We start from the raw sequence: 72089 nt of genomic DNA on the forward strand, positions 1-72089 counted from the left end.
CGGATGAAGCACTGGTGACATGGCCCGCTTTCTATTTATGTTTTTAAGATCTCCTTGGTGACATCATTTCCTGTGGTGACAGCAGTTCCTGTGGTGATGTAATTTCCTGTTCTTTTTCTCAGAGGATGGTAAATGGGATCCAAGTCAATGTGTTTGTTGATTGAGTTCTGGTTGGAATGCTGTGCTTCTGGCAATTCTTGTGTACATCTCTGCTTGACTTGTCCTAGGATGGATATCCTAGGATTTCCTGATGAAGGGCTCTTGCCCGAAACATCGATTTTCTTGCTCCTCAGATGCTGCCTGACCTGCTGTGCTTTTCCAGCACTACTCTAAGCTTGACTCTGATCTTCAGCATCTGCAGCCCTCACTTTCACCGAGGATGAATGTGTTGTCCCAGTTGAAGTGGTGCCCTTCCTCATTTGTATGTAGGAATACTGTTGAGGGTGGGTCTTGCCTTTTTTGGCTAGTTGATGTTCATGTATCCTGGTGGCTAGTTTTTGGATCCAGCAGCCCTTGGCTCATCATACCTCCTCTAACCTCCTGCCTACCTCTTGGATCTGGTAGCCCACTTCCTCCTTGCCAAGGCCTGCCAACTGGGCCCTGGTCAGACTAGAGCCCCTGGGATTATCTGGGATCTTTGGTCTGGTGGGCCTGACTGTGGTCTGAAGAGTTGCCACTTTTCCTCTTGGCTACACCACTCCAAGGCAGGACTTCTCTCAGTTAGAGGTTTGCTGAGTTCAGGTTACAATATTCAGTCCAGACACTCCCAGTGCAGCACCTAGGGAGTGCTGCATTGTCAGAGGAGCACAATATGTGATGTTAAACTGACATCAGGCCTGCCTTTCCAGGTGGGTGCAAGAGAGCCCATAAATGAGGAATATGGGCAGCAGAAAGGTAGTCCCCAAGTTTCAAGAGATTATTCTATCTCAGGTGTCAAAACGATAAGCTCATTATCAGCCGTGATGGTTTACTGGTCACGTTACTGGATTGGTAATTCTGCAAATGAGTACAAATGGCATGCAGTTTATGAATTAAAGTTTGCTCTTTTTTTTCAAAAAGTGCCGGGTACCAGTAAATGGCAATGTTGTTAGAATGTCCTAAAAATTAAAGAGGAAACCTACTGCCCTTCCCTAGCCTGCCAGTCAGCTGACTCCACTGAAAAGCGGTCTCATGGCCCAAATAGTTACAACCGCAACAGTTTAAAGTTCTAGCACCACCTTCTCTCAGCAAACAGGGACAAGCAACAAACAGCTAATGACGCCCATAGCCTCAGAATGTGTTAAAAAAAAACAAGAGCTTCGCTGGGTTCTGTGACTCACTCTGTCTCTGTAGGGGGATGTGGCAATCTGTAAAACATCTTTGCAATTTCTAAACTGCCAGGACAGCTAAATTCAAGAAAATAAGCTCAGAAGGATACGAAAGAACATTCTTAACAACAGCATTTTCACAACACTCTGAGAATTAAATCACATGAAATTGTTAAGATAGAATTACAAGGAGCAGAGAATAGAGATAAAAGCTATTTGGTTCCAATAGTTTGTTCTGGTGTCTGCACTCTGCATGGGTCTCTGCGAATTCCATGCACCTCATCTCAGCATTTCGTACGTCTTTCTATTCCACTTTATTTCATGTAAACTGACATATTGCATCAAACAGTTGCACATAATAAGAGCTATTTATTTTAATTGCACTCTGCAAATTGAATTTGGACCATAATACCTCATCTATCATTGCTGACTGCTCAGGTTAGTAAGTGACCTTGCAAACCCATATCTTTGTAACCTCTTCCAGATCCACATCATCCACGATATCTGAACTCCTCTAGTCCTGGCCTTCTGTCCAAACTCAACTGTTCTACCTTTGGTAGCTGTGCCTACAGTTGCCTGTTAGATTTTGTTGTTGGCTCCTGGATAATGTTTGTAAGGTCTACTGGTGAGGTAAAGATATAGCTAGACCAGCACCAATCAACTCCACCGCCCTGTGGCCCAACATTTCAGTTCCCTCTCCCCACTCTGCCGAGGACATGCAGGTCCTGGGTCTCCTCCACCGCCGCTCCCTCACCACCCGACGCCTGGAGGAAGAACGCCTCATCTTCCGCCTCAGAACACTTCAACCCCAGGGCATCAATGTGGACTTCACCAGTTTCCTTATTTCCCCTCCCCCACCTTACCCCAGTTCCAACCTTCCAGCTCAGCACCGTCCCCATGACCCGTCCTACCTGCCTATCTTCCTTTCCACCTATCTACTCCACCCTCCTCTCTGACCTATCACTTTCATCCCCATCCCCATTCACCCATTGTACTCTTTGCTACCCTCCCCCACACTCCCCTCTGACCTATCACCTCCATCCCTACCTCCATTAACCTATTGTACTCTTTGCTACTTTCTCCCCACCCCACCTCTCATTTATCTCTCCACCCAGCAGGCTCCCTGTCTATATTCCTGATGAAGGGCTTTTGCCCGAAACATCGATTTTCCTGCTCCTTGGATGCTGCCTGACCTGCTGTGCTTTTCCTTCACCACTCTAAACCAGACTCGAGTTTCCAGTATCTGCAGTCCTCATTTTCACCAGGTTTAATTGGAAGCTCTAGCTTTCAGAGCACCACTCCTTCATCAGGTGGTTGTGGAGTATGCAATTGTAAGACACAGAATTTATAGCAAAACTTTACAGTGTGATATAACTGAAATTATACATTGAAAGTATCTTGATTGTTTGTTGAGTCTCTAATCTGTTAGAATGACCATGATAGCTTCACTTCTTTCATAAGTAAACCAATGTATAATTTCAGTTACATCACACTGCAATCTTTTGTTATAAATTCTGTGTCATAGAATTGTAAACTCCACAATCACCTGATGAAGGAGCGTCGCTCCGAAAGCTAGTGTGCTTCCAATTAAACCTGTTGGACTATAACCTGGTGTTGTGTGATTTTTAACTTTGTATACCCCAGTTCAAAACTGGTATCTCCAAATCATGACTACTATTTTTCTTCTTCTTGATGGGTTTAGATTACTTACAATATAGAAACAGGTCCTTTGGCTCAACAAGGCCACACCGACTCTCCGAACCCACCCAGACCCATTCCTCTACATTTACCCCTTCACCTAACACTACTGGCAATTTAGCATGGCCAATTTACCTAACCTGCACATTTTTGGACTGTGGGAGGAAACTGGAGCACCCAGAGGAAGGTGGTATTTAGATTAGATTACTTACAGTGTGGAAACTGGCCCTTCTGCCCAACAAGCCCACACCGACCCACCAAAGCGCAACCCACCCAGACCATTCCCTACACTTACCCCTTCACCTAACACTACGGGCAATTTAGCATGGCCAATTCACCTAACCTGCCCATTTTTATGGACTGTGGGAGGAAACCGGAGCACAGAGGAAACCCATGCTAACACGGGGAGAATGTGCAAACTCCACACAGACAGTTGCCTGAGGCGGGAATTGAACCTGGGTCTTTGGCACTGTGAGGCTGCTGTGCTAACCACTGTGTCACCGTGCCATTCTTCTTCTTCCTCTTCCCTTTTCCGCCCCTCAGTATGGAAAACTTATGCTCATGTAATATTGTATGAGAATATTTTGTGATTTGACAATAATAAGTTTCAACTTTATGATGAATTGTGGATATGATATCATCTATCTGATGAATTATATATTCTATTTGTTCCAAGATATTAGACATTGTCCTCTAGAAGATCTTCAGTGTAGGCATGATCCTGATGAATAGTTAAATCAGGAACAACCAAATGGAATAGCATAGGTAATTAAAAGCTTTAATACCTTGCTTTGTGATAAGTACCAGCTTCTGCCACTTACGTCCAATGTTGTGAAGATTCTGATCTTCATTGGTCTTTCCAACCTTTATTTGCTGATGTTATTAGATATACTTCATATTCGACAGCATTGACAAAGTGAATAATGTTGACAGAAGTCTGATCATTTGGTTTTGGGATAAATTCCATATCTGAAAATCCCTGGGGAGGTGCTTAGAATCATACCGGTCACAAAAGAATATGGTTTTGGTTTGTTGGAGATCATGCATCTCTGCTCTAGGACATCTCTGCATGAGCTTCTCAGGTTAGTGTGCTAGGTCCAACCATTTTTAGTTGCTTCATCAATGACCTTCTCTCCATCATAAGGTCAGAAGTGGGGATGATCATTGAGCATTGTACAATGTGCAGCACTATTTGTAGCTCCTCAGATACAGAAATAGTCCATGCACAAATGCAGAAAGATCGGCATACTATCCAACATCTGTCCCACACATGTGCCTAGTGACGGCCATCTTAAACAAAAAGAATATAACCATCACATTTTGACATTCAGTGGCATTAGTATTATTGAATCATCCGCTTTCAATTTGCAGAAGATTATCATTGACCAGAGACTAAACTGGACTAGCCATATAAGAACTGTGGTTTAGAAGATTATCAGAGCAAGTCAGGGACTAAGATCTTGCAACACTTAAGTAACCTCCTGATTCCCCAGAGCCAGTTCATCATCTGCAAGGCACATTTCAGGTGTCTGATGGAATACTCTCCACTTGTCTGGATGGGTGCAGCTCTGACAACACTAAAGAAGTTTGAATCATCCAAGATAAAGTGGCCTGTTTGATTGGCACCATATCCAAGAATTTGATTCCCTCCACCACTGAACAGCTGAGTGTACCATTTACAAGAGGCACTGCAGAAATTCTCTAAGATAGCACCTTTCAAAGTTATGACCATTACCATTTAGAAGGATAAGGGCAGTGGGTACATTGATACATCACCACCTGCAAGTTCCCCTACAAAACTTGGAAATACATTGCCGTTTCTTCAGTGTTACTGCGTCAAAATCCTGGAACTCTCTTCCTGATGGTATGTGGGTCCACCTCGAACAAATAGACTGCAGCAACTCATGAAGGCAGCTCACCACCACCTTCACAAGTGCAATTAGGGATGAGCAATAACTGCTGATTCAGCGATTGACACCCACATACTCTGAATGAATTGAAAAAAAATTGATTGATGAAATAACACTTTCCTGGAATATTGTCTTTATTTCATTTCTGCCTCTTTACAGAAGTTGATGTGGGACTTTCCTGGGTATAAGCAGAAAAATGCTGGTTGTATTGCTCTGCGCATACTGTGGTACACATTTCTAATTTGTTCAATCCTTTTGAAAAATTTTGGAATGTTGAATTCGTTTTCACTGTTTTGGTTTCTTCCTTCAATGTTATCCAATTTGTAAATTAACTTCAGATCCATACACGCAATATCATTTCATCATCAGCATTCTCCATTCTGGACTGTATCTAGTTTCCATTATTTCCCTGTCATTGTATTTAACTTTCCTGCTAACTGACCTGTGATTTGCAGTTTGATCCCTTTTGGACCCCTTAGTCTAATTAAAGAAGGTTGCTGTATTGCTTTCTTGAATCTGGATTAGTGGTGTTCAGGCAGCATCCGAAGAGCAGTAAAATTGACGTTTTGGGCAAAAGTCCATCATCAAAAGCCCTGAAGGCTCTCTGCCTGTATTCCTGATGAAGGGCTTTTGCCCAAAATGTTGATTTTACTGCTCCTCGGATGCTGCTGAACTGTTATGCTCTTTCAGCACCACTAATCCAGAATCTGGTTTCCAGTATCTGCAGTCATTGTTTTTACCCTGTTTTCTTGAATCATTCAATCTTATCTGAGTGTGCTGGCCATGAGTCCAGTTTGAAAGTGCACACAGCAGGGCCATGCCAAGATGGTGACTGGGTTTCTTATTTTCAGAGTCACATGGCTCCTGCGATGATGAACTTTCACTTCTGCATCAAATAAACTGAACAAAAAACCCCTCAAAGCTCCAGATTTTTCACCTTGCCTTAATAACGACACAAATATTTTTACGGGCCTTGACAGATCAAGGCAATTGCATTACTTTATTCAATATTAGATTACTCCTATATGTGGGACTCTGATGGAGTTTTGTCTAAAACTCTGGCAACTACTCTATCTCTGATTTGGACACCTTTTAACATGCTATATTCACATTTATGCACTAAACTGTGGAGGTCATTAATGAAGGAGTCAAATGCCTTTTCCAAGTCTTTGATTACTCCTGATATATGTTTCTCCTACAATTATAAAGGTAAGTCAAACACTAATCTAGAGCAAGAATCTAGAGCACTCATACGTCCTCTTGGGACATTATCTATTTGCTTATCCATTGCCTTGTTATCATGTCATCCACAATGCTGGCATTACAAAAAAACACAAAATACTGACCTGATTTCTGTTGTTAATCTTGAGGCATTTTGATGGTGTGAATTCTTTCTTGTCGCTTTTCACAGTGTGGGGGTGGGTGGAGTAGAGAGTTGGAAGACTAGCCTCCCCATTGCCAGAGTCATCATTGAAGCTGAAGATTTTAAACTGGTGGCTCAGTGGTTAGCACTGCTGCCTCACAGCACCAGGGTCCCGGGTTCGATTCCAGCCTTGTGTGACTGTGTGGAGTTTGCACATTCTCCCTGTGTCTGCTTGGGTTTTCTCTGGGTGCTCCAGTTTCCTACCACATTCCAAAGATGTGCAGTTCAGGTGAATTGGCCATGCTAAATTGCCCATAATGTTAGGTGCATTAGTCAGAGGGAAATGGGTCTGAGTGGGTTACTCTTCGGAGGGTCGGTGTGGACTGGTTGGGCCGAAGGGCCTGTTTCCACACTGTAGGTAATCTAATCTAATCAAGTACACAAAATTCCCCAAATTACCTGATTTTTCAGAGCCAAGTTGATGGAAATCATGGACCAGATTTCTGTACTTAATAATAATGACTGTTTAATACAGGTAATTAAACTGTAGCTATATGTAAATAGTTATAAACTGCCGGCATACATATGTTTCAAGTCTGTTCACCGGTGTCACCATCTGTTGTTGTCAAGTTCTGTTCAAAATGACATTTGTGAAATGCTATTTTATGGTACAAGTATGACTAGACTTTTTTTTAACAATGATTTATTTGTGGCAAACTAACTATATGCAGGAAGGGCCATCAGACCTGAAACATTAACTTTGATTTCTCTTCACAAGATGCCACCAGGCCTGCTGAGCTTTTCCAGCAACTTTTGTTTTTGTTGTTGTTGTTGAAGCATATGCATGTCACTCTATACAGGGTGTAGGCTGGAGCTTCTTCAGTCGAGCATTTTAACTACCATGCCTACCTACATATGGTCATTTTATTATTTTCCCAGATTGGATATTTGTTACCAGTATCAGTCTGTGGTACTCAATTTGGTTGTTTGTTGTAATTAGCTACCACCAATTCTCCTTTGCCTCTGATTTATCTTGGCCCTACCTGGAGATTAGTTATAGGGTACCACCACATGCAAATTTCTTTCCAAGCCACTTGCCATCCTGAATTAGAAGCATCTTACCATTCCTTTAGTGTTGCTGGATCAAACTCCTGGAACTCCCTTCCGAATAGCATGAAGTTTCCACCAACAGCAAATAGACTGCAACAGTTCAAGAAGGCAGGGAAGGGCAATAAGTCAGTGGCCGCTCTATCCCATGAATGAACCAATAAAAAAAACCATATCCCACCCCCTCCTTTTTGCAGACACACCTTCAATGGTGGAAAATGGTAGATGTCTACTTGAGGACTGTTGATCTTCTGATCTGTGGGCTATTTTCCTCCTGGAGGTTTTTTTGTTAACACCCTGAATATCAGTTGTAGAGGGCTTTATTCTTTGTAGCCTTATGGTGGCTCAGTGGTTAGCACTGCTGTCTCACAACACCAAGGTCCTGGGTTTGATTCTAGCCTCGGGCGATTGTGTGGAGTTTGCACGTTCTCCCTGTGTCTGTGTGGGGGTGCTGTGGTTTCCTCCACATCAGTCCAAAGATGTGCAGATCAGGTGAATTGGCCATGGTAAATTGCCCAGAGATTCAGGTGCATTAGTCAGTGGGAAATGGGTCTGGGTGGGTTATTCTTTGGAGGGTCGGTGTGGACTGGTTGGGCCAAAGAGCCTGTTTTCACACTGTAAGTAATCTAATCTAGATCCATTACATTATCTGGAGGACACTTAATCTCCTGAATTTCCTTTGCAGAGGATTTCTTTTCTGTTAACTCTTATCTCATAGGATTATCTGATTGAGTTTTAATCCATCCTGGAAGATTATTGCCCTGCTGAAAAAATAATTTTCTTCAAAGTTTGGGAGAAGATTTGTAGCTCGGGTGCTCGTTGTTGTGGTTTTGTTTGCCGAGCTGGGTATTTGTGTTGCAGGCGTTTAGTCCCTGTCTAGGTGACATCCCAAGCACTGAGGATGTCACCTAGACAAGGGACGAAACGTCTGCAACACAAATTCCCAGCTCGGCAAACAGAACCACAACAAAGAACTTTCTTCTTTGTGGCATCCTACACTTCTGGGTCAGACAACATTTTTCTCATTGAAAGAGGTACACACATTTTGCAGTTTGATTGGTGAAGTAGACTTTCAGACTCTGAGTTGTCTTACTGAAATATTGCTGTTCACTCAACAGTGCCTGCCACTAATAATGACTTCTATTTTATCAATTGTTCACCAGACTTTTCTGCTGTCAGAATAACTTCAGTTAAAGATTCACGGACGGGCTCAAATGGGCTGTCTTGCTCATTCCTGCTTTTAGTATTAAGGTCTTTTTGCACATTTTGTTGATGATAGGAATGTTACCCAGACATGTCAATTCTACATAATTGAGGATTTCACAAAGAGATGTTGGGGATTCAATCTCTTGAGATTTCTGGCCGTAACATCATTGACTGTCTCTGGTATATACCTGGGCAATGCCTAATCAAGCTTGGTGAATCCTTTCAAATGCACCCTTCCAAAGCAAAGCTGAAATAACCAGTCTCTTTCCATTCACTCATTCCATGTCCTTGATTATGAAATATATTCAGTCTTCAAAATATTTGTATTGACTTGCTGGATTTTTTTGTTTGGCCATATTTCAAAATGCAAAATTTGCACCCACACCTCCTCCCTTACTTCTCTCCAAGGCCCCAAGGGATCCTTCCATATCTGCCACAAATTCACCTGCACCTCCACACACATCATCTATTGCATCCGCTGCACCCGATGTGGCCTCCTCTATATTGGAGAGACGGGCTGCCTACTTGCGGAACGCTTCAGGGAACACCTCTGGGACGCCCGGACCCACCAACCCAACCACCCCATGGCTCAACACTTTAACTCTCCCTCCCACCCCACCGAGGACATGCAAGTCCTTGGACTCCTCCATTGCCAGAACATAACAACACGACGATTGTTGGAAGAGCACCTCATCTTCCACCTGGGAACCCTCCAACCACAAGGGATGAACTCAGATTTCTCCAGTTTCCTCATTTCCCCTCCCCTCACCTTGTCTCAGTCGATTCCCTTGAACTCAGCACCGCCCTCCTAACCTGCAGTCTTCTTCCTGACCTCTCCGCCCCCCCCACCCCACTCCGGCCTATCACCCTCACCTTGACCTCCTTCCACCTATCACATCTCCATCGCCCCTCCCCAAAGTCCCTCCTCCCTACCTTTTATCTTAGCCTGCCTGGCACCCTCTCCTTATTCCTGATGAAGGACTCTGGCCCGAAACGTCGAATTTCCTGGACCTTGGATGCTGCCTGACCTGCTGTGCTTTAACCAGCAACACATTGTTCAGCTCTGATCTCCAGCATCTGCAGACCTCACTTTTTACGCCTATTTCAACACAATACTGGTGAATGGTAGCACAGTCTTGGTCATTCTTTTGTTGAATTTGCTTGAGCCTGTTTTGATTTGCTACTTTTGAAAAAAAACATGAAATACCTATTTTATACCATTTTATGTTATCGTAATAGATTCCTTATTTTTTAGTTCTGCAATTGGTTGTGTAGGCTAAGGTAAATGGTCTGACCTTGGCACTTGCATCAACTTTAAACTTAAAAACATGTCATACGTAAATACGTCTAGATAAATACATTCAGATATTTCCTTTTATGAAGGCCTCGGTTTTCTTTTCTAAATGAGTTTGTGCTATGTTAAGGTATGCAACCTCTTTCTTTTCTGCAACTCTATAACTATGTGTTACTTCTGCAGTTAATATTTTGTTTTGAAAAAAAACTATATTGTTGGCTGTATGAAGTATTTGAAGTTGGCTGTATCAAAGCAGTAATGTTTTCCTTTGATTCTGCTCGGAGGTGTATCTTATTTGCATTTGGTCTCAATGTGCTAATTAATCCAATTACTGCAAAGGTATTTCAAATATGCATCACTTCAATATTGCTTTAAATCAGCTTTCGTAGGCTTATTCTTGTTTTCACCAATTGATTGATTGCTGTAGTAAAGAATCTAACAAGTTTCACAATTTTGGAATATGCTGTTTGTTTGCCAGTTTTCTTCACACTTTGTTTCTGTAGTAATTCATTGAATTCTTCAATAAAACATTAAACTGCATCATTGACTGTTTGGCAGTAATTTACTGCTTTCAGGCTTTTTAACACTTATTTCTTCGTAGTGTTGCATCTGTGTATTGCTTACTTAAGTTTTCCCACTTTTTTTTAAACAATTAAAATGACGTATAATGACTTCTTCTAAAGTTTATCCATTTTCCGCAAGGAAGATGGAGTTTTCCCACTTCTTCCACAGTAAAACAGGTATCCCCAATCTATGACACCAAGCATATTCTTCCACACAATCTTCTAAATCCCTAGCAGTAGCCTCTATAAACTGTCAGATTGAAATTGTGGCTTAAATGGGCCAATCTCCCATCGATAGAATCCATCTACCAAGCCCGCTGTTAAGAAAAGGCTGCCAGCATACTCAAAGATCCATCCCACCCTGGCAATGCTTTTCTACAATCTCCACCTTTGGGGAGAAGGTACAGAAGCCTGAACATGCACCAGCCTGTTTCAAAACAGTTTCTATCCTACTGTTGTTAGAATACCGAATGGACTCACAAACATTTCGCATTCGCCTGTAACTGTGTTTGGTTTTTGCCGCTATTTACCTATTATTTACTTATCTATGCTATTTAACTATGTGGTCTGCCTGTATTGCTCGCAAGACAAAGTTTTTCGCTGTGCCTTGGTACACATGACAATAAATTCATTTCAATTCAATCCCGGTCCCTTTTCAATCCTGACTTCCTTTCTCCTATTAGTCTCTTTCGTTAGATATCATAAAAATGTTCATTTTCAACTTAAATAAATTGGGACTACAAAATTAGAAAGGCACCAATCTCAATTTATTTTATGGCTCTTTAAATGTTCCTTCCAACTGTGCCTTGCGGAGCCGAATGATGATGTGGTCCTTGGTGTGAGAGGTGAGAACTCATTTTTTAACATTCTCTTGCCTTTCCTTTATGGTCTTTGCACTGATTTTTTTTCATATACTTAATTCTTTTCTCCTAATGGATCATTAACTTCACTCTAGAACTTACAATAGCTCCTTATAATTACCTCTTTGGCTAAGGCTTTTATTTACGATGTATGGTTTACCTCTCTTTTCTGAGCCCACATTCTTTCTCTGATACTTCTTACCAACTCTTGAATAAACATTTGGCTTTGGGGTGCTGTGTCTGCTTTCCCCTGACCCTTCATGAATGTTGCTATCTCTGCCTGAATATTTACCATCTACCACCACTCTCTGACTTCGACCGGTTAGCCAGTTTTCTATCCAATTGGCCAAATTTCCCTCTATCCCATGCCTCCTGACTTTCTGCATAAGCCTACCATGGGGAACCTTATCAAATGCCTTACTAAAATCCATGTACACTACATCCACTGCTCTACCCTCATCCACATGCTTGGTCACCTCCTCAAAGAATTCAATAAGACTTGTAAGGCAAGACCTACCCTTCACAAATCCGTGCTGGCTGTCCCTAATCAAGCAGTGTCTTTCCAGATACTCATAAATCCTATCCCTCAGTACCCTTTCCATTACTTTGCCTACCACAGAAGTAAGACTAACTGGCCTGTAATTCCCGGGGTTATCCCTATTCCCTTTTTTGAACAGGGGCACAACACTCGCTACTCTCCAGTCCCCTGGTACCACCCCCGTTGACAGTGAAGACGAAAAGATCATTGCCAACGGTACTGCAATTTCCTCTCTTGAATATAAAAATATGAAATGTTTCATGTATCTGTGACTCATTCTTTCACAGGAGTCTTGCTAATCTTCTCTGTAGCAGTCCACTATTGGTATGTGCAAATGGCTGTTTGTGGGTTTAGCACATGATAAATTAAAACACTTTTCTGCTAAGCACCGAATGTACCGTATTAGTGAGCCTAAGGCAAGAGTATCCTCTCAGATAAAACATCTATTGGAATGTATGGAACTCATTCATCTGTATTTCTGACGGTCTGATAACTTGTATATATAGTAATAAACTGATCTGAAATGTTTAATCACAATAGAACAATGGAGCTTAAACGAACTATATAACTGCGATAATAGACTGATTTGATGAGATAGAAAGGAGTACTTTGCATATTGCTGACTCTTATTGTTCTATTTGCATTTGTAGACTTTGTAATGGCAATTAGTGGTCATTTGTATGGAATGTAGAGGTCAAAGGCAAAAAATAGTGTAAGAGCTACAAGTGAAGTATTGTAGAGTATTTATAAAGTTCTTTTTCATTCATTCATGGTGTGTAGGCATCAATGGTAAAACCAACAATTATTAGCCATGTCTAATTGCTCTTGAGAAATTAGTGGTGAGCCTTCTTTTTGAGCTGTTTCAGTTCTCACAGTATACATAGTGTTATTCAGGATTTTGACTCAGCAACAGGAAAGGAATGGCGATACATTTCCAAGTTTGGGTTGGTGTGTGATGTGGAGGGTAACTTGCAGTTGTGGTGTTTACAAGCATTGGTGACCTTTGTTCTTTGAGATTCCAGAAATTCTGGATTTTTGCTGCTTTAAATTTTAAAAGTTCGGATTACCATCTGATAGAAGCAAGTCATGACAAGGTTGCAGACCGATACAGACAGACTGAGTGAGCAGACAAAAATCTGGCAGATGGAGTATAATGTGAGAAAACGCGAAGGAGGTATAGAGGGATCCAGATGTTCTAATGCATGAGTCACAAAATATTAGTAAGCAAGTACAGCAAGAAATTGTATCCTATCCTGTATTACAAAAGGAACTGGACATAAAAATAAGGATAAAAAATCAAAAGAACTGCAGATGCTGGAAATCGGAAATAAAAACAGAAATTGCTGGAAAATCTCAGCAGGTCTGGCAGCATCTGTGGAGAGAAAGCAGAGTTAATGTTTTAGTCCAGTAGCTCCTCTTCTGAAACAGAGATTGCTGTTTCTTCAGAAAAAGAAATTGCTGGAGGATCTAAGATTCTGAAGAAGAGCTATGGGATCAAAACATTACCTCTGCTTTCTCTCCACAGATGCTACCAGACCTGCTGAGTTATTCCAGAAATTTCAGTTTTGTGATTAAAATAATTTATATAGAGCATTTTGAGACCACATCTCCAATACTGTGTGCAGTTTTGTTTCTTTGTTTAAGGAAGGATAGAAATGAATTAGAGGCAGTTTAGCGGAGATTTGCTAGATTGATATCTGGAGTAAGCAGTGTACGTTATGCGGAAATGGATGCAAAAAAGTTGGACAGAATAGTCTTATTTTCACTGGAGTTTAGAATTGTGAGGAGTGATTTGATTGAAATGTACTATATCCTGAAAGACCTTGACAAGGTGAATGTGGAAAGGATGTTTCCTCTTGTGAGTGATTCCAGAACTAAGGGACACTGGCTTAAAATTAAAGTTTGCCCCTTAGGATAGAGATGAGGTTTTTTTTTCTCTGAGGTTTGTAAGATTTTGGAACTCTGCCTGAAAAGTAGTGGGTATGGGGTCAGTAAATATTTTTAAGGCAGATTGATTTTTGTTCTTTGTGGAAATCAAAGGTTATTGGGGATAAATTGAAACAGAAACAGATCCAAATCATCATTTTGAATGACAGAGAAGGCTCAAAGAGCCAAATGTTTTCAATTTTGATCTATGTATGAAACCGATTGAAAATGGCAATATAGAGGAAAAGTTTAATGCCAAACAGAACTAGTAACATTAACATTACAAAAACTTTATGAATTATGCATTCACCTGTTGTACTCCTAATGAACTGTAGTGTACAGGTAGTCATACCGAACCTTTGAAGTGTTGGACCTCAGCCACAGGTATTTGATTGTGTGGTATAATGAGTCATTAAAAACCTATTTCTGTATTGAGATAAGTTGTGAGTTCAATGGTGTTTGAAGTAATAAGATGAATTAGAAATAATGCAGACCAATTTTATTTGGTAACATGGTGCATGTAACTGTACAGAATGAGATCTCCCTTATTGAAGGATTCAGATCATTTTTAACCAAAAGAAATGAATTGTTATTATGCCTTTCACACATCCTCAGTATGCAACTGAGGCTATGGCCCAAGCATCTATTTATAACTGTTTATTTTAGTAAGGTTTTCCTGTCAAATAATTCCTATTTTCAAAGACTGTTAATGTATAACACTTCAATGTGCCACGTAAGCAGATGGCTGTTTGGTTCATTAATAATTGTCATGTCTGTGTGTTTCAGTTAGTGTGGAGCACCGTGGTGTCATTTAGCCAGCTGTGATTTGTTCATTATTAGATACTATTCAACAATATTGGGCAAATGTTCCTTTCTCCTACACTTTAACAAACTAACCACACTTTTTCAAATTATCAGCGCCTCTCAGCAATGTTAATTCTCATCTTCTGTATTGAGTCATTGGACTGAAGTTTTTTTTTGGAAAGCTCCCAAAGCTTTGATGGCTCCCTGATGGTTTGAAGAAACATTTTTACTGAAAACTCAGCAGTATATTGTCAGAGAAAAATAGCATCCTGGACTGACACAGTGCAGATAGAGGCCAGGATGGAGGCAAGGGACAGGATGGAGAAGGTAAATGTGGGAATCATTCAGACTTACTAATCCTGATTGCTTTTCCAATGACTTCTACTTCAACATATTTACAAATCAATTGTCAATGAGGGGTTAGGGCATGAATGGGGTTAACTGCTCTGACTATTATAGTTTGAAAACTTGCTACTCTTAGCTGTTCAGGATTAAATATGAAGAATGACTGTTTCAGTGAGGCACCAAGAGGAAAAAAGTGAATTCTATTTCTTAAACAGCTTTTACAACTTCAGGACATGCCAAAGAATTCACAATCACTGTTTGCATATGTAAAATGCAGTCGCATTTGAAATATAGAAATGGAGTATCCACTTGTGTACAGCGAGCCTCCATAAACGGCATTGAGATAAACGGATGGAAGGCTAAGAGGTGATTTTGTTAAGGCATTCAAATTATGAGGGATGTGAGCAGAGTAGGTAGGGAATTGAAAGGATCAAGAGTGAGATCAAGCAAAGCAGATGCAACATGAGAAAAATCTTTTTCACACAGTGTATTGTTAGCTCTGGAATATACCACCTGACAGTGTGGTGGAGATATTCGTCCTCATGAGTACTGCACTAGGCATCTGGGTTGTGGTGCATCGTATAAAAAAAAATCCTTTTGACAGTCTGACCATGCTCAATCAGCCCAAGTTTGCAAAATACATAACCTTGTGTCCAGCACGAGATGTGGTTCTCCTATGAGACAGTATTTACTGAATAATCCAGACTGTGCTAAGAATTATGCCAGAAACCAAATTAATATATCAATCAGGTTTTCAGTGTGTTTTATTTGCATGTACTGGAAGCTACAAATATTGACACACAAGACCCTATTCTGTGTAGGCAAAAAAGTTAGTGCACACATTTCATCTTTATCATTGAGAAAGTGTTATGGAGACGACTGATCTCTGCTGCATTCCCCATGACAATGCTTTGACCAATCAGAACCTATCTGTTTAGCCTGAGGTTAATCCACGACCCAACAGTGATAATGAACAGATTCAGCTGCAACTCTATGCAAAGTATAGTTCAATCAACCAGCACCCTCTTCAAATAGACTATAAAGTGCTGTACACTGCAAAGGTTGGCTTCTTCAATCCTGATGCATGCAGGACAAGCAGCTTCAACTTTATAACTTTGTTGACAATGTTTAGGTTCATCATTGATGCAGATGGACGATCTGGCGGGGGGCACAGTAAACTGGACGCCACATCCAGAGCCCTGATGGACACGATAAAAGATGCCAAGCTGCACGAAGTCTTCAGCACCCCTGCAGACGGAGCGCAGCATAGATACACCTGGTCACGGGCAGATGGGTCTATCCGCTCAAGGATAGATTACCTGTTTGTGTCCCGAGCGCTCTCGGTCAGATCCACCAATGTCAAGCCGGTGTTCTTCTCTGACCACTGCCTCCTGCTGGCTGACTGTCACCTACAGGACGAGCAGCGGGCGGGTAAGGGAACATGGAAGCCGAACACAAAGCTGTTGACCCTGGGAAACATTGAGGAGCTCAAGAGGGACTACGCAGACTAAGCGGACTGGTGGGAAACAGTAAAAGGAAACATCAAGAGGTTCTTCATCCTCAAAGGTGTTCAGGAGACGAGAGAGAGGCGGGGAAAACTGTCCCAGCTCCAGGAAAGTATGCAGAACCTGCTCCTGCTGCAGACTATGACGGTCGATGTCATGGAGGACCTCAAGGAGGTGAAGGGCCAGCAAGCCTCGCTCTTTGCCTTGGAGGCCTCCAAGATAATCTTCCGGTCCAGGGTCCACTCGGTAAAGCAGGACGAGACGTGCTCATGTTTCTTCTTCCAGAAGGTGCACAAAGAGAGCTCTGTGCTCAGCAGCCTGAAGGAAGAAGGTGGCTCGATAATGTCATCTCAGGCTGACGTCATGAGGATCAGTAAATCCTTCCATGTCAGTCTGTATGACGCGAAGCCGACCGACAGCGCGGCCTCCCAGTCATTCCTGTCCTCTATCACGGAGGTCTTAGACGACAGAACACGCAAGAGGCTGGACCAGCCACTATCTCTGGACGAGCTGACCAAGGCCCTCGAGTCCTTTGAAAAGAATAAAACTCCCGGAAGCGACGGCTTACTGGTCGAGCTCTATTCCGCTCTGTGGGACTTGATTGGCCAGGACCTGCTGGAGGTGTATGTCAGTATGCTTCGGGCAGGTACCATGAGTGAATCCATGAGGAAAGGCATCATCACCCTCCTCTACAAGCGGAAGGGGGAGAGGGAGGAACTCAAAAATTGGAGACCAATTTCACTGTTGGATGCGGATTACGAAATTCTGTCAAAGGTAATCGCCAACCGGGTCAGGTCTGCTCTGGGGTCGGTGATTCACCCTCACCAAACCTGTGCTGTGCCGGGCAGGAAGATCGCTGAGAGTCTCGCACTCCTCAGGGATACAATCACCTACGTGCAGGACAGAGGGCAGGACACCTGCCTGATCAGCCTGGACCAGGAGAAATCCTTTGACAGGATATCACACAGGTGTATGAGAGATGTTCTCTCCAAAATGGGCTTTGGGGAGGGAATCTGCAATTGGATCAGACTGCTCTACACCAACATTGTCAGTGCAGTCTCAATCAATGGGTGGGGATCAGATAGCTTCCCAGTCAGGGCTGCCTTTTTTTTCCTGCCTTGTTTTTGTGCTGCATAGAGCCATTTGCTGAGTCCATCAGGAAGGATGCAAGCCTGAGAGGGGTGACTATTCCTGGCAGTGGGGACCTGCAGGTTAAGGCCTCCTTGTACATGGATGACATCGCCATTTTCTGCTCGGATCCACTGTCCGTGCGCAGACTCATGTGCATATGTGACCAGTTCGAATGGGCCTCGGGGGTCAAGGTAAACCGAGGCAAGAGTGAGGCCATGCTCTTCGGGAACTGGGCCGACCAATCCTCGATCCCCTTCACCGTCAGGACCGACCACCTGAAGGTGCTGGGTATTTGGTTCGGGGGGGCTGGGACGTGTGCCAATTCTTGGGAGGAGCGTATCAGCAAAGTGAGACAGAAACTGGACAGATGGAAGCTACGGTCACTCTCCATCGCGGGAAAAAACCTGGTCATCAGGTGTGAGGCAATGTCATTGCTATTATACGTGGCACAGGTCTGGCCTATTCCCAGAACTTGTGCCGCTGCAGTCACCCGGGCCATCTTCCAGTTTATATGGAGATCAAAGATGGACCGGGTCCGAAGGGACTTGCTGTACAAAGATCTGGGCAACGGGGGAAAAAATACACCCAACGCCACCCTCACCCTGATGGCCACCTTTGTGTGTGGCTGCACCAAGCTGTGCGTGGATCCCCAGTACGCAAACACCAAGTGTCACTACGTACTGAGGTTATACCTGTCCCCGGTGTTGCGAAGGATGGGCCTGGCCTCGCTGCCGCGGAACGCTCCGAGTAGTTGGACCGTTCTGTATCATTTGTCCTTCATGGAGAAGTTTATGAAGAAAAACATCTTTGACCACAAGTCTATCAGGAAGTGGTCAGCATGTAGTGTCCTTGAGACCCTTCGGGAAAAGGAGAGGGCGGATCCTATCGAGTGGTTCCCTGAGCAGACTGTCAAAGTCATTTGGCAGAATGCCTCATCGCCAGAACTTTCCAACAAGCACCAAGATATGGCTTGGCTGGTGATGGGAAGGGCTCTGCCTGTGAGGTCCTTTATGCACGCCCAGACCCTCAGCTGCACCGCACGCTGTCCTCGATGCGGCTGCAGGGGGGGACGAGACTATCACACACCTCCTTCTGGAATGTGCCTATGCAGAGGAAGTCTGGAGAGGAATGCAATGGGGTTTGTAGAGGTTCGTCCCGAGCAGCGCCGTGACGCGGGACTCCGTGCTCTACGGCCTGTTCCCTGGGACGCACACCGAGACGAACATCAACTGTGCTTGGAGGATCATCAACTCGGTGAAGGACGCTCTCTGGGCGGTCCGAAACCTGTTATCTTCCAGCTGAAGGAGTTGACCCCGACTGAGTGTTGTAGACTGGCACATTCCAAGGTCCAGGACTACATGTTGAGGGACGCGCTGAAGCTTGGGGCAGCTGCCGCCAAGGCCATTGTGTAACATCTGCCTGCCTCACGAAGAACAGGGGGCCCATGCAGTCATGTGGGATCTGCTGACACACTCAGCTAAATATATGGGCATATGATTGAAAAATGTACAGACCTGTATATAAAAATGATAAATTCTGATCTCTGTATGTAAATGCTTACATATGTATGGCATGACCAACTGTACAGACCATCAAATTTATTTTATGAATAAAGTATATTTTTGAAATTAAAAAAATGTTTAGGTTCTGTGTTACCAAGCATTTACTCAGGACTTTGCTCACTCCTGTTAAAGCTAAACACATGTTTCTGTGGTAACATGATTGGCACATGTTTGGAAACTGATAGTTTTGGAAATCAGTTTTCTCAACAAGGCATTTCAGAAGATGATAAATGTAGAAAATGCTGGTGGAAGGCAATGGCAGTTGTTAGCAGCAGTAGGTTAATTAGTAGTCAGTTGAGATTCACATGATAAGTAATATAAGAATATCCAATAGAATGTTTCAGGACACTATAGTCCAAGTAACATTGGATTCAGCCCCAGTAGACATGGTGTTCTACACTTGGCAGCAGTCAGCGTCATTCCTGTGTTGCCATGCCGTCAGAAATGGATCCAGCATCATCCACGGAATTAAGTTTTGAAGGAGAGAAATTCTCCAGCTGGGAAGAGCGATGGTCCGAGCCAAGTTGAAATTAGCAAAATTACCCATCAAGATTGTGAAGGGTCAAGATCCAGCCTTGCTTGGAAGCAACTGGCTCAAACCATAGAAGCCAAACTTGAATGAGCTTGTGCCACAGAAAACAAAACCCAAAGACAAGGTGGCACAATTGCCAAGTACCTTTGGGTATTTAGTGAAACTGGCAACCACGATTCAAAGATGTAAAGTCAACATATGGGTTCAAAGGAACACCAGTTTACTGCCATTGCCTAATGCTGTGCAAGAGAAAATGGAGGCTGAGTTGAAAAGACAAAAAACACAAAAGTTGAACAAAGAAATTGGAATATTCCCAATCTGGTAGTACCAAAGGCAGGTGGTTGTGTGAGTGAATGTGGTGATTAAAAGATAACTGTAAATTAGGGATGAAAATGTGATTCACCTGATATTTTATGAAACATAGAAGATTGGATTGTTTGGTGTTAGGAGGCCAGGAATTAATTCAGAATTACTTCTGACAATTGTCTGTCTGCAACTTGAGTGAGATGATGAGTCAACGTCATATTGACTATTAGTGACTAATAATACTTACATGGGTCTATTTCAGTATCATAGGCTGTCATTTTTGGTGTTTCTTCAGCCCACAAAATGTTTCAAGAGTGTGCTATTACAGGCACCATGAGAAAACATTTTCTCACACATTGAGTTGTTGCTATCTGGAATGCAATTCCAGAAAAGGTTGTGGAAGCAGATTCAATAGTGACAATTCAAAAAGGGAATTGCATAAATACACCGGATTAATAACTAATAGACTAAATAATATACTAAATGGCATATGTATAAACAGCATAAATAAACTGAAAACAACAATGCAATAGGGTAAAGAGATGCATAAGAATAATTAGATAGCTCCTTCAATAGAACTAGGACAGACATGATGGGATAAATAGCCTCCTGTATTGTATGACTATATATTTATAAATGTTGGTATAATGTTAATTGTTTCTTTGGAACCTGAACCTAATAGATTATAATCTGTGTTTAAAAGAAGAATTGGAGATGAGAAGACAGCTTTCTCTGTTAAGAACAGAGAAATAGGAATAGATCATTCAAGTACTCAGACTAGTTTCCCTCATACAACTATATTCATGGCTGACCTCCTTAATTTAGTAACCATTAATACCTTTACTTCAGAAAAATCTAAGTCTCAGTTTTGACATTTTTAATTAACCCGCATGCTCAATGTGTTTTAAAAGAAAGAACTCCAGTTTTCCATTAGGTTTTATTTTCTTGACCTCACCGCTAACAAATGAACTCTGGTTCTAAATCTGTGTCCCCTTGTCCTGTACACCCCCAGCAAAAGAAACCATGTTTTTCTATCTACTGTGTCAACTTCATTAATCACTTTGAACCAATCCCCGAAGTGACAGATTATAAACATGAAGGATCAAAAGGCAGTAATAACACAGAAAACATCCATTCCCAACTGTACTGCTCCCTGGTGTGGAAATAAAACAAAATTATATTTTTGTCATTCTGAAACAAAACTTGTAGTTTGCAAGCTTCATGGGACCGCTGGGAGTTGTAGTGTTTCACATAATTATTGGATAAAGAGTCAAATGCTGTTGTTGTCTCATTACATAAAATGCATCTGTACCCATATTTGCATTTGGAATGAAAATGGTACGTGATTGGTATCCTCAGTCACTTGCTTCTTTTCCCAAGCGTATCTTACCATTTAAACAATGCTGGAGTAACTTGACATATGTTATCATAAAAGACATTCTTCTGGTAGAGTAAAATGTATCATATTATCCCAAAATTATTAATCACGGTTGGCATCAAAATATTTGACTGATATTTCCCAGTCTGTCACATCAGTGGAGCTAATAACCCATTCAAAATAAACACAGCAAGAAAGTATATGATTGATATGATGTCTCAGTTCATCTGTAAAATTTGTCAATATAATTTTTAATCTTGGAAACTATAAATGTTTGGTCATCATTTAGACTGCCACAAATTGATTGACCTAACCTCATCCCACCTTCACTCCCCACATCATTTTCACTCAGCCTAATCCCACTCCCCTGCTTAATCCTCAGACTTTATTTTTTATTAACTCATGAGATGTGGGTGTTGCTGACACAGCCAGCATTATTTATCAGCCTTAATAGTCTAAAGAATTAGAATTAGAATTCCTACTGTATGGTAACAGTCCTTTCGGCCCAACAAGTCCACGCTGACCCTCTGAAGAGTATCCAATCCAAATACATTTCCCTGCATTTACCCCTGACTCATGCACCTAACCTATACATTCCTGAACACGGTGGACCAATTCATCTAACCAGCACATCTTTGGATGTGCAGACACAGGGAGAATGTGCAAACTCCACACAGATAGTCGCCCTGAGGCTGGAATCGAACCTGGGTCCCTGGTGCTGTGTAGCAGCTGTTCTAATCACTGAACCACCATGCCATCCACCTGCCCAAGAATTTGCAGATTAGGTGAATTGGCAGTGCTAAATTGCCTAGAGTGTTCAAGGATGGGTTGGTTAGGTGCATCAGTCAGGGGAAGTGTAGCGTAAGAGGGGAGGGGATTGTGTCTAGGTTGGATACTTTTCAGAGGGTGGACTTGGTGGGCCAAGTAGCCTTATTCCACACTTTAGGGATTCTATGTAGTTCTTGAGGAGGTGATGGTAAACTGCTTTGTAAACCATTGTGATGCAGAGGCAAATTCTAAGGTCTTTGATTCAAAACTAATGAAGGAACAGCAATATCATTCCAAGTCAGGGTGATAACTTATTTGGAGAGGAACTTGCCAGTGATGGTGTCTCATGCTCCTCTTGGCTTTGTTCTTTAAAGTGGTACAGTCAAGGTTTGCTGAAGGAGCTTTGGTGAGTTGCTGCAGAAGATCTTGTGAATGATATGCATTGTTGCCACTGAATATTGAAGGTGGTGGATGGGTTACCAATTAAATGAGTTGCTTTGTCTTGGATGATGTTGAGCCTCTTGAGTGTTGTTGGAGCCATATTCATCCAGGCAAGTGGAGATAATTCCATCTCAACTCTGTGCTGTGTTGTGGAAATGGTGGACAGTCTTTGGAAAGTCAGGAGGTCCATTTCTCAGCAGAGATTTTCACAGCTTTGACCTTTTCTTGCAAGTACAATATCAATATGGTTGATCCAGTTAAGTTTCCTGTCACTGATAAGCTGTAGGTTGATGATTCAGTGAGGATTCAATGATGGTAGCATTATTTAATGTCAAGGGAAAATGATTAGATTTTTTTCTTGTTGGAAACGGTCATAATTTTGTAAAAGTGTTGGCATGTGTATGATGTGAATGTTACACGATTCTATATTTCCAAACTTCCAAGGCCTACAAGCTCCACAAAGGGCAGGTTTCCTTCACCCCTGGGACTTTAGCTCAATGCAGTAAGAGGAATAGGAAAAATAAAACCTACTGAGGGAGGATAGGTGGCACTGGTGAGACGTTATGGTAAATAGAAGGTCATAGATTTGCCTCGCATGGGGGATAGTGAGAGTCCAATGCAAAGGAAATCGAGCCAGCATAGAGGACAGTGAGAGAGGAAGCCCAATGTGGAGGAGAGTGAACCAGCGTAGAGCATAGTGAGAGAGGGAGCCCAATGTGAAGGAGAGTGAACCAGCTTAGAGCATAGTGAGAGAGCGAGCTCAATGCGGAGGAGAGTGAACCAGCATAGGGGATATTGACAGAGCAAACCCAATACAGAGGAAATTGGGCCTGAGGTCTCCCAGCATCTGCATGACGGCCAGTGTGGAAGAGATCAAACCCTTGTCGAGAGTGAGAGTGAGAGTGAGAGCCAGGCGTGGCTAAACACAAGAACAGACTAGGAGAAAGTGAGGACTGCAGATGCTGGAGATCAGAGCTGAAAAATGTGTTGCTGGAAAAGTGCAGCAGGTCAGGCAGCATCCAAGGAGCAGGAGAATCGATGTTTCGGGCATAAATCTTCCTGGAGAAGGGCTTATGCCTGAAACATCAATTCTCCTGCTCCTTGGATGCTGCCTGACCTGCTGCACTTTTCACTTAAGAAGGGACTGTCATGTTGAACTTTTAACTTTATTCCTTCATTTTCTATGTTATACTAAGAAGGACTTTAATGTTGAATTTTTAAACTTTATTTCCTTATTTTTCTACTTTTGTACCTAAGATTTTGTACCTAGATACCGTTAATGGCACTGGGAATAGCTAATTGCACTTTTCGCTGTACTCCAGTATCCCTATACTTGAGTACATGTGATAATAAAATCTAATTCTAATCTCTGTAAAAATATATTCGCTTGACATCATGAGCTATGTGATTGGCTGTTATTCTAACTGCAGCTACAAGAATGAAAGCAGAGAGTAATGCTTAATGCCGCATGATATTATAACTCTGCCTGAAGGATAACTATACTATTCTAATAACTGCATTATAATTACATTTGTGAGATGTGATATGATGATGTGGTGAAGCTGCTGTTTGCCAAACTCCCTGGACAAAGGATGCAGGCTGATTCTGCCCATTTTGCCCATAGACTGTGCCATGTGATGTTCAGGAATGCTGACCTTGATGGATGGCTGAAGAAGATTCTCATGAGCTGAAACCACCAGGTATCCATTTGACAATTTATCCTGTCTAGTTTCTTTCCACTGCATGGGAAAAAAAGTAACCTGCAAATAAATGAAGCAATATTTAATAATCATGAGATGTCAACGCATTCATATTGACCGTCTCTGCTCACTAGTGAAATTCTCATCTGGCCTGTGAAACCTTGCGCAGAAATGAGAATTTTGTTTCTCAATGTTGAGAATCAGATACTACATTTTCATTCTCACTGTATTTTGCTATTGTTGAGAGTCTGGGAAAATATGGCACATAATTTTGCAAAGGTGCTGAATAAATCTAGAAATCTGTGACCTAATGGTACATTGAGATAAACCAAACTTTCAAAGCTAAGATCAATGAAATACATTTATTTCCTGGGAATTGAGTGACCTTGACAACGTATTCATTTACTGGGTATAAACCACAAATTAGCCTCTGCATTATTTAATTATTTTCTCCTCCTTTCCAAGTCTTTAAAATCTGTAATAATGTTGTGAAACCATTTTATTTTTCTGAAATGATCTCGCATCTGTGATCACGGTACAAATAAATTAAACCCATTAAGCATAACATGTTTTTCAGTGAGTCATCCATTTGTTCTCTTGTAATTTACAGGTCAAGATGAACTTTAACTGGAGGAAATGTTTTACAAAAGATTAAGTCCTACAATTTCAATTTGTACCTTATAAGGAAATGATGTTCTCATGTGAAAATCTTTACCAGGTCACCAAGGGAAAGAACATAAGTCCACCTCTCATCATTACATTTTGTTACACTGTCAGGTTGTTTAATTTTGAGGTAAATTTTCATTTGACAGCTCAGGATCTGCTTACAACATTAAAGAACTTCCATTTACTTGTCACCTTCCACGCCCTCAGGAAGTTCCAGAGTGCTCTGCACCCAATGAATCACATTTGAAACATAATCACTCTTCTAACCCCAATTTTTTTTTGTGTGGTGAGCGTCCTTTTTAAATGCATTGAGTGGCCTGCTAGGTCATTTCAAAGGGTTGTAAACAGTCATCCATTGTGGTACTCATATATAAGCCAGACTGGGTAAAGGTGGCAGATTTACTTCCTTTCAGATCATTGGTGTGCCAGATGGATTTTTATGACAATTCAGTAGTTTTATAATCAGTAATACTGACTAGGTTTTTATTCCGGATTTTATTGAATTAAATGTAAGTTCCTAATTGCTCATGGAATTTGAACTTGTTTCTCCAGTTCATTAGTCCAGGCCTGTAGATTGCTCCAGTAATGCTATCATAACCACAGCATTCTCTGTTTTTATTTTAGATTTTCACCATTCACAGAATGTGAATCTGCCTTTTTTGGCTATTAGCTCACTTCAGCTGTCCTGCTTAGGATATTTTGACAAGATGTCAAGTTAATGACAGATGGAAAGGTCTTAATAAACAAAAGTATCATTTGTACATCTCTTAGAAATCAAGAACACGTTTACATGGAAATATTAGCATGTAAGCATCTTATGTTTGGATCAGAACTGTAATAATGTCTGGAACTGAGTAGCATCATTGAGCATGTTATTGGTGAGTAAGTGATAAGACTGCTGACAGCACCTTCCAACATTTGGCAGATGACCTACAGTACACTGATGTGGTGGTATTTGGCAGAATTCAATTTTGGCCTGTCTTTTTTTTTGGATAGGCAAACAGGGAAAATTTTCCATCTTGTTGATTAGATTATAGTGTTGTAGCTGTTTTGGAACAGCTTGGTTAGAGATACAGCTAATTCTGGAGCACAGGTTTTCAGTACTGGGATTTATTTTGAAGAATATTTTTAAGGTTATATGAAGTTTGAGAGAAGATAGTGTAAAATTTGATTTTGAGGGCATTATAACATTAGAGCTAAGGTATGCCAGAGAGAGTTAGAAAACATAATTTTGCATAAAAGATTGTATAAATTTGCAACTCTCTCTCCCAGAGGTGCATTAGATTAGATTAGATTCCCTACAGTGTGGGTACAAGCTATTTGGTCCAACCAGTTCACACCAACCCTCCGAAGAGTAATCCACCCAGACCAATTTCCCTCTGACGAATTTAGCATGGCCAATTCACCTGACCTGCACATCTTTGTAGCTGTGGGAGGAAACCAGAGCACCCGGAGGAAACCCACGCAGATACGGGGAGAATGTGCAAACTCCACACAGTCACCCGAGACGGTAACCCGAGTCCCTGGCAATGTGATGCAGCAGTGTTAACCACAGAGCCACCATGCTGCCCATTTAGGTTCAATTAGAGCTTTTGCATTGGAGATAGACTGATCTACTAAAGGTAACCTGATGGAGCATCCTGGCTGGGCTCAATGGCCTCCTCTTGGTCCTTGGAAATGGCAGTAATTGAGATAGAAAGATCTAAACCTAGTTGACCATTGGAGACTCAATTCTCCCACTTCCCTTTCCTTGCAGCAGTCAATGATGGAGCTTGTGTCAGTTTGGGCTAGGGTGGGAGGGAGAAAGCCTGGTTATGACAGCAGTTTGTATTGTCTGTCAAATTTCCTTTCATTTTCTTCTTTTGGGTGGTTAAACAACAAGAATCCAGGTTAATCTGCTCCTTTAAAAATCACACACCATAACTGAGAGCTGTAACCCATTGAGAGTCAACAGGGAGTACTTGGGTACACACAAATTGGGACACATTAATTGAGACCCCAATGAGAAACTCAGCAGATTATCTTATTAATTGAACAGAAGATTTTTCCATTATGGGCATTCAGTCCTTCAAGTCCAAGATATACAGATAACCAACCAAAAGAGTTGGTGCAGTGAAGTTGTTAAGCATCAGACACCAAAGTCTTTGAACATGTTGGACATGGCTGCTCTGCCCATAGAGTATGCCCTGAGATTTTGGTGCCAGCTGTCCATGATGGAAGTCCACAAGAGCAGGTGGCAAGCAAAATAAAATGATTTGCTCAAGTGTGGCAAGACATGAAATGTGGAAAAAAATTGAAAAGCCCAAGTATAATAGAAGATGAGAACTTGTATTTCTCATGTTGTCATAAAATAGTACAATACAGTAGGAAGTTTATGCTACCCTATTTGAAGACTAATTCCTCCAGCACATTTCTTGACCTCAGGATGACATAAAGCATTACAGCTAATGAAGTATTTTGCTAATCTAATACCTGATTACTGCAGGGAAATGTAGCAGATATGTACAGCAAGTTTCCTCATACAACAGGAAGATAATGAGCAGATAATTTTTGTTTTATTAATTATGGTTGAGGAATGTATGATGACCAGGACATAGGGTAGGGTGGATAGGGTAAGGGGGAATTTGTCCTACTCTTTTTAAAAATACTGTCATGAAATCATTTACAGCCAGCAGAGAGGGCACTCACTGCTTTGGTTTGACATCATGTCCAAAAGACAACACCTTTAATAGTTCAGCACACTTCAGTGCTGCACTGAGAGGCTTGGCCTGGTTAGGTGCTCATGGACTTGAGTGGAACGTGAACTCACAACTTTCAGACTCGTCTTCATTGGCCACAAAGCATTTGGGATGTCCGGAAGTTGTGAGAGATGTCGTAAAAAGGTAATTATTTTTTCCTTTCACTGTTGACTGGAGCACATCACATAACTTAATGGTAATAATGTTAAAACGCCAGTTGTCCATGCAAATTCCTAACAGGCATTAAACATTACCATCCAAATTTTAGAAAATTATCAGCAGTTGCACCAATAGTTATGGACCGACATCAATCAAATTAAACCCACAAACAATGCTGCATAACTTCTTGCTTATTGCACTTGTGCCTTGTTAAGAGTTATTTGCTTTGGAGTATAATTACTCAGTGACATATCTGCTATAAACCTAATGTTGCTCATCAATGTGCTTTAATTTATATTGGCTTTTAATGGCAATGATTCATCCCTGGGGATTCTACGAGTTGGAGGCAATCCATGATATAAGTTTTTCCACAATCTGGCAACGCTGATGAGAAGCTATTTAACAGAATGTTTAATGAGTATTTAACAGGTGATGGTGCCACTCCATTCAACTAGTAAGGAGTTAAGTCAATACATGGGAATCACCTTCTCTATCTTGTATGGCAAAACAAAAAAGCCTTGACATAGGTTTTAAGCTTGACATTCAAGCTTTCGTAAGGTAGGAACAATGTTAATGGGAAAAATACTTGCTGCCAGTATTTCTTAAACTTGACAAATTGCCAAACTGAGGCATGTGAATAACTGTCAATGAAAGATGCAACAGAGAAAATGAAGACCAGAAAGATATACTGACACTTTGGATTACAATGATTAGTTCTTGGATAGCAAGATGAGATTTTTGATAGTGAATGGTGAGATGCCAAATTACATGAATTACTACTCTTTATCACCCTTATTACTATCTAATCACATCTCATTAATATACAGTTGAAAATCCATGGGTTTCAATGGGGTCTCCAGCTTGCCACCTGCTCTGTGGACTTCCATCATGGACAGCTGGCACCAAATCTCAGGGCATACTCCATAAGCAGAGCAGCCATGTACAACATGTCCAAAGACTTTAGTGTCTGACACTTAACAACCTCACTACATCATCATGGCGAATCTTTGATCATTTGTAGCATGCTTCTCTGCTTCAACACTGCACTTTGAAGCATTCTGACACCTTTCATTGCAACACTGCTGCCAGGGCTCTTTGTAGACAGGGTCAAGTCCCCAGCTTATAATGTGGACCCAGAAATATCTCAGGGCTGCTCTCTTAGTGCCACTCAATTTGTGCCTACTTTGATGCCTTGCCTTTTTGTATTTTGCGTCCCCTCAGCCGTACCTTAAGTCTCACAGTACTTCTGTCGTGCATTACTGTTTAATGCTCACACAAAGCCAGGCATCTTGTCATGGTCATCAATGGTCATCAGTCAAAGAGGGAGACATGTTGCCTTATAATCCAATGCCAACCTCCCACCAATAGCATGTGCCAGCAGCATATTTGGTAAACACACTGCATGTACACCAAACCAAATGGTCCTGTCCCATTGGAAATTCATTCTCAGTCAGTCCAGGGGCTTGGGTATGGTCAGTCTTCAACTGGGAGTGGTTAGAGTCAGGGGTCTGTCTCACCACAGTCTATGGAGTCATTCATGGTTAGTTCTGTAGGTCCAATATGAATAGTCAGGAGAGTCATAACTCATTGTTCAAGGATTTGGTCATTCATCAGTCAGGTCCATCCATCCAAGTCAGTCAGGGGTATAGGCCTTAATCAGTTCTGGAGTCAATGGAATGAAAGTTATGGGTGGTTGATGGAGCCCTGCTGTGATAAGTAAGTGGGAGAACTCATTCCTGCAGAATGGAGGTGGCAACCTTAGATAGTGAAGGGCAGAGGTTCCACATATAATGGGGAGAAGATGTTAGTGCATGGGTGGGCATGGAATACTGCAGGAATTGGGGGACATTATTTACAGTCATCACCACCATGCCTTTGAAAGGGATGTGTGCATCCTGACAGTGAGCAGAACTAAACCAGGACTGGGTTCATGTGGTAAGAACGATAGGCACAGTTGCAATTCAAAGTGGTTAGAGAACTATCCCTGGTGCTGCAGCAAGACCTGAAATATGAAGTAGCTGACCATCCTATCCTAGTAGCTGTCGAGCTGTTAGTTGCACTAAGTGTTAATGCAAACAGCTTCTTCCAAACAGCTACTGGGTACTTGTGTGTGATCTTTCAATTATCCGCCCACAAATGTTTCAAGCTGTTACTGATGTCCTTTGTGTCAGATTGCAATGCTTCAAAACATGTCCCCAAATCCGTGCTGTAGTCCAAGCAGGAGGCTTTTAAAATGGAACCTGTTTCCTGAGGTGCAAGAAGCACCTCCAAGGTGGGGCCCAGTTTGCTACACAGCTGAATTCATTCATGGAGAAGGGTTCCTTTGCATCAATGTGTAAGTCAGCTTTGATCACTGATACAAAATCTTGGAAAACTTCATCAGGTAACCTGGAAGCCTTTGTGATCCCTGTATCCTCAAGACCTCCTGTATTCCTGCTGCATTTGAGGAGCCAGATCTCTTACAAAGGATGTTTATTGAGATACAAAGGTTACCCACTGGTGATGTGCAACCCTTGGTTGAGGCTAAGCATTATACAGTGCAGCCCATTATTCAACCAGAGCCATAGTGGACTAGATTATGAACATGAGATTCTGCTGCTTACTGTGTTCTGGAGGAGCCCTTATAAAATACTGCAACAGAGTATAGCACATAATCCAAGTATAATTTGCTTTGTACAATAAGAACAGGCAAAGAGGGGATGATTTAGCGTTTGACAAACTGGGAGCATGGAACAGTCTTCTGATGAGGAAGAGGAGGACTATGAGAAGGAGAAACAGCATGTTCTGCATTGTAGGGCACAGCAGCAGTGAGCGCTACAAGCCAGAACCAAATTTAATTGACATCTGGTTCTAATAGCTGTGAGCCGGGTGCGGTAATCATCATGAACTGTAAAATTATTGGTGCTTATAAAGCCAGTGGTCAGTTTCTGTTCTGAGAGGCAAATACAGCATCTGTATGTTTGTTTTCTCATAGCTCTTAAATAAAAGTGACTGGTTTGAAGCCTTTGAATGCTTTCCTGTATGTGATGGTTCCACACTGAAAAATGCTAAGATGTTTTATAATGGGCATTGGGAAAGAGTGGCATTGACTTAGACAGAGTTGTGGGGTAGGATGTGGCTAAGGATAGGTGAACTATATGGCTTGGTGTTTAAAGCAATAGGTGCTGAATGTCATCAATGCCATTTTTGTGCTCTGAGAAGCAAAGGTTTGTGGATGTTGCACCATTACATACACTGCGAAAGGCAACTCTGTACATCCAGAGCTTGATCAGGTCTGTGGTTGGGGTATGAAGGCAGTGACAGCACCAGGGATCCTGAGAGATCACAGAAGTGGCACGTATTTCTTGCCTTTGATAAAACAGAGAACTGGGCTAGCATTGGATGTGAGAGGCATGACTGACACATGGTATCCAATTAAAGGTGTGAGTTTGGGACAATGGCGGGAGAAAACTTGCTTGGTATCAGAGGAATCCTCCATGAAACATGTTGAAAATGACATGTAGCTGGTATCTGCTAAGATTCAACCCTTGGAATCTGCGATCTACAGGAATGGCCTCCTTGCATGATTGTATAACTAGTTGGTAATATATTTGAGCATTCTAATGCTAGATATTTAAGGGCGGCACGGTGGCACAGTGGTTAGCACTGCTGCCTCACAGCGCCTGAGACCCGGGTTCAGTTCCCGACTCAGGCGACTGACTGTGTGGAGTTTGCACGTTCTCCCCGTGTCTGCATGGGTTCCCTCCGGGTGCTCCGGTTTCCTCCCACAGTCCAAAGATGTGCGGGTCAGGTGAATTGGCCATGCTAAATTGCCTGTAGTGTTAGGTAAGGGGTAAATGTATGGGTGGGTTGCGCTTCGGCGGGTCGGTGTGGACTTGTTGGGCCGAAGGGCCTGTTTCCACACTGTAAGTAATCTAATCTAATATTGTCGAATTTGTCACTCATTGAGATTAGAGTAACATTGAGAATTCATTTCTATTCATTTGTTGGGATTAAAGTAACAAAGCAGCTATTGTTTTTCATTGTTTACTCCTCTTTTCTAAATCTTTTAAATATGTAATCAGTTTTTGTAACCATTTTACTTTTCTGTAATCATCTCCAAAGCTTTGTGTGCCTTAAATCTATGACTCTAGGTACAAAAAGTTAGTCCCATTAAGCATAGAAGGTTTCTGCGTGAGTCAGTAATTTGATCTTTTCTAATTTGCAGGTCAAAATGAACTGTAAGTAGAACAAATGTTGTACAAAACGTAGAAAGCCTTAAAATATCTACCTGCACAATGCAAGGAAATGATAATCTCAAGTACAAACCTTTACCAGGTCACCAGGGAAATGCACAAAACTATCCCTCATCATCATATTCTAATAGCATGTGTCTAATGTTAAGGTAAATTTCCATTTGAGAGTTCACCATCTGCTTAATATTAAGAAAGAAATTGCATTTATACAACTGCTTTTACAAGTTCAGGATATTCCAAATGCTTAGGTAAAAACAATGACTGCAGATGCTGGAAACCAGAGTCTAGATTAGAGTGGTGCTGGAAAAGCACAGCAGTTGAGGCAGCATCCGAGGAGCAGGAAAATCTTTGTTTTGGGCAAAAGGGCTTTTGCCCGAAACGTCGATTTTACTGCTCCTCGGATACTGCCTGGACTGCTGTGCTTTTCCAGCACCATTCTATTCCAAATGCTTTACAACAATACATGTGTAGTTGAAGTGTAGTTACTATTGTGAGGTACAACCAATTTTGCACAGCTAGCTCCTACACATAGTATGTCGATGTTGCTGGTAAAGACACAATTTTGGTTTCCATCCCAAATTTCCCTGATGGGTCAGCTTAATAAATACAGTTGACTAGCTCAAGAAGCCCTCTCTGGGACAATTACAAATCATTTGGAGTTACATGTTGGCCTATCTGGATAAGCGTAGCACATTTATTTCCCTAAAGGTCATTAGTGACCCAAATGGGTTTTAATGACAATCCAGTAGTTTTATGATCATTATTATTGAAAACAGATTTTAATTCCAGATTTTATTCAATTACATTTTATTTCCCAGTTGCTGCTGAGATTTGAACTCCTATCTCTAAATCATTTATCCAAATCTCTAGATTGCTCCTGTAACACAATCACAATGCTATTGTATTCTCAGCATTTTCTATTTTTATTTTAGACTTCCACCATTCACAGCATGCTACATTTTGGTTGTTTAGTTCAATTATCTTTCTGGGGAAGGCATGACAAGAATTGAAATTCAGAAGCAAATTAAAAGGTCTTACCAACTCCAGTAGTCTATAATGAGTTTATGTTGAAATTCGAGTATGAAAAACCTGCAAAGGCATTCCATAGAGCAGAAATAGATGCCAGGAAGTTAATGATGTGTTGCATAGAATGTGCAGCTTTCAACTAGGCCATTTGGCTGAATTAACCCATGCTAATGTTTATATTCCACATGAATCTTCTTCCATTTATCTGACCCTATATTTAAATTCTCATCTTTAATTTTATTTTACATGCAATCTAGGTCATTTATCTCAACCCTCTTGTTAGCAAGTACCATATTCTGTAGGGAAGTTTTCTTCCTGGATTAGCTTATTAATTACGAATCGATGAATTATCAATGACTATCTTACATTTATGGCATCAAATTTTTTCATGGTCTTGAAGATTTCTATTAGGCCATTCCTCATTATATTCTTTTTTGGAGAGAAGGGTTATATTTTTGATCAGCATAACCTCTCAGTCCTGCTGTCATTCTTGAAAATCTGTTTTGTACATTCTCCAGTGCCTAAGTACGTTACAGTCCAATAGTAAACAGTACTCTATGTGTGAGTCTGTGTTGACCAGGCACATAGCATAAGTTAAATCTTTAAGAATGTGTTTGTAAACAAGAGAGAGCAATGAGATATTTAGCAAGAGCAGAAGAAATTGAAAGGATGGGAGCAGTATGGTGAGGAAAGGGGAGGAGATAAGCAAAAGGTCAAGTCAAAATTGAAGAATCTTATAGGTTTTTAGCTGAGTATAGTTTGCATTGAGTTCTTTGTAATAATTCTTGCCATAGGGCATACTGAACCTTATCGCTATATCTTGCCAAATTTTCCTCATTAGTTAAAATCCGAAAGAACTGCAGATGCCGTAAATCAGAGACAGAAATAGAAATTGTTGGAACGGCTCAGTGGGTCTGGAAGCACCTGTGGCAAGAGATTGTAGTAAGCATTTCAGGTTGAGTGACCCTTCACAGAACTCCATTCTGAGGAAGGGTTACTCAACCTGAAATGCTAACTCTGATTTCTCTCTACAGATGCTGCCAGATCTGTTGAGCCTTTCCAGAAGTTTCTATTTTTGCCTCATTAGCTACCTACCTCAGCCCAATGGCATTCCTCATGTCCAGTTTTAACCCTGCCGTACCACTCACCGCTCCTTGAACAACTTGCCACTCACTGGATATCTACTGGTATTCCTGATGCCCGTGCAATATTTAAAAGACTGTTCTGGAATGAGCACTGGCATTTTGAAGTTGCCCTGCTGGTAGATGGACAGAATCTGAACCTGTTGGAGAAGAGGAAATAAAGTGCTGCAATTCTCTGACCGTATATAGTGCACCAAAGGAGGGGAACTCTTTTTCTAGAAAACCAGCAGAATACCAGCGGTTGACCCTGGGAGACTGATCCAAGATCGCTATCTGGGCCACCTCAACAACCCAATAAGTTGGTCCCGACATCGAAGCGTTTAATCTGATTCTGCCATGAATCTCACCATAGCCCAAGTCATTTACACCCCATTCAAATTACAGCCACTGTCTTTGAAGATATTGTTAGGTAGACAGAAAGGGACAGATTTGTGGGTGGCAAAGATTTGAGGGTGAGGAAATGTGAGTTGAACCAATATAAGATGCAAGAACTAAGGTATTAATGGAGCACTTGAATACTACCTTACCATAATATCTGGTTCAGTGGTAGTATTCTGGTGTTTGACACTGGAGTCCTGAGTATAAATCCCATCTTCAATAGTCTGAAGATGGGACCTCTGACTCGAAATTTTGGGTTGATGTTCAATGAGATACCTTGGGTTTGGAACCTATGAAACCTTTACCGAACTGCCATGCCCGCTCTCTGACCCTGATAAGTCTCAGGTAAAGATGGTAGATAGTGACAAAGCACATTCACTTTATGGCCTGTGAGGTTGCTAATCAGCCTACATAGCTGTCTACTATTATAAGCTGCTCTCTGTGTGAAGATTCAAAAACAATTTGTTTGACATAACCCTCCATTTCCACTCTTAGGTGAATGGTGTAAGTGAAAGTCTCCCTTTCCACTGACAAACAAGTTTTTTTAAAAAAAGCATTTGCATTCTATTATCCTTTTAAAATGGAAATCTATAGCTTCTTATTTTAGTTAACTGGATAGATATTAAATTGACAAAAGTACAAAATTACTCATGAACCTACAAACTCGTTTAGAAATTTTTAAAATTTGCCAAAGGAAAAAATGATTCTGAGCAATGTGTTGTCAAAAAAGTATGAATTGAGGCATAAATTCATTCTTAAATTGCAAAGAATATTTTCAGATTGTACATGAAGTGCTGGCTCCATGTTTTGTCTTTGAAACACAACAGGAGGCAATCAAATGTAACAGTACTGTGAAAAGGAGTAAGACTAATCTCTATTAGAAGAGACCAGGTTCTTGATGCAGAAGTTTTTAAAAAATAGGTAATTGCAGTATAAAGAAGAGGTGACCTTACACAGGTACATTTTCAGAAAGTAGAACTTTTTTTCCTGAGGTAATTGAAACTTTTATTTTGCTTCTACTGTTTACTTCAAAGTATAAATTAAAGGCTTTGATTTAAATTTGCTGTCTAATGACTTTCCGAATGAGACTTGAAGGAAACAAATTTGCCAAAAAGTATTTAAGTGAGGAAGTATTCACTTAAGAGTGCTTCAGGGTTGGAATCTGTAATATGAAAAGGAGGTTTACAGTTGGGGAAGTCCTGTAGGGTTCAATTACAACATGCCCGTGGACTATAGTACAACATGTAACATTATTGATAATACCGAAACTCTCCAACTGGCCCCAGTGTGATGCTAGCCATATTTTATGTGAGTTACACACTGTATTCATTAGCCTGTTAAATTAATATATCTCCAGCACTGGAAGCCTAGCAGGGTAGAATTTACAATTGGTGCTTGTATACTTATGAATTCTTGACATGCTGGGGGTTAATGAAGTTATTCAGCCTGCATCAAATTAGCACAGATAGGAGGATGGGAAAATGCTAGGCATGAAGCTTTACCCCACGATTCAATGGAACATCATCACCTATGTTATGACTGAGACTGGAGGAGTGCACTATCACTCTCCTCCCACAATCCACAGATTACAACATAATTGTTTTTAAAAAAATTCTAGATACTGAACGCCAATTAAATACTTTATCAGGACATAATGAAATAGATCTATTGACCATGTTCCTTTAAAAAAATATAACTAATAGTCTAATATCAAAACAAAACTTATTCAATTAAATTGTAATAACTACTTAAGATACACAGTCAGTAATATGGAAGCATAATTATTTATCCCTCTAAATAACTCAAACCATAAACATATGCAGGTGTCTGGAAAACAGAATAAAATTGGATTTTTCTCTGCAGAGGTTCATTTAAACAAAAAAAAATCACTTTCTGATTTGAGTTATTCTTGAAAACAAAGAAGAGAGCATATAGAATGTTCTAATGTATAGAACATTCTACATAGATCACTACGGTTGTCCCTGCAGTCTAAGCAGACACAGCTTGCTCAGGAAGTACAATATTGAAAAATTCCATACAATTAACCCTCCAGAAGAGCAAATAGATCTTACCATTGGGTGGTAAGGTGACTCAGTGGTTAGCACCGCTGCCTAACAGCACCAGGGACCCCAGTTTGACTCCAGCTATTCCATTGTATTCTCCACTCTGTACCATGCAAAGTGCATCAGAGTAGCAGAGCATGCAAAACAGCACTTTTAACTGTATCTCATGATAACAATAAATTAAATCAAACCAAGAAAGTGATGCAGTCTCAGCACCAGCTGATTGCAGATTCTAGTAACTCCCTGCCACCTGCGTGTTCCGTCTCAGTTCACACACCATCTGAATGAGGGGCTATTCTCGCACCCTTCATGCATCATTGCTGGATTAAAATGTCTGACAGCACAGTACATTCTCACAAACTGCAGTAGTTCAAAATGTGGCACATCATCTTCTAAAATGCAGTTAGAGTTTCATAATAAATACTGTCAAGTTTTAAAAATTTAGCCTCTTGGGAAAAAGATTAACAGTCTAATTTCAAATGTATTCCAACTGTTACACAAACTGAAGTCATGTCTCCTGGTTTACCTCTAGAATAATCTATCAATAGCGAGGCAATCTTAATTAATTCATAGATTGCTAACATGTTTCTTCTCAGTCTATTCTCATATAAAATTCATAGACCATAGTCCTGAGCCTTGATGAATAAATAAGGATTATTTAGCTTGGAGCTGTATTTGGGGGCATCAGCCATGTGATTGTAAGATCTCCCCTGGTACACTGGAATATCTAACTAGATTCTGCAAGTTAGCGCATGAAACTTCATATCATGAAAAGTCATCTAGACTCGAAATGTGAGCTTACTCTGTCTCTGTGGATGCTGCCTGACTTGCTGTGATCTACATTATTTGGTGTTTTCTGTACAGATTCCAGTATTTTGCTCCTACATGGGATAACTTACTCAGATTCATTCAACAGCACCATCTTGGAGGACAAGGGCAACAGATGCATGAGAGCACCACCATTCGCAATTTCCTCTTCAAGTCACACATTGAAATGTACACCAGGGAAACAGACTCTTCAGTCCATGCTGATCAGATATCCTAAATTAATCTATTCCTATTTGCCAGCACTTGGCCTATAACCCTCTAAACCCTATGTATTCATATACTCATCCAGATGCCTGTTAAATATTGTAATTGAATCAGCTTCCACCACTTTCTCTGGCAGCTCATTCCATACACTCACCACCCTCTGCATGAAAATGTTGCCCCTTAGGTCCCTTTTATATCTTTCCCCTCTCACCCTAAACCTATGCCCTCTAGTTCTGAACTCCCCCACCTCAGGGAAAATACCTTGTCTGTTTATCCTATAATTTTATAAACCTCTATAAGGTCACCCCTCAGCCTCTGACACTCCAGGGAAAACAGCCCCAGCCTGTTCAGCCTCTCCTTATAGCTCAAAGCCTCCAACCTTGGCAACATGCTTGTAAATCATTTCTGAACCCTTTCACATTTCACAACATCCTTCTGATAGGAAGGACACCAGAATGGCACACAATATCATCAGGAGACAGTTTTCAATAAAACATATAATCAAAAAAGATCCAGCTCTACTTACTATTGTAGATTTACAGCAAAGTTACTATTATAAACTATGCACTTAGCTTCTCCCATGCTGTGAGTTCTCCCACACAGGTTCCGCCAAGGTCAGCTGTGAATTTCACTGTTTGTTCATCATCCTGACCTGAAACTATATCAGTGTGGTTTAGTTGTTTCTGGATCAGAATTCTGGAATTTCATCCCAGAAAGCACTGTGAGTATATAGCTACAAAAAAGATTTCAGCCAGTTCAGTTAAGGAGGGACAGAAAATTCTGGCTTTGCCAACAGTGCCCATATTTTGTGAATGAATTGTCAGAAAAAAGAAAAAACACCATGTAAATTTGGGCATAGGAAGACGACATATCCTGCTTAACTTTTGCAAAGAGCTTTGTACCTGAAATCTCAATGTGTGACACTCTGGCAATGCCACACCATCTATTGACTTTAAAGTGAAAGGCTAACTTCTCCCTCTGAAATGTTAAAACCTGGAGCAAGAGATACGACTGAAATCTTGTGTCCCTGAGTTAAGGAGTGGAAACTACGCTGATTTCCTTCAGTTAACTGTTCAGCCATATCTCCTATTTCATGGCTGATCAACTCTGCTTATACATCTCCTTCTCCAAGAAGGTATCATCTGATGAAACCCTTCTCCAACGTTGAGATTAGACCGAGACCCATTCCTTTGAATCCTCTTTGGCCACAGGTGATGTCCCAGAGGACTGGATAATAAACAATGTTGTCCCATTGTTTAAGAAAGGTAACAGGGATAATCCAGGACAGGTCTGTGAACCTCAGACTGGTGGTAGGGAAATTATTGGATTGGTTTCTCAGGGACAAGATCTATATGCATTTAGAAGCAAATGGACTTATTAGCAATAGCCAGCAAGAGTTTGTGCAGGTTGGGGTAATGCCTCTCTAACTTGATTGAGTTTTTTGAAGAGGTGACGAAGGTGATTGATAAGGGAAAGCAGCTGATGTTGTTTATATGGACTTCAGCAAAGCCTTTGACAAAGTCCCTTATTGTAGATTGGTGCAAAAGGTGGTGATGTCCCATGGTATTGAGGTGAGCTGGCCAGGTGGATACAGAACTGGCTTAGTCAAAGGAGATAGAGGGTAGCAATGGAAGGATGCTTTTCAGAATAGAGAGTTGTGACTAGTGTTGTTCCACAGGGACCAGTGCTGGGACCTCTGCTGTACATGGTCTACATAAATGATTTTAGGAAAATGTAAATGGCCTAATTAGTAAGGTTGCAGATGACACAGAGACCGGTGGAGTTGTGGTTAGTGAGGCAGATTGTCAAAGGATACAGCAGGATATGAATGAGTTGGGGGCATGGGCAGAAACATGGCAGATGGAGTTTAATCTGGACAAATATGAGGTGATGCATTTTGGAAGGTCAAGTACAGGTGCAAATTATACAGTGAATGGCAGAACCCTTAGGATGATATATAGAGGGATCTGGATGTGCAGGTCCACAGATCACTAAATATGGGTGCGCAGGTAGATAATTTAGTTAAAATGGCCAATGGCATACTTGCCCTCATTGGAAGAGGCATTGAATATCAGGATAGAAAAGTTATGCTGCAGCTTTATAAACATTTTTGTTAGGCCACACTTGGAATATTGCATACAGTTCTGACCACCACACTACCACAAGAATGTAGATGCTTTGGAAAAGCTACAGAAAAAAGTGTACCAGGATGTTGCCTGGTATGGGGGATTTTAGCTATGAAGAGAGGTTGGATGGACTAGGTTTGTCTTCACTGGAATACAGGAGGTTGAGGGACAAACTGATAAAAGTTTATAAGGTTGTGAATGGCATGGATAAAATGGAAAGTATGAGGCTTTTTCCCAGGGTGGAAGGGTCAATCACAAGGGGACACAAGTTCAAGGTGTAGGGGAGTAAAGTGTAAAAGAGATGTGTGAGACAATGTTTTCACATAAAGGGTGATAAGTGCCTAGAACACATTGCCAGAAGAGGTGGTGGAAGCATGCACAATAGCAGCATTCAAGAAGCACCTGCACAAGTACATATATAGGAAGGGAATAGAGAGATATGGATCCTGCAAGTGAAGACCATTTAAGCATGGAATGGCAAAATGTGGTGGCATAGACTAGGAGGTCCAAAGGGCCTGTTCCTGTACTGTATAGTTTTTCCTTATTTGTTTGTTCTTCTTTGGACTCTCTGAAGTCCCTGATACAGGTATACAATCCTTTATCTGAAATCCCAAAATCCAAAAAGCTCCAACATCTGAAGGTTTTTCTGTGAAGTTTTTATCTCCTTAACAAGATTTTTTAGCGTGCAAACAGTTAACCCAACTCCATACCCACTTGATGCATGTCACTCGGATGATGCAATAAGGGTGGGTGTGGTTTAGCACTGGCAGGCCTCAATTCTGTCTCATGGCCCATAGTAGTCACTGTCAGTCTGCTTTTTTGGTAAGTTTCTAAAAAAAACTTCGCTGTTGAACTGTCATTTATTCCAAAATTCAAAAAATTCTGAATTCAGAAAACCAGCTGCTCCTGAGTGTTTCAGATAAGGGATTGTGTACCTTATCTGGCCACCATTGAGATACCTTCAATTTTGAGTGTGGGATGGTGCAGAAATTATTTAAATATGCCCAGACGTTAAATAATTCTGTTCCATGCCGGCATTCATTTGGATGATTTTTGCCTGCCTTCTTTCTTTCACATCTAGTCCTTGAGCAGGTACAGGGTGTTCTGTTATAATGCACATTTCGTTAATGCGAACTCACCATAACACAATTGACAAATCGGGGACCCTGCTTCTACAGCGTGAACTTTTAAAAGTGTTTTGGCTGTGAGACAATTACAATGCCAAGACGTTAAGTGCTGTTTCCAAAGTGTGATTTTTCTGTAATGTGGAATTGCACAAGAACATGACCATTGTGTTATAGAAGAAATGACGGTATTAAAATATCACAAATCTATCATCAAGGTCTTCAACATTCTCATAGACCTAAATTTGATCCTGGTTAGGCAATGCCATGATATTAAAATTCACTTCCATTTTAAAATCCCTCCTTGGTGTTTTGCTGCTTCACATCCTCCAGTATTGCCATCCTATCAGATATCTGCACTTCCTGACCTTTGGCCTCTTGAACATACTGGATTTTCATCTCACCTTCACTGGTGGCCATGTCATCATTTGCCTGGACCCCAAACTCTGGAATTCCCTCCCTGAACTTCTAAACCTCATGTTCTTAAACCTGCCCATTTGATCAGACTTCTACTTACCTGTCCTATATGTCATGGTGTCAAATTTTGTTTGATAATTATTTCTGTAATGCATGTATTTCTCTGTGTTAAATGCAGTATAAAAATGTAAATTGTTACAAATTACAGTGTAATTGGTCCAGTATGTTAGCTCCAATTACAAAGCCCTCTAGTGTTCAAATAACAATATGCAAGTACCATAGAATCATAGAATCACTAGAGTATGGAAGCAGGCCACTTAGCCCATCGAGGCCACACTGACCCTCTGAACACCATCCTTGCCTATCCCTATAAGCCTGCATTTTCCATGACTAATCCACCTCGCCTGCATATTCCTGGGTACTATGGACAATTTAGCATGACCAATCCAACCAACCTGCACATCTTTGGACTGCAGGAGGAAACTGGTGTACTCAGAGGAAATCCACACAGTCACGGGGAGAATATCTAAATTCCATGCAGACAGTCACCAGAGGCTGTAATTGAAACCAGATCCCTGATGCTGTAAGGCAGCAATGCTAACCTTATCTGGTACTTTGACCATTAAAGCCCAAACCAGGACTTTCTTATTTATTGCATAATCCAGTTTTCTAAAGCTCAGATTTGCAAATCCCAAGACTGTAAATAATAGAGATAGAGTAAAGGAACAACATACCTTGTTCACAATCTCTTGATTATGAGAGACTTTTGGAGCAATGACTATCATGTGCGATCATCATCAACTGAGATGCAACCTCTTCCCCTGGAAAATTACCATCTTTTGTCAGACTATAGCTCAGCTCAGCTGCGGAACTGTTGTAAAAAAGGGAAATATTAGACTAAAAATGTTAACTTGGTTCCTCCCTCCACCGATGCTGCTAGTCCTGCTGAGTTTCTCTGAGCACTTTCTGTTTCGATTCTGGACACTCACCATGTTCTAGATGAAAGATTTTTCCTCATGTTCCTTCTAATCCTCTACTAATCACCTTAATCAGTGCCCATTGGTAATTGACTTGTCTGCTAGTAGATTACGGTCTTCCCTGTGCACTTTACCTAATACTCTATTTTGGACACTTGAATTAAATACCGAGCACAGTTAGCTTTGTGGCCATTTTCTGATGACAGCTGCATGCTCCACTGTTAGAGTGCACATAAATGTTGTAAACATGAAATGTGAAACCAAAGCCTTGTCTGCCGTTTCAGATCAATGTATCAGAATGGATAGAAAATAAGGCAAATTCTCTTCTGTGTTGTGGACTGATAATCACATTTCTGTTTGTGGGAACTTGCCATGCATTACTTACCTATGCTTCCTCCATTAAAATTAAAATTGCAATGTAAAAAGTGCTTTGTTGACTCTGAGGGGCTTTTGACATCTTGAAATTTAATGGAAGTCTCAAAGTAAATTGAAAATTCTTCTCTCTTGCTTCAAGGCCCCAGTGAAGTAAGAAAACTATTAGTCGAACTCCTTTGCCATTGCTGACTAATCAGGCTGTTTGATGTGAACAGGTGTGTGCGGTATCAATTTCTTAAAATAAAATTGTTCTGTGGATGTGACCTAACAATAACAGTTACTCTAACCAAAGCCTACCCCTAGTTGTCCACCTGAGAATGCGATGGTTGGCCTGATTGAACTGCTGCAGTCCATAGACTCACACACAGTGCTTAGTAGGTATGATGTTCCAGGATTTTGACCAGTGACAGGAACAGAATGCACAAAAACTTGGTTAACAGTTTCAAAATTACATATTGAGACCATGGATATATGAGAGAGGGAGTAAGATTTATTGCTTAAGTGGCTGTAATGCAAAATGTAATGATTCAAAGGTGATATGGAATCAATACTTCTCAAAATTCTCTGCTATTGGGGATTTTCCACACCTTACACCAGATCTGTTACAGACAATATGATCGAGATTGATTCAATAACTCCATAATTGTTGTAACCACGGACTACCATTCGATTACCAAAAGTACTTGAGTTCTTTATGTCGAGCTGTTCCTATGTCCTATGCATTCTGTCACTTCAAGGATACAAAGCCATAATGCTATTTGATAAATCCACAAAAGAAGCAAAGTTGCCTAGTGGGGGAGTGATGGGAAGGTAAAACCCAGGCAGACTGTAAGAATCTAGGATGGAATCTAAATCCATAGTTTTTCCACAATAACACTTTTTAACTGGCATCTGTAAAATATCACAACACCACTGAGGATAACAAAACAATGAATTGACACTGAGCCATATACAAAATGTAGTATCTTGGTCAAAGCAGAAGGTTTTGGGGAGAGTGCTCAAGAAGAAGAAAGAGACGGAGAGATGGAGAGGCAAATTATGGAACTTAGGGCCCAAGCAACTGAAGTCACATTTACCTCTCACTCTGTGCTCACTAACCTATATTCCAGTTAAATAATGAATCAATTTGAAAATTCTCATCCTTGTTTTCAAATCTCTCCATTGCTTCATGCACAGTATCTCTGTAATCTTCTCCAGCCTCTCAAACTTTGGAGTTTTCTGCACTCATCTATTCTGACCTCCTGCACCTCGTGATTTGTCATGCTACCTTGGGGACTGTCCCATCCAGAGCTGCCAGGATCCTAGGCTTTGGAATTTCCTCTTTACACCCAACTGTCTTTCTCTGTCACTTTCTTCATCTAAGACACTCCTAAAAATATATCTTTATGGGCAAGCTTTTAGCATCTGCCTTTTGTGGCTTGCTGTCAAGTTTTGTTTGACAGTGTTCCTGTGAAATGTTTTGGGACAGTTTATTGTGTTGAAGGCTTCACATAAAAACAAGTGTCTATTGCTGTCAATGATAGAGTGAATACTATTGGGAATAGTCAGATGTCCTGATGTAGATGAACAAAGATCTTAAAGTATTGCAAAGCTGAAGGAGGTAACAGAACTAGGGAGGAACAAGACCATGTGGAGGCTTGAAAAAGGATGCAAATTTTCAAATCAAAGTGCATATCACACTGACAGCCATTGTACTGTCTTTATATCTTGAATTTGGGCAGAGGAGGTTGGGGTGAGGGCAGGACTTAGTACAAGTTAGAAATAAGGCAACAGAACTTTAGTTGCTATGGTTACATTACCATCCTCCTGTGGTTACGACTGGAGGATTTGTATAATTTGAAACAATGTAGCAAACTGAAAAGACAGTATTTGATGAACCCAATTATGTAAGTCCACTGTAGTCACCTATCAGCAGATTAATAACTTTAATTAAATCTGAAGAATCCAGATAATCATGCTTTCACCCAGCTTTTATATTCTTCAAGATCAAAGTGGGAGACACAGAATAAAGTTAGAGGTCTTTCAGTCTGGGCTGTGTTCCACAAAGCTGTGTGCTACCTTTGTTGTTCTTCATAAAGGATTCCAGCCAGGTGCGGGGGGCACAATTAAAGGAAGGATAATTTACCAATCAACCAAAGTAAGACATCAGCTGTGCCCTCATACTTATCTTTATGAATATCAAACAGTTTCATTCCACTCAACCTTCAGAAAGAATTTGTTGAATCATTCTTTTTCCTGTGGGACACTCTGATTCTGAGTTGGCAACTATATCAAGTTGTTCAAAGACTGACCTTTGTTAGTCGCTCATTGCCTTATGTCTGGCTGTTTTGATTTTACCTCCACAGATTGTGCCTCATTTATTGCTTGAGCTGTTGGACAGAAATTCCAGAAAAAAAACAGTCGTCTCCCATAGTGACCTCACCCATTGTCCAACTGTATAACATCTTCCAGATCCACCATCCTCCAAGATTTCTACAGTTTTCATTTAGAAATTTCCTTGTTTTTTCTTTTGAATGATGTTTGTGGGATCTTGCTATGTTGTGTTATGTCTTACAGTCACTATGTCTTTAAGTCACATGCTTGTGTTATCATCAATGTAGCATAGCATGTGGCCTGAGGGTATAAAAGTCTCATACTCCATCTTACTTGAGGATCACTTTAAACTTGTCAATGCCAATGGAAGGGTGCCATCCTGTTGTAATCTAATAGCATATTGTTAGCTTAGACACTTATGTGTCTGAAGAATATAATGTTGACATATAATACTTAGTTTTAAGAAGTCTCTGTTGGATTCTTCATGACCACAATATCCATACCCAGTTTCTTATGTTATGGGAAATAACATAAATATTGCATCATCAGGTCTAAATAATTTGTCGGAGGCAAATTCACATTTTGGTTAGTTGTGGTGACCATCTACAAAAAGCATTAATGTCTTCATAAATAATGTTTAAAAAACTAATTAAAGACCAACAGGACAACAGTTCAGGATAACAGTGAAATCAGACAATGTGATAGATTTTCCCCAGCACTGGATTCAATTTCTGTGAGTACAGACATCCCCGCCCATACCTGTAGATAGGGCATTGACAACTAAGAAGACAGAGCTAATTTATTTTGATTACCCTACAATTATTTCAAGACAGAAGACACTTAGGTTACGATACGGGGTAAACACTCCTGCTTAATAAAACAGCAACACAGAAAAGTTTAATTCTATGCAGTAATCTGAAAATTTGAAAGGCCAAAACTATTTAAAGTAAAAAATAACAACTTTATTTCTTAAAGTATAACTGAGAATAATTAACTAACAACTACTTACAACTCCTTCCTCTAACCTATCTTTTAACTTCCCTTCTATAATACTAGCCCGATAAAACTCCTGATTATGATTTACAAAACAAAACTTCTTATCTCAAAGCCAGGAAGCTTTCAGTTTTCTCTGTATTCCTGTCTTCTTTTCTTCTTCTTGGGGATTCTGCTTCATAGGTTACTGATCGATAAAGGTACCTTTAAGAGCTACTTTTCTGAGCAGTGTGCAGATGTCATTGACTTGGCAGTTCTCTTCCCAACTGTCAAATTTTCCCAGTCTTATACCCCCAAAATATTGGATTGTGTCATTGACTTTTAAGATTGTCAATGTACTCAATCCAAACTGGGTTGGAGTATTTGCTTTTCGGTATATTTAAACTGATTGGCTTAATTCAAATCTGTTTTTGTCTCCAGGCAGCTAACTACTCTAGCTACCCGCGTAGCTGGAACACATGTTACATTGTATCTTATTGAGAACACTTGGTGTTTTTAACTTTCACTTTTAACTCTCTTAAAAGTAAGTACATCCACATCTTCATAACACTTATTTTGGGAAAATAAAAGGCTGAAGTTACAAATACAATCAAAACTAAAACATACAGACCTGTACTGATTCACAATGAGTAACTTCATCTTTTCCTGTCTCTTAAAAATCCAAGACAAAAAAACTGTAGATGCTGGAATCCAAAGTAGACAGGTTGGAGGCTGGAAGAACACAGCAAGCCAGGCAGCATCAGGAGGTGGAGAAGTTGACATTTCAGGTCTAATCCTTCTTCAAGATCCTCGATTCCTGAAGAAGGGTGGCACCTGAAACGTTGACTTCTCCTGCCTGGCTTGCTGTGTTCTTCCAGCTTAAAGATGTGAGAGACTGTTGATACAATTTAAACAGAAAGCAGTTTCAAGTGGTCCTGAAAGTACAGCTCCAAGGTACATGTAGAAGAAAATGCACCTTAAAAGTACCGGAAAAGATTTTCTCCAGTAAGAACTTCTTTTGCTATATCAGTGTGAAACTAAAAAAGAGGTATGTGTCCCTTATTGCTCCTTTTCTTACATGAATGACACTTACAGACAGAAAGCTGCTGTTACAAGCCTTAAATTTTTAAACTCAGATGTTTTAAATGGACCAAGGCCAGTGGAATAACAATTTTAATTTACACTCAGTATAATCTGACACAATACTGGCAAAAATTGATGCTCATAATTTCTGGCAAAATCATGAGCATCAATATTGATTTGAGATTATCTAGTGACAGCCTTTCTGAATTCCAACTCTTAAAACAATGAATGCAGCTATATTTAACAGATCAAGTGATGGTACCAGAATGGTGAGCCTGTAGAATTCTATGCCACAGAAAACAGTTGAGACCAAGATATTGAATGTTTTCAAGAAGGATTTAGGTATAGTTCTAGAGCTAAAGGGATCAAAGGGTATGGGGAGAGTGTGGGTACTGAGTTGGATGATCAGCCAGGATCATAATGAATAGCAGAGCAGGCTTCAGGAGTCAATCCTTCTCCTATTTTATATGTTTTTATATGTCTGATGACAATGATTGAATGGTGATGTTGAGTGACAGCAACAAGCAGCAAAACAACCAAGCTGCCAAACAAATGCAATGGAGAGCAATGTTTATCTCTCCATATGGTAAGTAATCACCAGATCAAGACACATAGTCAAATCTTCAAAGTGTTACCTTGAATTTGAAAATGTTAGCCTTGTTCGCTCACTCTTTTCTTTTATATAAGTATGAAATTGTGACACCACATGCTTATGTACATCTATGTACATGTATTTTGGACATGTATTTATCTTTAACAAGTGGGATGTTGTGATATATCTCACAGAAAGTATGTCAATATGCCTTTAAGAGACAAGCTCATGATGTCATTATTACATCATGGCACATGATCTGAGGATGTGACAGTATCATCCTCCTTTTTATCTAGTGATCACTTGAAGCTGTCATTTTATTGGAAACATGCTGCTCTGTTGTGATCTAGTAGTTGAATGCTGGCTCTGATATATATGTGTATGAAGAATGTAATTGTTAGTTATAACAAATCTCTAGTAGACTCTTCAATACCATGATATGCGCTCCCTGTTTCTTATGCTATGGAGGATAAGCATTATCGCATTGTCAACCTAATGGAAGCAAACACACATTATGCTGTTGTCTTTAAGAGATGTATTTTATCCTTTTTTTTAATGAAGAAAGGTTGAGACAGAGTTGATAAGCGCCTTTTCAAAGCCACTAAAGTAAACAGCTTGGGAGGCTTTGGTATTTTTTTAAAGTAGAATAATAGAAGCAGCTTGAATGGGTGGGGTCAAGCTCCCACAGCATTAGAACTTTTAATTTTAGCTTTCTGCAGTTGCTGGGGTCTTGAAGCTGGATGTGGATGCTCTTATTCCTCTCTCTGTTACACCTAAAAGCTGGGGTTCTCTTCCTGCTGCTAGAATTGCATTTGAGATAATCTGTTTTACTGAATTTGTCTTTTCCAAGGATGTGTTTGTGGAATGTACTACATTGGAACAGTTAATTTGTGGTAACTAATGGACTATTGTTTTAAGCATTTTGATAGTTACAATTAAGCCGATTCTTATTTTGTCCAAATTTTAACTGTAGTATAAAATAATGTGTTTTGCTTAACATTGAGTAGTTTGACCAATTGAATTGCATCTCGAATGCAATGCCTTACACTTACCTCTTAAACTAAGAAGAGGTTAATGTTTAGACTATCTTTTTAAAATAATTTGGGGGCATTTGGTCTGGTCTATAACAGTCAACACAAAATAATAGTTGCATTTGGTAGCAAGCATAACAATGATTATGTGATAGGTAATTGGTAAGGTCTAAAGGACTCTTTAAAGTACTGTGGATGTGAAATTGTGCTTATAAATGAAACCCTTTTCTATTTTGATTTCATTATCTTTATCACATGTCAATGAAGTTTTGTAACCATCAACCCTGGACAAAGACTTAGCAGGAAATAATCTTTGTTAATGTGACAGTTTCATTTTGTGTAAAATTTATACCTATTTGACCTTGATGGAGTGAAGGAATCCAATCTTTAAGATGTGCTCATGACCTTATTTCATTGTATGAGCTTTCAGGAGCTGTGGTGAAGCAGGACATTAAAATTAGATTTCCTTGAAACCAATTTTAACAAGAAGTTATCTTTATTGTAGCACTTGTCTAAACAAGATGCAATGGGACTTTTACAATTAGTGTGCTAGACTTTTCATATTAGCACGATAATAATTCACCACAGTAATTCTTATATAGAAAAAAGAAAATGAAGCCCAGAACTCTGAGACCCCATCCAGCGTTGTTGCTCTTGGAATTTGGGATGGGGTATTAGATTTTGAGGTGTCAGCAGTTTAAAGTTTCAGACTTTCAGTTCTGAAGAGCCATATTGGCTTTGAAATGTTAACTTTGTTTCTCCCTCCCCAGATACTGTCAGATCTGCTGAGTTTCAGCAGCACTTAGAGTTATAGAGATGTACAGCATGGAAGCAGACCCTTTGGTCCAACCCATCCAAGCTGACCAGATATCCCAACCCAATTAGCCCACTTGCTAGCACAGGGCCCATATCACTCCAAACCCTTTCTATTCATATACCCATCCAGATGCCTTTTAATGTTGCAATTATACTAACCTCCCCACTTCCTCTAGCAGCTCTTTCCATACACTCACCCCCCTCTGCGTAAAAAAGTTGCCCCTTAGGTCTCTTTTATATCTTTCCCCTCTCAACCTAAACTATGCCTTCTAGTTTTGGACTGTTCCACCCCAGGGAAAAGACCTTTTCTCTTTATCCTAACCATGCCCTTCATGATTTTATAAACCTCTATAAGGTCACTCCTCAGCCTCTGACACTCTGGGGAAAACAGCCCCAGCCTTTTCAACCTCTCTATAGCTCAAACCCTTCAACCCAGGCAACATTCTTGTAAATCTTCTATCTCTTAGAGGGAAAGGCACATAGGGAGGCTGTATAATTGATAAATTCTCACCCAAGCCCATCCTTATTTGGGAATAAATTACTGCTCCTTCCCTATCATTTGATCATAACCTTGGAACTCCATTACCAAAAGTACTATGAGTGAATCTTTCCCACGTGTTTGCAGTAGTTTCATAATGCGGCTCATTACCTTCACCTCAAGGGCAATTAGGAATGAGCAAGTAAGGCTTTGTCAGTGAAGTTTACATCTCAGAAATAAAACTAATGTCGGTAGATAAAATTAAAATGCAGACAAGCTGTGATCGAAGTGAATAAAACCAAGAACTGCAGATACTGGAAACCCAAAATAAAAACTGAAATTTCTTGGAGAAATTCACCAAGAATCTGAGGGATAAAAAAACAATATCAACATTTCAGGTTCAATAACCCTTCATCAGAACAATTTCTATTTTGATTTATAATCCAAATGCAAGTTGAAATGGTTTTGAGGAGCTGAACAGAGTTTACCTGGTGTTGGGGGCCTATGTAAAAGACAAAGAATGAACAGTGGTGATGCATACTTATACTTTTTAAAACTTTGCTGACATATGTAATATATGGCATTAATAAGAGCATCTATAGCAGGCTTGTTCAACAGGTTTTTGCGTGTTTGGTTCCAGCGACATATTTAGCATGATGCAGAAAAGCCTCTGTTGTTTTGTGTAATATGTAGAAACTGGGCTTGGATATCATGGTATTACAGCTTATGTATTATGTACAGGTTATTCATTCACATGCTTTTGCCTGGGCTGGCATGAGGCTCAGGTTACAACAGAGCAGTATGTGTCCAGTAACATGCCATGGCTCAAGTGATCTATTGGTTGTACATAGGCTCTTGCTGTCAATTCAGTGTTGTCAAACAGGTAAAACATGGCTTACAAGTCTGACATTTTAAACTTTGGAGGTTTAACAACTTGTCCTGATGTGTTGATAGTATACCCATCTGGAAAGGTACGTGTTATTCTCTCTTACACTTGTTTGACAGCTCTGTTGTTTTGCTGCTTGTTGCTGTCACTCAACGTCACTGCAAAGTCATCACCGTCAGTGTTCTTTGCTCTACTCATGCATGGTCTGAGCTGGCTTCGGAACCTTTTCAATGTAGCACCATATTGAAGAACAATTTTATATGAACTGGGTTTGTTGAATAAGTTAGAAACCTTTATAATATCAAAGTATTTGTGTTTCTAATTTGCTTTTTCTGTGTAGTGCACAACTTTGGTAGTTCACTACTTCCTCATTCATTGTATACCTCTTTCATTTTCCCCTCTGCCTTTGAAAAATAATATTCTGTGTTTTGTAACGGGTTAGACAGTTAGCTGCTGAATCTGAATGTTGCTGGGATTGGTAATCCCTTCTCCATTGTGCTGCACAAAAATGCAGCAACACAGTGTAAATATATTTCTCTGCTCAACGTTTGACATCGTTGATTTGATATGATGTCCCATTATGTTCTGCAAAACTATTAGAGTATGGATAGTTGGGTGACGATGAGTTATGGGACACTCCCCACTTACATACATGTCTTGAAATAGATTGCTGGTGTATTACGGTCTATTATCACACACTAACTGATCTGTGACACTGAATATATTGAAAATGATGCTCATGGAGTCAATGATGGCCAAGTTCATTAACCTTTTAATTTGTTGAACAACAGGAAATTGAAAGAAGGAACCCATCATAAGGATATCATTTTCCTGTGCTCTGATGAATAGGTCTGTTACTCTTTGGACAGAGGAATGGATGGCACACCATGTGGACAAAGAGGCTTCCTGTACTATTAAGGTTGATAGCTTTGGCATGCCTCACATTTCTTTCCTCGTCAGAACACCAGTTTAAATGCTTGTGCTCAATACTCATGTTATGTTGATGTTTTTTATTTTCTGTAGTAGGACTTGTTTGCCCTGGAAAATGACTGTGATATGCCAAGTTTGCTTTTCTATGGCTACATTGAACAAATCTTCTCAGATCAGACCATCTCAGAATAATGAAAAAACACAGAAAAGGATGGAGAAACTCAGCAGATCTCGCAGCATCTTTCTAAAGGCTTTAAAGGTGGCAAGATGATGACTAATGAGTCTCTGAGACAGTTCCTTCTCGAAATCAACACTTATTCACCTTGCTGTGGTATTTTTTAAAATCAATAGATTTTTGGGGTTCCTGTTAATATGATGTGAGTCAGATCAAATGAGAAACTGAGTGTGTGTTGCTGGAAGAGCTAACTGAAATCTGAGAACAGTTAAGTCTTTTTAATATAGAAAACAGTTTTTCTGTATTTTTAAGCTGTGTTTTCTGCTTAGGGTGATTTGCTCAGGGTGGTTTTGGGAGCTTTTAACTGCCATTCTTTTTTCAAAATTGGGTCAGCAGTTTCTTAAACAGTTTGTTTTCAAGAGAGAGGTGAAGTACTCCCTATACTCAGTGAAGGTTTGTAGGCATTAACTTTAGTTATATTTGTAACTTCAGCATTAAAAAAAAATTAATTAAGGCAACTTTAGAATAGGCTATTGTCTTGAAAAAACTAGCAGTCTAATTGAAACAAAGCCAGTTCTGTTTTCTTGCTGGTCAATGGTTATAAACAGATCTATATAGCTATATTAACTCATAGAAACAAATGCGAGTGAAGAATGAGAGGTTGTCTGTTTGTCTGAATTCACTGCTGTCTTAAATATCTATCAACAGGATTTAGATGGATAGTACTCATACCATGACTTGAATTTGGCTCCAGCAGGCCACTTTACCTGATGTTGAAATGCTTATGTTATCTCCCATAGCATAACAAAGTTGGTATGGGTATCTGGTATCGAAAGTCCACAAAACATTTATTACAATTAACAAGTGTGTACAAGTATTATGTTCACAGTCACAAACGTCGAGGCTAACATAAAGTTATTACATTACAACAGAGCAGCTTGCTTTTCATAACATGTCATGCTCCAAATGATCTGAAGTAACGTGGAATATGAGTGCCAAGTTATGAATGAGTGCCGTCTACAAGCTTGCTGATGACACCACCATGGTAGGATGGATATCAACCAATGAGTCAGTGGGCTTGGCATTGTGGTGTCATGATAACAACCTCTTTCGCAATGCTGGCAAAACTAAAGAACTGATCATTAACTTCAGAAAGAAAAGAGGAGAGCATGCCTCCATCTACATTAACGGGACAGAGGCTGAGAGGGTTCATAGTGTCAATTTCCTAGGAGTGATGATAATTGATTACCTATCTTAGGAGTCAAGGAGGCACAACAATGCTGCTTTTTCCTCAGGTGGCTTAAGAAATTTGAAATGTCCATAAGAATCCCCACCAATTTTTATAGATGCACCATAAAAAACACACTGTCTGGGTGCATAATGGCCTGGTATGGCAATGACTCAGCCCAGGAACTGCAGAGAGTGGTGTGCACAGTCCAGACCGTCATGGAAGTGAACCGCCAATCCAGGGACTCTATTTACACTTCTCATCGCCAGGGAAAGGCTGTCAACATCATCAAAGATCCCTCCCACCCTGGGAATGCTCTCCTACAACCTCTTCTGTCAGCCAGAAGACACAGAAGCATGAATGCATGCACCAACAGGTTCAAGAACAGCTTCTTCTCTGTCTTCATTAGACTGAATGGGTCCCCTAACTTAAAAAAAAATGCTGATCTTGTTAATGTTGCTCTGTCTTGTGCACATCCAGTGCAGTGTAACCTGTATGCATCATTCAGTCCAAGTTTTTTTTTCTCCTTGTGATCTAAATATCCTTGTTTATAATTATCTGTCTGTACTGTTTGTAAACAAAACTTTTTGCTATACTTTGGTACATATGACAATAACTAAACCAAATCTTCATATCCTCAGGTCACATGATACAGTAACTCTAGCATGAGCATGTCGATTACAGATGAAACAACAAAGGCAGTAGACCAAGCACTCCAATCTAGTAGAGGCACTGCTGAGATACTGCAAAGGGACTCTCCTCCCATTTCTCTCCCACTTTTGTTGCTGATAAGTTCATTTCCACATGTGTTTTCACCAATCCAGTCTTGTTTTGTTTATCTCATGATCTTCCCTGCTTTTATAGTAAGGTACACTTGGCTTCCTATCTTTTCATCTTTATGTTCCTCATTCTTTTCCCATTTCTTCTTTCCTCCCCTGCTTTAGCCATTGATTCCTTAGCACGATTTAGGAATGCAATTTAGCCTTCAGTGCCTCATTCAAGTGATGCCTCACCCTCTGTGTCCTACTACAATTCCATTCCACCACTTAAGTCTGACCCTGTGCACTTGCACACCAGGAGAAGACTGGATATTTCTGTGACATGGAGAGCAACTGGCACATTGGAAATTGGACAAAACAGAAGTTGCTGGAAAAGCTCAACAGGTCTGGAAACATCTGTGAAGAGAAAACAGAGTTAAAATTTCGGGTCCAATGACCCTTGCTCAGGATAAGTGATTTCGAAGTCTCTAGATTGTCATAAAGGACATCCTTCTCTGCAGCTCATTGCACTAAACTACTTTGCATTGTGATCTTGAGTGATGAACAACATTCAGTAATTTTATAATGTGAAGAGCCAGCAAGAATGTTTCCTAGTGTCCCTGACCAATATTGACCACTCAAACAACATCAGTAAAACAGATCATTTAATTGTTATCCCATAATTTGTGGGAGCTTACTGTATACAAGTTTTCTGATGCATTCTGAGCAACAGTAATTCGAGTCAAAGAGTCACAGAGATGTACAGCACAGAAACAGACCCTTCGGTCCAACCCGTCCATGCTGACCAGATATCCCAACCCAATCTAGTCCCACCTGCCAGCACCTGGCCCATATCTCTCCAAACCCTTCCTATTCACATACCCATCCAAATGCCTCTTAAATGTTGCAATTGTACCAACCTCCATCACATCCTCTGGCAGCTCATTCCATACACGTAGCACCCTTTGCGTGAAAAAGTTGCCCCGTAGGTCTCTTTTATATCTTTTCCCCTCTCACCATAAACCTATGCCCACCAGTTCTGGACTCCCCGACCCCAGGGAAAAGACTTTGTTTATTTATCCTATCCATGCTCCTCGTAATTTTGTAAACCTCTATAAGGTCACCCCTCAGCCTCCGACGCTCCAGTGAAAACAGCCCCAGCTTGTTCAGCCTCTCCCTGTAGCTCAGATCTTCCAACCCTGGCAACATTCTTGTAAATCTTTTCTGAACCCTTTCAAGTTTCACAATATCTTTCTGATAGGAAGGAGACCAGAACTGCATGCAATATTCCAACAGTGGCCTAACCAATGTCCTGTACAGCTGCAATACTCTAACCAATTAAGGAAAGCATACCAAATGCCTTCTTCACTATCCTATTTACTTGCGACTCCACTTTCAAGGAGCTATGAACCTGCACTCCAAGGTCTCTTTGTTCAGCAATACTCCCTAGGACCTGACCATTAAGTGTATAAGTCCTGCTAAGATTTGCTTTTCCAAAATGCAGCACCTCGCATTTATCTGAATTAAACTCCATGTGCAACTTCTCAGCCCATTGGCCCATCTGGTCAAGATCCTGTAGTAATCTGAGGTAACCCTTTTTGCTGTCCACTCCACCTCCAATTTTGGTGTCATCTGCAAACTTACTAACTGTACCTCTTATGCTCGCATCCAAATCTTTTATGTAAATGACAAAAAGTAGAGGGCCCAGCACCAATTCTTGTGGCACTCCACTGGTCACAGGCCTCCAGTCTGAAAAACAACCCTCCACCACCACCCTCTGTCTTCTACCTTTGAGCCAGTTCTGTATCCAAATGGTTAGCTCTCCCTGTATTCCATGAGATCTAACCTTGCTAATCAGTCTCCCATGGAGAACCTTTTCGAACACCTTACTGAGGTCCATATAGATCACATCTACTGCTCTGCCCTCCTCAATCTTCTTTGTTACTTCTTCAAAAAACTCAATCATGTTTGTGAGACATGATTTCCCACACACAAAGCCATGTTGACTATCCCTAATCAGTCCTTGCCTTTCCAAATACATGTACATCCTGTCCCTCAGGATTCCCTTCAACAACCTGCCCACCACCGAGGTCAGGCTGACTGGTCTATAGTTCCCTGGCTTGCCTTTACTGCCCTTTTTAAACAGTGGCACCACGCTTGCCAACCTCCAGTCTTCCGGCACCTCACCTGGGACTTTCGATGATACAAATATCTCAGCAAGAGGTCCAGCAATCACTTCTCTAGCTTCCCACAGAGTTCTCGGGTACACCTAATCAGGTCCTGGGGATTTCAGCACTTCCTCCTCTGTAATATGGACATTTTGCAAGATGTCACCATCTATTTCCCTACAGTCTATATCTTCCATATCCTTTTCCACAGTAAATACTGATGCAAAATATTCATTTAGTATCTCCCCCATTTTCTGTGGCTCCACACAAAGACTGCCTTGCTGATCTTTGAGGGGCCCTATTCTCTCCCTAGTTACCCTTTTGTCCTTAATATATTTGTGAAAACCCTTTGGATTCTCCTTAATTCTATTTGCCAAAGCTATCTCATGTCCCCTTTTTGCCCTCCTGATTTCCGTCTTAAGTATACTTCTACTTCCTTTATACTCTTCTAGGGAATCACTTGATCTATCCTATCTATACCTATCTATCCTTCTTTTTCTTAACCAAACCCTCAATTTCTTTAGTAATCCAGCATTACCTATACCTACCAGCCTTCCCTTTCACCCCGACAGGAATATAATTTTTCTGGATTCTTGTTATCTCATTTCTGAAGGCATCCCATTTCCAGCCGTCCCTTTACCCGCGAACATCTGCCTCCAATCAGCTTTTGAAAGTTCTTGCCTAATATCATCAAAATTGGCCTTTCTCCAATTTAAGACTTCAACTTTTAGATCTGGTCTATCCTTTTCCATCACTATTTTAAAACAAATGGAATTATGGTTGCTAGCCCTAAAGTGCTCCCCCACTGACACTTCAGTCACCTGCCCTGCCTTATTTCCCAAGAGTAGGTCAAGTTTTGCACCTTCTCTAGTAGGTACATCCACAAACTGAATCAGAAAATTGTCTTGTACACACTTAAGAAATTCCTCTCCATCTAAACCTTTCACACCAAGGCAGTCCCAGTCTATGTTTGGAAAGTTAAAATCCCCTACCATAACCACCCTATTAGTCTTACAGATAGCGGAGATCTCCTTACAAGTTTGTTTCTCAATTTCCCTCCCTCTATTGGGGGGGTCTATAATACAATCTCAATAAGGTGATCATGCCTTTCTTATTTCTCAGTTCCAAATTACATTTCCAAAATACATATTTGTTTGTAACATGTTTTGGAACAATTTGCGATTACAAAAGGTGCTGTAGAAATGCAAGTTATTTCTCACATGTATGGTGGCGGGAGTGGGGGTGGGGTGGGAGCGGAATTCTTTTTGGCCTTCTCATTGATTTCCCTCTTATGTTTTTCCCTCTCTCCCCTTTCCATACCAAAACCCTCCACTCAAGCATTCTGAAAGGTTTTGACAATTAAAATTAATAATTGTTGGCTGAAGGTTTGTAGTTTCCAGCGGATATAGTTTCAGGATAATTGGCTGAAGAACTAGGGCATAAATGAAGAGAGCTGTTTTTTATACAATGAGTTGTTGTGATCTAGAAAATGCTGCTGTAAGGGTAGTGGAAACAGGTTCAATTATAACTTGTAAAAGACAATTGAAAATATATTTGAAAAGAAGCAAAAAGTGCAGAAAACGCGAAGTAAATGTGGTAGTCTGTAGTAATGAATGGTTGACGATTTCATTTCTTGTGATATATGTTGACTATGCAATGGTGAATGTTATATTTTTAATTCAAATTATTAATGGATCACAGCATAAGTTTTAAAAGCATGAACATGTTTTCGTTTCATTCCCATTTGAGAAGCATCAATAGACAGTGGCTACTCTCCAAAGTGGTAAGTGTATGAAAATATCTTAGTTATTTTTAGCAAGCCCATGTCAGGTGAAATATGTTTAGAAAGATCAGATTGCAAATGAATATTTTAAAGATGTGACAGTGCCCTTTGGGAGCTTAATGCTTCACTCATTCTTTAATTATTAATGCTGTGATTTTTCTTTTTTTCCTTCACCTATTCAGTGTGTGCTCGACCCCAACACTATGGGTACTTACTTGACAAAACTGAAGATACTTGTATGGGTGTAATAGTGAAGTGGTTATATTTAGAAACTAAATTTGCTACTCAAACAACGTCAGTAAAGCAGGTTATTTAATTGTTATCCCATAGTTTGTGGGAGCTTACTGTAAACAAGTTTTCTGATGTATTCTGTGCAACAGTAATTACATTAAGCCAGGAATATGTGAGTTTGAATTCTACCATGACCATTTGAAGAATTTGGCTACTTGATTTCTCAAAATGAATTCAATCAGTTCACTAATCATCTAACTTTAGAAGAGAAATTTTAACTCCCTGGCCAGCAATTCAATCAGGTTGGGTGGAATACTGCCATAGAGTCTTAGACTTATTATAGCATAGGAAGAGGCTGCTTGTCCCACACAAACCATGCCAGCTTTTGAGAAAGAAATCAAGTCAATTCCATTCCCTTACTTTAGCAGCATTTCCCACAATAGAGTGGTGCTGGAAAAGCACACCAGGTCAGGCAACATCCAAGGAGTAGGAAAATTGACGTTTCGGGCAAAAGCCCTTTCCGATGAAGGGCTTTTGCCTGAAATGTTGATTTTCCTGCTCCTCAGATGTTGCCTGACCTGCTGTGCTTTTCCAGCACCACTCTAATCTTGACTCTGATCTCCAGCATCTGCAGTCCTCACTTTTGCCTAGCATTCCCACATGTTTACCTCTCACATTCTATTCAATATCCTGTTGAAGTCACAGAGTCATAGAGATGTACAGCACAGAAACAGACCCTTCAGTCCAACCCGTCCATGTCGACTATATATCCCAACCCAATCTAGTCCCACCTGCCAGCACCCAGCCCATATCCCTCTAAACCCATCCTATTCATATACCCATTCAAATGCCTTTTAAATGTTGCAGTCGTACCAGCCTCCACCACTTCGTCTGGCAGCTCATTCCATACACATGCCACCCTCTGTGTGAAAAAGTTGCCCCTTACGTCTCTTTTATATCTTTCCTCTCTCACCCCAAACTTATGCCCTCTAGTTATGGACCCCCCGACCCCAGGGAAAAAACTTTGTCTATTTATCCTAGCCATGTCCTTCATAATTTTGTAAACCTCTATAAGGTCACCCCTCAGCCTCTGATGCTCCAGGGAAAACAGCCTCAGCCTGTTCAGCCTCTTTCTGTAGCTCAAACCCTCCAACCCTGGCAAAATCCTTGTAAATCTTTTCTGATCCCTTTCAAGTTTCACAACATCTTTTCGATAGGCAGGAGACCAGAATTGCATGCAATATTCCGACTGCGGCCTAACCAATGTCTTGTACAGTCAATAATTGTCTTGTTTCCCACTCACTCCCTTTGCATCACTTCCAAAATCTGAATTCTGTGCCTTTTAGTCTTTGTAGCAAAGGCAAATGGGAACAGCATCTGTTGGCCTGGCTTTTACAAATTTGTCTTCATCTAGCACTATTCAGTCAAATTTATCTTTTCTGATCACAGGACAGCAACCTGTCCAATTTAACCTTTTTGCTAACATTCTTTGGAAACAATTGAAAAATCTCTTTTCCATCCTCTCAAGGGCCCTCACAACTTCCTTCATGTGTGCTGACCAGAACTGGATGCAATGCACTGTGTGAAATAACTTGAGCTTTATAAATGTTCAGCATAATTTCGCCAGTGATTTAACACGCCACCTCATATTAGTTGCCATGACTCCATGAGAGATGGTTGAAGATATCTAGTGGGACAAAAAAATTGTGACTCCAGTTCTACACCAATGTAGTTGACCTCTCACTGACTCCTGAAGTGAATCAGTAAACCACTCAATTGCATCAAAATATTGCAAGGAATAAGATTGACCACACATTATCAGGACACCGGAAGCTGGGAATGAATAGTGTCTGGTATTCCCAGTGATGCCCACGTTGAGGGCTGAAAAAATTAAAATATTCTTCCATTGCATTAAGGGAGAAGCACAAGTATTTCACTGAGCTTTGCTATGTACTCTCAAGTTTTCTCACTGCTGAGGAAAATATAGGTCAAGTGGCCTCCTTGTCTGCTCTTGTTTTTGTATTTGTACAACTATGGGACAATAAGCATGTTGGACTGGTTTGGTTTGGCTTGAATATAAGAACAGAAAGGAGTCATCCCACAACCTTTGTCATTATTCACCGTAATCATGGCTGATCTGTGACTGAACTACTTGCCTTTCTTCCCTGTCCTATAATATCCTGGGTTAATGAAAATCTATCAATCTCATATTCAAAATTAACAATCGATCCCTTGTCAATTACAAATTAGAGTTACAAATGTCAACTATCTTTATCAAATGCAAAAACACTTCAGAATTTCACTCCTAAAAGGTTTGATTTTAACTTTTAGACTGTGTCTCTAGCTCCAGGAGTCCCAAAGACTGTATTAATTTCTGTTTTGTATGTAGGTTTCTTTAAACCCAAAGTGATCTAGTATGGATAAGGAGAACTACATTTCAGGTCTGACGCAATGTGTTTTATTATGAAGCCTCTTGTGTTACTGCAATTTTTTCAGATTACATGAATGAGACATGTATTATTACGAGACGTAGAATACAAGAACCTCAGGTCTGTGTCCTACCAACTCCATTGTTTCTCTAATCAAGTCTGTGTACAACCTGTGATGATTTTACAGAATTAAGTATTAACTTTTTAGGACCAATACAACATCGCCCTTCTTGTCCCTCTTTCCATCATTATTATTCCTTCACTTCCTTCACCACCTCACTCCTCAGTCCGTGGTGCATTTGTCATCAATTCACCAATCAGTGGTAACAATCTTCTACTTTTGTGGCCTCAAAATCCTTCACAATTTTGAAACATTCATGAGAATCCACCTTAAATGTCTCTGTGATTTCTGCAATCCTTTTTATCACAAATAAAATCAATATTCCTCCACCCTCTCTTTTTTCCTGTCACTTTCAAAGGTATAAACTTATGTGAACCCCCACATTTCTTTCTGCACCCCCTTTACCATTGTATAATTTATCTTGGGTTGATTTTCCTCATTCTTATCACATGACTTCACTCTGTAAATTTCCTCTGTTGGAAAGCGGAAAAGTAATTGAGGGGTGAATGTAGTGATAGGGTTTGGTGAATATACAGATGAATCTCTGAGGTAAGCTCTGAGACTGTGACCTCAGTAGTTATGTGTTAGTCTATGTGCTGTAGATATTTTCCAATCAACCTGGTCAGATATAATATGACAAACCTCTGCAGCTGTTGAGGCATGAACCTGGATCTTCTGGTCCAGAGGTGATGGCCAGGTGGTATTATGGCTGGACTTTTAACTCATAGATTCAGATAACCATGGCAGATGGTGGAATTTGAATTCAGTAAAATTCTGGAATTATGAATCTAATGAATATGGCCATGAATATATTGTCAATTGTCAGAAAAAACCATCGTAAGGGAAGGATATTGATATCCTCACCTGATCTGGTCTGCATGTGACTCCAGATGCACAGCAATGTGGTTGACTGCTAACACCCTCTGGGCAATTAGAGATGGGTAATAAATGCTAGCCTAGCCAGTGATGCTCTCATCCCATCAGGGCATTTAAAAAAAAATGATAGGGACACTACCACTGCACCATAAAAGCCCATAAACATCAATATAGATAGAGTATAGAACATAGAAAAGTATAACACAGAACAGGCCCTTTGGCCCACAATGTTGTGCTGAGATTTAATCCTAACGTAAAATATAATAACTTAACCTATGCACCCCTCAACTCACTGCTATCCATGTGCATGTCTAGCAGCCACTTAAATGTCCTCAGTGACTCTGCTGTAAGATTGTACAAATAGCTATTTCTGATAACTGTTGCTGGCTTGTCACGTATATATTGTTAATAAAGAGTTGAAGAATTGCATGAAAATCTGACCTGAGCATGCATGAAGAACCAAAGAAACCCATAATAATATAACATGCTTGGATATTTTCTGGTCTGTGTTCAAAGGTCTGCTGCCATCCTGCTCATTATTTACTACATTTCTGATTTACATTTTTTCTATCTTTTATAATCAAGTCTTTTAAAACTTATGCTTGGTATCTTATAATCAGTAAGAAGGTCTCAGATTTACTGCATCATCACTCTCTACTTATTTTTCCAGATTTGTATTCTCTGCATCCTGAAACAATGCCATGCATGCTGGTTTCTCAGTAAAACTACCTTTTCTTTTGTTTTCCAGGAGAGAGACCCCAAAGCCATAAAAGAAAAAATGCATTGAATCTTTCATACCTTAACAATGCTTGAGTTCAGAAGCATTATTAATGCCCCACTTTACTTTGTTCCAGTTCCAGTGAAAGCAAGTTTTAACACCATGGTAGACCAGCAATCAAATGTGGTCCATTAGCCAAATGGAATTTTTATATTGCACAATCAATTAAGGGTCAAATATGAATAGTTAGTGATGAATGGAGAAGCCTTCCAGTGGTGCTGGACAAATTACACAGAGCTAGAGAAATAGCATGAATTAGCTCACTACCTTCATCAGTGTTATAGGTGGTTTCAACTTGTTTTGTACACTCATAAGGTGTGGGAGTTGCTGGTTAGGCCATCAGTTACTGCCCATCCTTGCATGTCCTTGAGAAAGAGGTAGTGAACTGCTATCTTGAACCATTGCAGTCCATCTAGTGTAGGTGAAATGACACTGGTGAAGGAACAGTGCTCTAAAAGCTTGTGATTTCAAATAAACAGGTTGGCCTATAACCTGGTATCGTGTGACTTCTGGCCTTGTCCACCCCAGTCCAACACTGGCATTTCCACACCAGGATTTCCACACAGCAAAGGTGAAAGAACAACAATCTAGTTCTAAGTAAGTGTTTGTATGACTTGGAGCAGAGTTTGCAAATGCTAGTGCCCTGATGGAGCCACTGCACTTGTCTTCTGGGTGATTGAGGCTGCATGTTTAGAAAGTCAAAGGAGCCTTGGTGAGTTGTTGCCATGCCTCGAACACACGGCACACACATCAGCTGTACAGTGCAAGTTATAGAGGGAGTGAATGTTGAACACGATGAATGAAGTTCCAATCAAGCAAGCTGCTTTGTCATCGTGGTATCAAGCTTCTTGAGCATTGTTGGAGCTGCATTCATCCAGTCAAGTGGGTAGCATGCCATCATAGTCATGACATATGCCTCCAAATGAAATTGGAGCATTGATGAAGATGTGGATTCCCAGCACACAATGTGTTGACAAAAATAGGCACACATTAAGTATCAGACTTCAATCATCAGTAATACTGAGCTCCAGGGCCAGAAACAACTTAAGTGCTAAAATACCTTAAACTGATTAGTGTGAAACATTGCTTATCAATAATAAAATTACATCCTATTCATAATAATAAAACAGATGATGAAATGGTGATTCAATATCTTATAAAATATATTCTGAAAAATGGTTAACAGCTCATATCTATATGCTCCCTTAATGTAGTATTAATTAGGAGGATGCTTCTCCTAGCATGACTTTTCAGGTACTCGGCATCTGCAAGAAATGTCACTTAGAGTCATAGAGCTGTACAGCATGGAAACAGATCTTTCAGTCCAATTTATCCATGCCAACCAGATATCCTAAATTAGTCTAGACCCATTTGCCAGAATTTGGCTCATATCCCTCCAAATCCTTCCTTTTAATGTACCCATTCAGATGCCTTTCAAATGTTGTAATTGCACCAGCCTCCACTACTTCCTTCTGCAGCTCATTCCATACATGCACCAATCTTATGTGAAAAAGCTGCCCCTTAGATCCCTTTTAAATCTTTCCCCTCTCACCTTAAACCTGTGCCCTCTATTTCTGGAGTTACCTCACCTCAGGGAAAAGACCTTGTCTATTTCCCCTATCCATGCCCCTCATCATTTTGTAAACCTCTATTAGGTCACCCCTCAGCCGCCGATGCTCCAGGGAAAACAGTCCTAGCCTATTCAGCCTCTCCCTATAGCTCAAACCCTCCAACCCTGGCAACATCCTTGTAAATCTTTTATGAACACTTTCAAGTTTCACTTAAGCAAATTGTTAAAAGTTGTGCTTTTTTTTGCCTTCTGAGCTCTTCATTTTGCCACCAAAGTCATTAAAGACAGGCTTATACTTACATAGCACCTTTTGCAATCTGAATTATTCACTGACACAATGAAAGAAATGTATCAATCTACACAGAGCATTCTCCAATAAACAAGATAAATGATCAGCTTATCTATTTAGTGCTGTTGGTTGAGGGATAAATATTGTTCTTCCTAGAAACAGCATCATGGGCTTTTTTTTACATACAGATTAATGGCGGGCGTCATTTTAACATTTCTTCTCAAAGACAGCACCTGCAACAATGTAGCATTCCTTCAGGATGCCATTAGGAAGGTGAGCCTAAATCATGTGCTCATGTCTCTGGAGCGGATTGTAATCACATAACCTTCTGATTTGGTGGCAAGAATTCTAGCATTCAGCCAATGCTGGCACTCAACAATAGGGGGTTAAGGCAGCATTTAGAGAAAGGATGGCAGCCACTTGATAACTGCTGGTCCATTTGAACTCTCACTCCTTGCTTCCTCAGACCTCCCTTGTACATTACATCAAAACGATATATCGCAACACAAAAATACTTAAACAAACTGAATTTCCATAATTACCTGCAGTCAACTGAGTGGAATCTTATGTATAGTGCCTATACAGAGTTTGTTGTGTAATTTATCTGAGGGAGACTTTGCAGGATAATCAAAGAAGGATAAAACCATTAGTGTTCAATTTGTAAGCTGTGATTGCTTGATTCCCTGGTTATTAATGGTCTTGTCTAGACAGAATTGGATTTGACGTGGGAAAAGCTTTCAGTAATTAAATTTACAGCCGAGAGACACTGTGGCTACAAAAGCTTTCACAGAAAAGGCAAAGGACAAGCTGAAACAGGAACCCAGGCACTAAATGAAGTAAATAATAGCAATGATTGAAAAAACCCAGGCTCTAAAGGGCAAGACTCTCATGTTGCAAACCCCCAAGGTATCTCTTAAAGTCATGGGATTAAAGATAATTTGCCAGGACAGTTATAAGCAATACTCAGGAGAAGAGACATTATTGAGGCGTTACAAAAAAAAATCCATGTGTTTTACATGTTCATGGAATGCAGACACTGCCAGATAGGCAATAAATGCTAGTCTATCTCCAATTACCCCAAAGTAGTGGGCGGCATGGTGGCACAGTGGTTAGCACTGCTGCCTCACAGTGCTAGAGACCTGGGTTCAATTCCTGCCTCGGCGACTCTCTGTGTGGAGTTTGCACATTCTCCCCGTGTCTGCGTGGGTTCCCTCCCACAGTCCAAGAACGTGCAGGTTAGGTGAATTGGCCATGTTAAATTGCCTGTAGTGTTAGGTGAAGGGGTAAATGTAGGAGTATGGGTCTGGGTGGTATATGCTTCAGTGGGTTGGTGTGGACTTGTTGGGCCGAAGGGCCTGTTTCCACACTGTAAGTAATCTTAAAGAAACGATGGTGGTAGGCTGCTTTCTTGAACTGATGCAGCCCTTGAAGTGTTTGAACACCCACAGTGTTGTTAGAAAGGGGTTCCCAGATTTTCACCAAGCAACAGTGAAGGAATGGTGAAGTGGTCCCAAGTCAAGATGGTGGTATTCCCATGTATCTGCCACCTTTGTTTTTAAGATGATTTTAAGACAGAGGGTGGTGGTAAAGTGTTGTTTTTCAAACCGGAGACCTGTGACCAGCAGTGAGCCAAAGGATCAGTATTGGATCCACCTTTATTTTGTCATTCATATAAATGATTTGGATGAGAATTTAGGAGGTATGGATAGTAAGTTTGAGGATGACACCAAGATTGATAATATAGTGGAGAGTGAAGAAGACAATCTGGGAATACAGCAAATTCTTGATCAACTGGGCCAGTGGACTGAGATTAACTTAGATAAATGGAGAGTGTTGCATTTTGACAGGTCAAACCAGGACAGAACTTACACATTCAATGGTATGGCCCTGGATAGTCTTACAGAACAAAAAGATCACGGGGTACAGGATCATAATTTCTTGAAAGTGGAGTCACAGGTAGACAGGATGGTGACAAGGCTTTCATGCTTGGTGAGGGCATTGAGTTATGGGAGTTGGGAAGACTTGTTGCAGCTATACAAGACATTGGTACAGCCATATTTAGAGTACTGCATGAAGTTCAGTTGGCCTACTGTATAAAGGATATTATAAAACTAAAAGGGGTGCAGAAAAGATTTACTAGGATGCTAACTGGACTGAAAGGTTTAAGTTGTAAAGAGAGGCTAGATAGGCTGGGACATTTTTCCCTGGAGTGTAGGAGACTGAGGATTAACATTACAGAGTTCTATGAAATCATGAGAGACATAGATAAGGCAGATAGCCAGCAGCTTTTCCCCATGATACGGGATCTAAAACTAGAGGGCACATGTTTTAAGACAAATTTCTACACAGAGGGTGGTGAGTGTCTGGAACAGGCTACCAGAGGTAATGATAGAGGTGTGTACAATTTTATCATTTATTAAACAATTGGACGGGTACATAGATGGGATAGGTATAGAGGGTTATGGGACAAATGCAGGCAAATGGGACTAGATTAATTATGAAAACTAGATGACATGGTGAAGTTAGGCTAAAGGGTCTGTTTCAATGCTGCAAACCTCTACGACTATGATATTAAAGTATTGCAGGAAAAAAAAGAAAAGTATATTTAATTGCCAGTCAATACGCATCTAATCAAGTCACAAAGAAATTGTTGTTTGCAACTGGCTGTGGGGAGGTAGGGGTCTGTGAAAATGGAAATACGGAAGGTGTAATGAAATCCATTGGAAGGGAATTCATGTAATGAAATCACCAGGAATTCAGCCAACCAAGTTAGCAAACTTGTAGCATAACATCCAAAACAAAATTTTAAAAAGGTGCTTTGAGAAGGAGCTTGCGTAGTGATTTTCTATGATTGGGCGTTCATTTCCCTTTCCTTTTTTTTGAAGAACTTTGTTCGATTACCAATGCAAGGACTAACAGTATTTTGAACAGTTACTTGTCGCAATAGGATCCAAACCAGGGTGAGTGAGTGATCTAGGTGCGGGGTTCATTTGTTGAATTGAGTATCAAAGCAGTCAATCCATCACCCTTTCTCTCAGTCACGTTATCTAATCTTGGAGTTTAGATGACCTTTTAATTCCATGTGCTGAGGAGGTAGGCTTGGTCACAGATGTGTGACAATTGCGGCTATAGACTTGCCTTTCCCTACCTGGCACATTTTCATAGAGCCTGCTTTTGGGTGGGGTTTGGAGATGGCTACCCAACTGCCAGAGCAAAATATCCAATTGGTTCAACTGAAGTGCCTGCTGAAGGCACTGACTAGATGCCATCTGGAATTTTCCACTCAGCAGGCAGACCCTCATAGAGCCAAAGCTCAGCGATGGAATGAAGCATCTGGCAGCAGTCTGGAGAAAAGGGAGTTGTAGGAGAAATTGTCCACAAGGGCTGTGGATTCAGGCTATCTTGTAGAAGATTTCCACAGTTTTGCTTGGAGATTGAATTTTCTGATGAGCAGACAGTCGTTATTCCAGTGTGTATTTGAGCTACACATGGGGTCTCTGGGGAAACCCCATCACAGCAGACTCTGAAAGGAATGCCAGAAAAGTTGAAGATTCTGCAGAGTAATTCCTCAACACCTGGAATCCTCCGTAAGTCTCTGTTTAAATTGGAAAATGTGGAGGGTTCAGTTGAAATTAAGAACAATAGCTTTATAGGAAAGGGTAGACTATTGAATACATAGGCAACTCCTGATCAACCATTACACAGACTCAATATGTACCTCACTTAGCCCCAACTACATCTTCCCCAGATCCCTTACAATTCCAGACCCTGATGTAACAACACATCCCTGTGGATCCCTCTTCCCCTGCCACAGGACTAACACTAATATCTCTTCTCCAATTGCCTCCTTCGCTTGCTTTGCACCCAATCCCTCTCATCCCCTGCTAGATCCATACTGACCCCCACATGACTGCTAGACCAGACTTGCCCTGCCTGCCCCTCTGAACCCAACCCAGCTTATCCACGTTCTCCCCCACCTAATAACAATGAACTTAAATTGTGTGGTACCATTCACATAGAGAATCAGCCCAACATTTTCCCAGAAAAATGAGTCACGGAAGCAACATTAGAAGGAAGTTCCCAAAAGAACTGGGTTTTAAAATAAATTGAAGAAATAAAAAGCGATGGAGGTTTTGAGGATTCCAACATGTTCAAGCTAGTCAGTAGTGGGTTGAAGCTAAACATGACATACAAGGTTCAGTGGAACAGAAAGTTTGAGGGGTATGATGAGAAGGGGTTATAAAGCTGTGAAATGTTTCAAAAATGGAGTAGGGGTGATTTGGAAAACTCTCTCTCAGAAAGTAGTAATGGCTGGCATTTGATGCCAATTGAAAATTTCAAAGCTTGGAGTGATATATTTTTGTTGGGAAAGCATGTTATGAGTTACAGAACTAAAATTCTTGGTGGAGTTAAAAATGGATTGACCATGATCTAATTAGAGCCACAGAGATGTATAGCACGGAAACAGACTCTTTGGTCCAACTCCTCCATGCTGACCAGGTATCTTAATGTAATCTAATCCCATTTGCTAACACTTGGCCCATATCCCTCCAAACCCTTCTAATTCATATACCCATCTAGATGCCTTTTAAATGTTGTAATTTTACCAGACTCCACCACTTCCCCTGGCAGCCTATTCCACGCACGCACCACCCTCCGTGTGAAAAAGTTGGCCCTTAGGTCCCTTTTAAACTATTCCCCTCTCACCCTAAACCTATGCCATCTAGTTCTGGACTCCCCCCTCCCCCAAGGGAAAAGACCTTGCCTATTTATCCTATGTATGCGCCTCATGATTTTATAAACCTCTACAAGTCACCCCCCAGCCTCCGACGCTGCAGGGAAAACAACCCGAGTCTATTCAACCTCTCCCTGTAGCTCAAATCCTCCAACCCTGGCAACATCCTTGTAAATCTTTTCTGAACCCTTTCAAGTTTCACAACATCCTACCGTTAGGAAGGAGACCAGAATTGCATGTAATATTCCTAAAGTGGCCTAACCAATGTCTTGTACAGCTGCAATGTGACCTTCCAACCCCTCTACTCAATGCTCTGACCAATAAAGGAAAGTATACCAAATACCTTCTTCACTACCCTATCTACCTGTGACTCTACTTTCAAGGAAATATGAGCCTGCACTCCAATGTCTCTTTGTTCAGCAATACTCCCCAGGACCTTACCTTTAATGAATGGTGGCAGAACAGGCTGAGGTGCTGATTGGTTTACTGAACTTTCTAAAGGGAAATGTGAGGCTATGAAGGGATTCAAAACATGAAGATTATCATTTTAAAATTTGAGGTCTTGTAGGAAATGATCAGCAAGATCAGCAGTCATAGGAGAGCAAGAACGGAAACAGGTAGCAATAGTATTTTTCTTGACTAGATTTTATGTTATAATTATTGCAACAGATATTCAGATCACAATTTAAATAATTTACAATGATCATTGTTTTTTGCCACATCATTTCAATTTACAGCTTTGCAGTGTATTTTGCCACTCCCTTTCTGTGGGAGAATGTGAAATATTGCAAGTGCACCTGCTTAACATCCATTGCTTTCAACCATTTAGTGGAGTTACTGCCTCACCATGCAGCAATAACTTTATTAACAGAAACTCTATTTTCATGAAGCATTTTGGCTTTGATCCTGAATGGGAATTCTAATTTACTTATTGTTTGGTATTGTAGCATTTTGTTTACTTTCCTGCTGTATGTCAGGATCTCCTACGTTGAGGCTTCACCAACTGTCTAACGTGAATGAATAAGATTTCATGATCACCATTTTGAAGAAGGCCAGAGGAGTTTTCTCTCGAGTCCAGACCATTATTTAACCCTAGACTAAATTGACTAAAACACATTTTCTACCCATTATCTCATTTTTGTGTGTGGAAGCTTGCTGCATTTTCAGACTGGCTGTTTCCTGCACTACAATAGCAACTGCACTTCACAAGTATTTCATTTGGACTGTTCTACAATTGTGAAAGTCACCCAAATACAAGCCCTTTCTCTGAGACACAGAAGGCATTGTCTTCACCCCCTGTCACTGATTCCATTCCTCTCCCTGGCAACTGAGTGACACCGAACCAAACTCTTCAAAATTCAATATTTACCTTGAGGTGAGTTTCTGAACACACACACACACACACACACACACACACACACACACACACACACACACACACACACACACACACACACACACACACACACACACTACGAAGTGAGGGCTGCTTACTTCCACTTCAGTAATATTGTCAGATTCCACCCCGTCCTTAATTCAACTAAGGGACAAAGTGAAAGGAAAATGTTTTGAAAAGGACATGAGGGGCAATATTTATGCACAGAGGTTCATGTGTGGGATGAACTGCCAGAGGAAGTGCTGGATGCAGGTACAGTTACAAGACATTCAGATGAGTACACGAATAGGAGAGGTTTGGAGGGATAAAGGCTCAATGCAGGCAGTTGAGACTAGTTTATGATGTGGAGGTGCTGGTGTTAGACTAGAGTGTTGGACTAGTTTAGTTTGGGAACATGGTCACGGTGGACTAACTCATCCCACACGGACTCCGGATCAACTTTAAACCAGCAGAGTTCAGACCCGAACAGGACAAACAATACAGACTACAGATTCAAAATCACCTGCAACAGTTCTCCTTCAAGATCCTCCACTCCACGCTCGCAGCAATGCGCCGGCACCTAACCTCTCTACAGTCAGCCCTGCCTCAGCTGAGGGCCACACTCTCTCAGAATTGCAAAGGACCCACTCTGTACTACATCCTCAGGAAAATTCATACTCTCAACAAACAGTATTTCAATACCATCTCAAACATCAAAAACTGTAAGAACAACAAATTTTTATCTACCCACCTCCATACCAGTGCTCCTCAAACATTCCAGAAGATTCCCCTGGCCTCAGAAACTAGTCAGATGCCATTAGCCATGCGGCTGATGCAGCTGCCACCCCCACACTGATTGATGATGTCACCTCTGCCCCATCATGGCCACTCCCACAACCACTTCCACCCCATCACAATTCCTCATGCATCACACATGACATCACTTCCGCCCCTCACATCATCACTGATGCCACATGCTCAGTGACTGCTGCCACCCCTACTGCCATGGTCACCACCACTTCCGCCCCCTCCAGCGCCACTCACCTGCATTCTGCTGACACGCCCCCCCCCCCCCCCTCCATAGACCCCACTGTCACAATCCCCAACCCACAGAACCCTGAGGGGAACACTACCCCTGCTCATGACTCCACTCCCATTCCCCCCACTGTCACATCCACTCCAGTTATTGTCTCCACTCCTGGCTCCACACCCACACCAGATCCCAGCTCCCAGCCCTGCCGAGTTTTCACCATCCCCCCAGACCTCCCCCTCATGAGGATGAACGATCAGTCCTCAGCAAAGGACTCATCTTCATCCCCCTCCGTCCACGCATCAATGATTTTAATACATGCCGTGATGTCGAACAATTCTTCCATCGCCTCCAAGCTTACTTTCACAATCAGGATTTCCGCCCACCTTCCGAGGACCCCTTCGCCCACCTCCGACACACTACATTAACCTGGACACCCGCGCTGGCCTATTACCTGCCCTCGACATCTTCATTTCCAACTGCCACCGGGACATTAACTGCCTCAATCTGTCTACCCCCCTCCCCCACTCCAACCTCTCACCCTCACAACGCGCAGCCCTCCAATCCCTCTGCTCCAATCCCAACTTCACCATCAAGCCAGCGGATAAAGGGGGCACAGTGGTAGTCTGGCGCACTGACTTCTACACCACTGAAGCCAAACGCCAACTCGAGGACACCCCTTCCTACTGTCCCCTCAACCATGACCCCACCTCATCACCAAACCATCATCTCCCAGACCA

The 72089-nt window shown here is 40.8% G+C and overlaps 1 non-coding gene across 1 annotated transcript; it reads right to left on the minus strand.

The window, feature by feature from the left end:
- Nucleotides 1-12088: 12088 nt before the first annotated feature.
- LOC132824551 (U6 spliceosomal RNA) lies at nt 12089-12192 on the minus strand. The gene has a single exon (XR_009645675.1). It is a non-coding gene; the product is annotated as a U6 spliceosomal RNA (small nuclear RNA).
- Between the last annotated feature and the right edge of the window lie 59897 nt (nt 12193-72089).

This window comes from Hemiscyllium ocellatum, chromosome 18, assembly GCF_020745735.1.
Source record: "Hemiscyllium ocellatum isolate sHemOce1 chromosome 18, sHemOce1.pat.X.cur, whole genome shotgun sequence".
NCBI classification, from domain to species: Eukaryota; Metazoa; Chordata; class Chondrichthyes; order Orectolobiformes; family Hemiscylliidae; genus Hemiscyllium; species Hemiscyllium ocellatum.